Source organism: Nyctereutes procyonoides, unplaced genomic scaffold (assembly GCF_905146905.1).
Source record: "Nyctereutes procyonoides isolate TBG_1078 unplaced genomic scaffold, NYPRO_anot_genome, whole genome shotgun sequence".
In the NCBI taxonomy this organism is placed as follows: domain Eukaryota; kingdom Metazoa; phylum Chordata; class Mammalia; order Carnivora; family Canidae; genus Nyctereutes; species Nyctereutes procyonoides.
Window position 1 is genome coordinate 9,002,434 of NW_026575132.1, and position 60,948 is coordinate 9,063,381.

General features: G+C 38.6%; 1 protein-coding gene across 1 annotated transcript; it reads right to left on the minus strand.

Annotated features, from left to right (window-relative positions):
• Nucleotides 1–28,094: 28,094 nt before the first annotated feature.
• On the minus strand, nt 28,095–56,882 carry FTCDNL1 (formiminotransferase cyclodeaminase N-terminal like). Its single transcript, XM_055344979.1, is given in 5 exon segments — nt 28,095–28,164; nt 29,593–29,785; nt 53,300–53,354; nt 53,356–53,398; nt 56,770–56,882. Coding segments are annotated over 5 exon segments (474 nt in total).
• Between the last annotated feature and the right edge of the window lie 4,066 nt (nt 56,883–60,948).

Below are 60,948 nucleotides of genomic sequence, written 5' to 3' on the forward strand. Positions count from 1 at the left end.
AGCTTATTTTTTTTTCTCACATAATAGTGTTAAAGTGAGAGGCCCTGGCAGGGATGCAGCTTTTCCCACAGGACTATTCAGGGACCAGCTTCTTTCCAGCCTGTTGCTCTGCCCTCCCCTAGGACAGCCCTGCCCTTGGCAAGAAGCAGGGGCCCGTAGAACTGTATTTTAGCTGAAGGACAGGCAAAGAGAGGAATTTGGGCAAAGAGATTTTTTTTTTTTTAAAGTAGAAATTTTAACAGGGCATAGTCTATGATCACAATATAATACAATTAAAAGTAATAATAAAAGGGTGACCCAAATCATCTTAACAACTTGGAAATCTAAAAATACTCTCTTAAATAAGCCTTAAATAAACTGATGATGAAATAAAAAGAGAAACTAGAAACCACTGGATCCATAAAGCCTGAGATATAGCAAGATCTCTGCGGGGGAAAATTTAAGGTTTTAAATTATTTGTTTTTACAGGAAAAATGCTTAAAAATAAAGAAGTGCTCCCTACAAAATAAATTGGGAGAATAAACTTAAAGACACTAGGAAGTTAAGAATCCACAATAACAAGAGGTGCAATTAATAAAATAGAACACATGATGGAAAGGATAAATATATCATAAAAAATTTATTCTTTGAAAAGACCTAAAATGTGATTTTAAAAAAAGGACTCAAAAAGTTGATTAAAGATAAAGGAAAGATAAACAAGGAAAAAAAAAAGCAAAAAGATGTAAAATAACCACAGATACAAGGTAGCCTGGGTGGCTCAGTAGTTTAGCACCACCTTCAGTCCAAGGCCTGATCTTGGAGACCCAGGATCTAGTCCCATGTCAGGCTCCCTGCTTGGAGCCTGCTTCTCCCTCTGTCTGTGTCTCTGTCTGTCTCTCTCTGTGTGTCTCTCATGAATAAATAAATAAAATCTTTAAAAAAATCAGATACAAAAGAGATAAAAAATTATAAGAATACTCTATATAACTTCATAGAAAACAAGTTTGAAAAGTCTAAAAAAAAAAAAAGGATGGTTTCCTAATTGAGTATAAATCACCAAATCAACCTAAAAAGTAAAAACTTGAATATGGTAATTACCAGAAGAGAGCTATCATTTTGAAAGAGTCACCAGGGCAATATGGCTTTATCCAACTTTAAACAATTATAGTTGTGAATGATTTAAATTAATCTAGACTACGGAAAAAAAGAGGGAAAGTTCTCAAATATATTTCATAAAGAAGTAAAACCTTAATATCAAAACCTCGTAAAGATGGTAATACAAGGGGAAAAAAACAGATCAATTTCACAATGAATACAGGCAAAAGTCTCAACAAAGCAATAGGAAGACTAAAATCAACTTGCCAAAGGACTACAGTAGTATGACCAAAGGTGCTCTCTTCAAGGAATGCGAGGTAACTTAATGGTAGGAAATCTGTCAGCACAATCCCTTACATCTACACATTAAAGAAGAAAAATCATTTAAAAAACATTGATACATGTAAATGTGTTATTCGAGAGCAGTCCTCTCCAATTATAAAAACTAAGGATAAGAGCAATTGAAGAAAACAACTCACAGTAAAGAGTGCTTACAAAAAATCAAGAGCGTATATTATTATTAATAGTAAAACATTGCCACCACCTTAATTAAAATTAGCAACACAGCAGATATGCTCAGTATCTCTATCATTCTTTTCTTTCTTGGTAATTTTTAAAGCAAATACACAGCTGACCTAAAACTTGGACTAGAAGATGTAAAACTGTGTATTTTGTTGGTAACATGAACGCATGGCCAGGAGCCTACGAGAATGCAAATTTTTAAAAAAATTCAGGGGCATGTGGGTGACTCAGTCAGTTAAGCCTCCAACTCTTGATTTCAGCTCAGGTCATGATCTCAGGAGCATAGGATCAAGCTCCATGTGGGGCTCTACACTTAGCATCCAGTTTGTTTGAGATTTTCTCTCTCCCTCTTCCTTTGCCCCTCCCACCCGCTTATATGATTCTTTCTGTCTCTTTCTCAAAAACAACTTCAAAATTAACAAAATTGGCAAGACAGCTGGATATAAAATAAATATCTAAATATCAACATCTTTTCCTCAGTTAGGTATCTAAAAATGAAAAAAAAATTCTAATTACAGTTTTTTTTTTTCTAAGAAAAAACACTACTGGAAGATATCAAATAAGGTCTGGCTAGTGGAAGGACATACCAGGTTCTTGGTTGGAAAGACTTCGCTCCATAAAAATGTCATTTATATCTTGTAATGTCATTCAATTAGAATTTCAACAAGGTTGGTTTGGGGGAGGTTAGAGAGGGGTTAGATAATTTTATTTTAAAATATTTTTGAAGGGCTATAAATTTTTTTACACTTCTATAGAGCATAAAATGCCTGAAAGCCAAAGAGAGCAACAATAGATATAGAAAAAAAACATATTTGCATCAGATGATATATATGTAATATGCAAAGAGATCTCACAATTGGATTTTTTAAAGGTAAACCTAATAAATGGGCAAGAATATGAACACACAATTCTTAAGTAGATAAAATTTTCCAATACACATATTCTTTAGACTCATCCAAATTTTCAACCAACAAATTCATTAATAGCAAAATTCAAATTCGAGTAACACTGAAACTTTACACCTATGAGAGGAGCAAAAACTAATGAGAATTATAATACTTATTGCTGGTAAGGACAAGGCGAAGATACTTGCAAATGCTGCTAGGTAGAAATGTGATGTGTTACAGTTCCTTTGGAAAGTAATATGGTAACTTCTATGAAAGTTTAAAATACATAATATATTCTTTGACCTTACAATTTCAACTTCTTGGAATCTATCCCACAAAAATAAAAACACCACCAGTAAGTGAGGACATATGTATGTTTTTATTGAAAAAAAAAGTGGAAACAAAGTGGTTAAATAAATTTTGGCTCATGGAGTATTAAGTAGGCATTAAGAGGAATAGGAACCACTGTTTATCAATTAATTTGGAAGGATTTCCATGAAATCCTGCTTTATTTTTGTACATACCTATATAGGTCTGCATATAACTGTATGAAAATGGAGGAAAAAAAATAAAAGACTACACACCATTTGTTAACATAGATTACTGGGATGGGGCAGGGCAGGAAGGAAGGAGAGAAGGGATGTAGGAATCCAGCAAAAAGTAAAAGAGAAAAAGAAGACTTTAAGAATGTGTAATATGATCAAAGTATACATTTATGTAAAGTAATAAAACTGTATGTGTGTATACACTTTTCTAATAGGAAAATTTAAACGTCACCTATTGGATTGTGATTGAAAAAACATGCAACTGAATTAAGACCCAGGGGAAAGACAACATCATAAAGTACTACAATTTAGTCACTATGGTAACTTGCAAAGTATTTTTGCAGAGCTGTTCTCACAGCTCCCACACGTACAATCAAAACAAATATGCTAAACACTAAAATTTAAAGAGAATTGGTCACTTTATGTGTTGTATTAACACATTTAATAGTGTCATTGTACATAATGTGAAAATTATGTTAAATCCATATAATATTATATAGTCAGGACCATCTATTTTGTTTACTTTGATGACTGTGGTTTCTAAAGGACTAATCGTATAAAGGAAAACTTCTGATGCTACAGTACAAAGTGATGAAAGAGACCACAAACAAATGTAAGGTACCCCTTTCAAATGTACATATATACATATATACACGTATATACATGTATGTCTATATACCTATTTACATATACTATATGGCACAGTATATGAAATATTTGTATATCAGCTTTTAACAATCTTGTCACTTAGGTATGTTAATTTCCAGAATGGTACTAAAAGAATTAACTATGCTACCCCCATTTATGTAGATAAATGACTTGGAGTGATGTCCATTAAGAACTTTGCCTTTTTCGTCTCATAATTTTATATGTAAAAAAAGATTCACTGTGAATTTTGTTGAAAAGGAAAAAAAAACAATCTAAAAATGGTAGAAGATGGAATTTAGGGGAAATTATAATTTTTGTTATTATACTTGATGAACTGTTATCAATTTTCACAAGTACTTGAAATATGAAGTCCCAAAGCAATTGTACAACAATGTCTCATAAAAGCAGTAGGTCTTTTGATAAATTTAGAAATAGTTGATACTAGATTGTAAAGTACATGGAAGATTATTTCCCACCAGAGATCTCACTTCTATCTAACTATATCTGGTATTCTCTTTGCCTGAAAGTCCCTCTCTCCCTCTCTAAACTTTATCTCCTCCATCAAGAAGCCTTCCCAGACCCCCCACTAGAGTGAGTATAGATAGAAAGTGAGTATAGAAATTCTCCAAGGGGGGTCAGGGAAGGCTTCTTATAGTCAACACAGAACATCCAGAAAGGACCAGACCTTGTTTTTTTGTTTTGTTTTTTTTCCCCATCAAGATGGTCACAGCCAAGCAGGGGGAAGAATATGTAAACCACTCATTATAGCTATACACAGGCCTATCAGTGGCCCATTTATGTATCGCTTATTTCCCATTTTTGTGCTCTTGTTCATATTTCCTTTTTTTTAAAGATTTTATTTATTTATTCATGAGAAACACACACAGAGAGAGGCAGAGACATAGGCAGAGGGAGAAGCAGCCTCCATGCAGGGAGCCCGATGTGGGACTCGATCCTGAAACTCTGGGATCACACCCTGAGCCAAAGGCAATTGCTCAACCATTGAGCCACCCAGGCATCCCTCCTGCTCATATTTCCATCTTTAATATTCTCAACCTTCTCAGCAATCTGTGTTTCCTGCAAAACTGATTGTCTTTCCCTCTGATGCTTTCTTGTCTCTACAGTCCATTTATGCCCAGCATAGAGATTTATCTCCTTCTTGTGTCCACGCACTGCTTCAAATTGCTCTCTGATTACTCCATATGTGCACACTTCATATCCAAAGCAAGATCCTAAACAGAAATCATAGGGGCTATTTTAAAATTTTTCAAATTTCCTGGTGCCAAGCAAAGTAATTTAATCATCGATTCTGGTTAAATTAAGGAACACACCCTTTTTCCCCCTTTCTCTAGATTCTCATTGTACCATCAAATATGTTATTAAATTTATAATTTTCTGATTTGTATTTAATGGATGAATTAGGCAGCACATAGACAAAGACAAGGACTTCAAAATGCATCTGGAATCATACAATGGCGACAGCAGACCCTGGGAAAGTGATGAAATGAGCCTTTATTTACCACCCTAGAAGAGAACCCAAGCTCTTTCTTCCTTCTAGAGACAGCCATTGCTCCTAACTGCCACACTCAGATGGGAGGAATTCATATCCCCAACTGCCTGTGAGTATCTCCTTAGAAAAATGATGAAATTATTCTGGAAATGATACCTGAGGTTGAAAAAAATAATAAGTCAGTGAAATACGAATAAAGAACAAACAACCCAGTGCATAGTTCTTGTCTAGCCTTCCAGAGAAACCCTCTTAGAGTTGATGCAAGTTGCCTGGAAATCCATAAGGGAGGGGGATATTTACTCCACTGAAAGGCACATAAAATATATTATGAATGTTCATCCTCAACCTTAAAAATATTAAACCTTAAACCTTAAAAAAGTATTTTAGGTTTGCTGTAGTATATTTATATAGATGTTTTGCCCCCATGAATCTTTACCACAAAACCTTATTCACTCTTCAAAGCTAACCATGATTTCATTACAAAGACAATGAAAACTCTAAGCCAGTTTTTGATATAGACATTTTCATTTAAAAAAAAAAACAGAGTCCAGTATTAAAATGTATGTGTAGCACACATGAATGAAGGCAGGATCTAAATAGCTGTTGGAATGATATTTATCCCCCTAAACATATGGCATTGACATCAAGAACTTACAACTACTTGGGCCAAGACCTAAAACCAGCTGTAATGTGAATCTGCTAAAAGAGTAGAGAAAATTGCTGCATTGCATTAAACTTCAGTTTCTTTCCAGAGCTATTATTTTAACAGATACTCATTATATGTGCACTTCACTTCGTTATCACTTCTTTCTCTGCAAGGTGAATTCAAAGTGTAGGACCAAAATCTTCCAGAAAGAAGCAGCATAGGGAGTAAGATCTGTACCTCTAATTAACCCAGTAGAAGATCACTTTTCCATACATCGATATTCAAGTGAATTAATACTCCAGGTGATGTGTCTTAAATAGATAGAAATCTTTACACTTCATCACTGAAAATGCAGATGCCCTAAAAAATATATAGTTCTGGAAAAATAGTAATGGATATTAATCTTATCATCTATTTGAATACAGATTGGTAAAGTTGAGAGCTGGTGAATTTTTAAAACCTTTTCAAAGCTGCTTAAAGGAGGTGGGTGGTTTTTACTCATAATAGTATTAGTAATAGTAATCATAATAGTATTTTACTCATAATAGTAGACTAACTATATCTGCATAGAAAAACCAGCATTCCTAATAAAGTACATAAAAGTTTAAAAATAAAAAAGTATCATGGCCAAAGCAAGTATTTCTCATTTGAGAAAGGAGTCCTGTATTATGAGGATCAGTGGCCCTAGGAGTCCAAACTTACAAGATAATAGTCATGTTTCCACTTCTCTGTGGTAGAAAATCTTGCTACCTTCAAAGAAGCCAATTAGAGGTTAGTAGCCATTTATTTTTCTGACTTTTTCCAGTATAAAATTCAGCCTTTCTCACTAGTTAAGAACATTAATATCTGTCACATTTTGAGGCCATTTTTAAAAATACATGCACGTTGCCATTTTCCCATGTATTGTACCTTCCTGGAGAGACAACAGCATCATGGAGGGACCTGGTGTAGGACTGACCCCAGATCATATATGCTGGCTCCACCCTTCAAAGCTCCGTAGGCCTGAGGAAGTCACTTAACTTTAATTAAGCATCAGCTTCCTTATTAGAGAAAGGACACCGTAAAAATTTTGACTTGGACTGTTACAAAATGCCCAACTCAATGGCTGCCATATAAGGTCCTCAATAAATGGAGGATGAGAAAACTTTTTTTCCAGGATGGCACATACTGGAGAATATTCTCGTAAGTTGTCTCTTACCATGCTACATCAAACACGATTGCTGAAGACAAGGAGTCTAGAGAGGAAGAGTTTTGCCTGCTTCATTCTAGCTATCCTACTGCCTCACAAAGCATACCCTGTTCTTTCTGCCCTGTCTTTGCTCAAAAGGCATATTATCAATGAGGACTTCTCTGACCACCTTACAAAAAGGTAAATGCACTCCAGGCCTGATTCTTTACATTTTTTCTTTTATAAATAAGGTCTATGTCCAATGTGGGGCTTGAACTCATAACCCTGAGATCAGCCTCACCGCCTGAGCCAGTCAGGCACCCCTCAGTCCTGATTTTTAAACAGGACTAAAAATAATCCCATCTTCTTACTCTGCTTTATATTCTTAATGTGGCACTTAGCATCTGCTGACAATTTTTCTGTTGACTTGGTTAGCTGTAGACTATTGGTAGGCAGCAAGCTCCCTGACGGCCGGGATCTTGCTTCATTCATACCTCTGCTTCTTGAAACATGGCCTGACACACAATAAATCCTCAATAGTTACTGCGTAAGTACTTTTCTGGGAAGAGTAAGCTGCCTCCTACCAGGTAACAATCTGGCAGTGCCAGAGACTGACTAATCTTCCAAACCCCCTGCTGGATCTCCTTCAAAGGTGGGGACCCTCTGCCCTTACCTACAGGCTGAAAATGACAATACAGCTTGAGGAGTGCTTGTCCCTCTGATTTGTCAGTGCACTTTTTTGTCACACCGTCATTCATCCTTCTTTTACTTGCTTGGATAAGTGCCATTTCTCTTAATTTCAAATTTTTAGGAAAAAGGCACTGCTGTCTGTCTAACTCTCTACCACCACTAACTTTTAGGTGCTTAGCAAATGCTGGGAGGTGATGATTTTTGCTTTGTGGAAGACACGCAGCCCCCTTAATTTTGGCCTTAAAGACAATCTCTACTTTCTAAAAATGGTACACAACATGTTGGGAGGTATCTTCAATCTCTTCCAGAGATTTATGTTATGAAAAGGATAGAGTGAACATGTGGAAGTGATTTTCAATTAAGTGATTTTAAAATTTTAAACAGGATTAAAAGTGATTTTTTACTTTTTTGTTACTGTTATTTAAAAAACTTGTGTAAGTTTGTTATGGTGACAATAAAAACAATGAATATACCAAATAATTCAGAAAAACTAAAATTTTATCTGAATTATTTAGAATGTTGCTGTTTGGGCTGCTACTTTCCTCTGTGTCTTATTAAATAATGAACTAAAAAATCAACAGTAATCCCAATATACTCATTTATGGACTTATACTCAAGTATATTTCTCTAGCAAATAGTACCATAATTGGAGTTAAAATACTGAACTATATTTATAACACTCACAAATTGTATACTACTTAAAATTGACTTATTGAATTACAATTAAGAGACTATTGACCTTTTGGATCTTGAGTGCACTTGGTTTTAACTTTAAACAATCAACTCTAGGCCAGTCATTTATTCAAGTCGATGTCCAGATTTTAATGGATAATTGAAGATTTCAGATCACATACTCATAAGCTGATTAATTGTGATTGACACAGTCCCTGCTGCTAAAGTCTGGATCAATGGCAAATTTACTCATATTACACAATTTGTTCATGCAGTGGTTTCCTTTTGTTAAGTACTATCCATTGGGGGAAAAAAAAAACAATCAGCTTACACAAAAATGCCCTTCTGGCTCAGAAGACAAGCAATAAATATTTAATAGCCTTTTAAATGGCTAATCCTTTACAATGTAAACTGTATTAAATTGCGGGACTATATGCTTTAAACCCTCACTGACCAACTCCACAGCATGAGATCTAAATGTTAGTAGTACCACTCCCTCTTTTGCAGCTTCTCAAGGAAGTGGCACTAAATAGTCCAGGAAAAAAAGTAAAACATAAACAAATGCCACATTTTCTTTTATTAAATATTAGGATCACAACCACAATTATAGCAACAGAGCATTATCGATGTGTAGTATGTATGCTCATAGATGCCCATAATCATTTTTAATGAGAAATATAACATTGAAGAGTTATGAAAGATATACTTTCAATTTCATTTTCAACCTATGTTCATTAACAATAGTGGAGGCTACATCTTATTTAAGTAGAATGAATTTCAATATGCAAGGTGAATGAATCAATTCATACCACAGGTGAAATTCTATGAGATAAATGTATATTTACTCTAAGAAGGTAGAAAGCTACATATTCCACTGTCTGGGTAGGAATACCTGAAATTTCATGCTTTTGAATGCTTTAATTCTTTTTTTTTATTTACTAAAAAGTCACACAACCAAAATGCTATTTTAAAATCAAAGAAATCTGTTCTGAATCTCATTTTACTATTTAATAGAGCAGCTGAAAAATGACTTAAAGATGTGGCCATATGGTGTGAAAATCCAGAATCAAGGAAAGAATGAGATACTATAAACACGCAAAAAGCAATAAAGGGAAGCAACTCTGAGCTCAGTTAATGAAAAGCTGATGATGGAGACTGTCTTTTATTGATGACATTTGAGGACAGTGACTCACTGGTGTTTTCCAAAACACAAATTCTGCATTTCAAGTGTTTGAGAGATTCAGCTCAGTCTCTCTCCCTCTGCCTGGGATTGTTTGTACAGAAAGACTCCATAGAATAAATTACTGAACCTTCCAGCACAGCTCAATTAACTGAATAAAGCAGGGAGAGAAAGCTCCAATCTGGTAGCCACAGAACAGAACCTGGCATCATTTTTGCTTAAAGAGTTTACAAGTAGATCATGGGGCATTTAAAAGACAGCCTGAATTTAAGAGGAGAGACGACAGGAAGAGGTGTGAGCGCTCAAACTAACACCTCATCCTCTGCTAATGTTTCCGTGGGAAGTCACAGTCAGGTTGTTTGCATTCTGGAGTCATTTTATTGCCTGTCTTTATGAAGAATTTTGGTGTCTCCACCCTGTTTCCCCAACATCACACATAAGCTGAGCCAAACTTTGTGTTCCCTAGAAGTTCCAAACAACTTCTTCCTTTAAGCATAGCTCCTCAATATAAGTCAACTTCATGCAATAAAACCACAGGTCAGTGGATAAGTGACTGAGCCACCTACACCTAGATATTGTCTAGTTCTGACCCAGCACGAGGGCTCTGACTGAATTCAGTTATTTGTACATTAATTTATTCAACAAAAATTTTCTGATGCCAGACGCTGGAATTACCAAGGCGAACAAAGCAGTCTCTGTTCTCAAAGGGCTCACAGTCTAGCGGGGAAAACACCCTTGCAAACAAAATTCATAATAAATGAGCTAAGTACACCAGCCAAAGTACGTAAAGTTTTCAGAGGAGACTTCTGAACTGGGGAAGTGCTACAGGTTCTGCTGAGTTACAGTTTACTCATGTCCACAGAGCAATTTTAGATTTAACTTCTTAGGAAACATGTGGATGCTTTAGAGCACTGAAACGTTTCCCTTGCGTTCTTGAAAATGTGACCCTTCCCACCCAACCCTTCCTCTTAATTCCAGCATGTGGGTGGCAGAGAGGGATCAGAAGGGACTGCTTGAGGTCGACTTGCAGAACAAGGAACTTAAAACCCTGCCCCTCGGCTCTCCAAAACCACTTGGTGACAAGACAACAATAAAGGAAGAATAGTGCTAACAGTCATAGGGGTTGCTACACATTAACAACTATTGCCCTCGACCATACATGATCCCACAGTCAAATAAGTCAGTAGCTGTGGAAGTTGAAAAAAACCACAATGAAAAGACTGAAAGCCCCACATTGTACCAATGGTGCTTTCTTATAAATAGATGACATCCTCAACAGTAGCAAGTGCTGAAAACACAAAGAATGACTGAAAGATAGGAGGGGTGGGCATTTGAGAAAGGAAAGAGATGTTTTTGAGAGAAAGAGGAAATCCTGACACAACAAACTGACCCCCTTCCCCCCAAATCTCTAGGTCTCCTTTCAGCCACTACCCCCTCCTCCTGCCTGGGGAACCTGGCCTCATTCCAGGGGCAGTGCCCTCATGTGCTACACCAAAAATAAAACAAAGGATACCATTCATCTTATTTTTCAACAACTGGTTTCTTAGTTTGGAAGAAAAACTTGGCAATCATAACGCTAAGGGTTTTTTTTAAATTTTTATATATTTTCTTCTTATTGTCAAAATAAACTGAAAGAGAAAAAAAAATTACCCAATGGTAAGAAAAGAAAAATACACAAAACCTTTCAGAGCTCAGTCGGCCACACACTGCCATTCGACTGACACCAAAGCGTGGAATGCAACACTCTCAAGCTCTCCCAGTCCAAAGAGCCGCCTGCCTTCTGCTTCTGTAAGATGTGGCTACTTAGTGAAATTCAAATAGGCTCCCAGTGTTAACTATGTTGCATATTTACTTTAATCAAAGTGACATTTCCCAGATGGTGTCATCCAGAAAACCTCATCTGAAATGGGGAGCATAAGAGAACTAAGTTGCACATTCCGGGGAAAATTGGATACAGGTGTTTTCCCATTTTAGGATGACTCAGTTTACGAAAATACTGAACTATGAAATGGATGCACTTACGGCCTGAAAACCATGACACTCACCACCCTGGAAATGCGCCCCGGGTACCCTGAATGGGTACCAGCCATCCGTATAAAGGAGTGAACGAGTAGGCAATCACATCTCTCCAACCAACTGTGCAACCCTAACACTCTCGGGGATGAACTCTGAGCGTATGGTTTTGTGTACCTGGACGCCTCCCCTGACTGGGAAGGGGAAAAATGAGAAAATGTTTGAAGCAAGAAGCTGTTCTAAGGTGCCTCTGAAAATGAGTAAACCTAAAGGAATGAATTACCGACTATAATGCTGAGCCCTTATGTTGTAAACAAAACAGCGTCCTTCATAGAGGTTGAAGCACAGTGATGACATTCTCTTTAATCTTTAAATAATTGTGGAATAGGCTATGAAAGAAAGGATGTGCATTATGGAGCATATAACCTAACCTGATGGCCTTAGGAGAGTTTTTCAAGGAAATGTCTCATCACTGCAGAAACTAGGGAACAATGTGTAAAAAGCATGAACTTTAAAAGGTCAGACCTAAACCCGGTCCTACAACCTACCAGCTGTACAACCTCAAGGAAGTTAGTTAACCTCTCTGAACCTCAGTTTCTGAACCTGTATGGCAGGAATAATATCAATCTCTGATGGACATTGTGAGGATTAAATAAGGTAACGCACGAGTCAAATACCCAATTGTATTCAGCGCACAGGTGCAGATCCAGGTTTGGTGAGGCCTGAAACTTGTATAATGCTGAGTGCCATCTTCAAGAAAAATAATCATATGGTGACAGGTGTTATTGGACTCACTGTGATCATACAATACATACAAATATCAAATCAATACATTCTACAAGTGAAACTAATATAATGTCATGTCAATCATACCTCAAAAATAAATAAATGAAAAATTAAAAATAAGATCATAAGTGAATTTAGGAGAAAATAAATTACAATAAATTACACATTTTTAAAAGCAGAGAAATTTTATCATTATTGTAAATTCCTAAGAAATAACATGACATTTTAATTATTCTATAATATTTTTCTGTATCTTTTCCACATTTTTATGGCTGCATACTCTTTGATCACCTTTTCAAATGACAATTATTTGTCTTTCATATAAAGAGAATATAAGGCCGATTCATTCTTTTTTCTAGAACGGTAAATGTAAATCCGTTTATAAGTATTAACGTTTGGAATGCAATTTCCCACATAGGCACACTTGCTCTTCGTAGTTCTACCAGAAATTTGTTTCCCTCAGAAAAAAGGAATTTTGAGTAGCTCTTTTTCATATGATCATCATGAAAATAGGCAATAACCTAGTGTATTTACAACTGCATATACTACATCAACACATATTTCTGCAAGACAGAGTTTCTGTTTTGGATGGGCATTATTAAGAACCACATCCTCTGCTTACAGTTTTATGCTACTAATAACTGGAAAGATTTTCCACACACTAGCCTGTTTTTCCTCCTGAACCTTGTCTTTCCTCCATAGCTTATGTATTTCTGGTGTTAGCACCAGAGGACACATTCGTCTATGCCAATCCTCTGGCCCTGCTTTGTGGTGAGCCATCACGGTGGGTGAGAGGATTCCTGGAGGCCATTCCTATACTGGAAGAGTCAGCACTAGCCTAGCTATGTATGGAATGACTATGAACCACATACATATTTCCTACTAAATCCAAATAATTCCCAACTCAACTTTCCCTTTAACTGGGTCCAAAAATGCCCATGGCCACTCCCTGAACCAGCTACGTAATTTGTGAGACCCGGTACAAATGAAAATGAGGGTCCTCTTAAAATTATTCAGAATCTCAGGGACAGCCAAGCACTTAAACCAAGCACAGGACCCTGTGCTGCTGCACAGACTGTAAGCCCATGAAGCTGACCCTAGTCCCTCTACTACCACCTGTCATGGGAGAAAGTTTAATGGAGAAGTAGAACTGGGAAGAGACAGTCATTTCAACAAACTGTGGCTAAAATCTCATACATTAAAAAAAAAAATCTCATACCTTTGCCAGTTTTACAAAATTATACAATCTTATGAGCTTTTTGCCAGGGCCTATCCCAGGCCTTACAAGGGCTTCATGCAAGTCAGGGTACCTGTAGCTTATGTGTCATCAGCATCATGGTAAATCTGCACCACTAAAACATAGTAGGTGCTCAATAAATACTGTGAAGGAAGCCTAACAGACTGTACAGTCTAGCCAACAAGACAAATGAGAGATGCCACAGTTCAATGTGTCATGTTCAAAGAACATGACTGTAAAAAATGTGGGGATATGAATTCAAAGTAAAAGAAATAATGCAAGTGACTCTATACAGTCAGGCAGTCAGTTTCTGGGGTACTGGCTGCACAATCCAAACCCACCTGGTCCTAGCTGCAGTTTTGGCACCATCTGGTGGCAATTTTCCTCCCTGACTTAAACACTGATGGGGACCACTTTAGTGTGGCTGACTTGGCTCTTTCAGGACAGTAGGAGTGATTTCAGGAATTTCCTAATTAATTGGAACAAGTTTTATGCCTCCATCTGGGAAATTCTGTGGGAAGAAACCTGGGGATATGGGGCTTCATCCTCCGCTTCCTCTCTTGATGAGGCAGGGGTGTGCCCGGTAGCACAGGATCGGTCCTGCAGAGGAGGCAATGATAGTCCAGGAGAGGAAGCTATGAAACTAAATGCTGATGGCTCCTCCAGATACAGGAAGAAATAAATGGGCAATAATTCATTATATTCTTGTTGTGTAAAACACAGATCTGGATGAAACTGTAAGTCAGAAAAGAGTGTAGAAGTATTGGAAGGAGGTCTAAGGTCTGGGGAAATGTAGGACTCTGAGGTGGACTATCCTATAGAGGCACCACAGAATGGGAGGATCAAGCAAACAACTGAATGTGCAAATATAACTGGGTCACAAGAAACTAAAGACAAAAGCTGACCAGGCCTAGAGGGAGAGGCCTAGAGTTCTGAGGAGTGGGTCCAAGGATACTGTGTTCAGGGTTAGAACAATGGCACAGATCTATAGGGTATAAAATATGGTGGGAAGAGGCTCCTGGTTGACCCAGTAGGCTAAAAAGAACGTGGGGAATTTTATTACTTTACATCACCTATTCCAGAGAGTTGTGAAAATCACGTACGAGTACCTGACACTTACTAGGAATTAAATAGAAGGTAGCCACAATTAATGAGGCTTAAAGAGTTTACTTAAGATGTCTGTTCCCATATGTTTCAATTTTACCTTCCTTTTATCCTTGTGAAATATTGGTGTGGATATGGTCAAAGAAGATGAACTATGAAACAAAAGTTCAGGACAGAGAGTAATATTTACCAATTACCAAAAATTCTTTATACTCACTAGAAACAATATAGTTTTATAACAGTAGGTCATTACTAGGCTACATTAGTAACAATGATTACTTTTCTCCAAAGAAGTTGGTCTTCATGAAGATACAGGTACCTAAGAAGATAGGAAACAGCTAATGGCTACATATGGGGTTTCCTAAGAAAAAGCTAATTGGATATGACATGGGGTTTGGGAAAGGGGTTTGGCTGGAAGCCTACCATTGGCTAAAAAGCATCATCTACCTGGCAGGGGAAGATGGATACACAAAGAAAGATACATAACTATTCTAGTTGAAAATAATTTCATTTTAAAAATTACGTTAGTCTACATTTTTAATTGTAGAACCAGCTACTACAGGAAAGGCATTCATTGGGAAACTCCACCCAATTGTTTATCATAATATTTCCCACCTTTACTCCAGGTCAGCATTCAGACTCCCTCTTAGCCGAAAGAACAGCAAGACTGTCAAAGGGAACTTAAGGTTTGGCAATAAACAAAACAATGAAATTATGAGAATAAAATGCTAATGAGAAGAGAAGGCAAGTAATCATCAATGGGCTGTTTCTAATAAAACTATACTCTCAACCTGAATATTTTCTGTCTTATTTTCCCTTCCTCCAATTCAGTCTGCTGACAGACTTATTTCTGACAAGATCCAGTCAGGGAAACAGAAACCCCATTAAGTATTGCAAAAGAGAGAAAATAAAGAATTGGTCAACCAAAAGCTGTTGGCGAAGCAAAGGAGGAAAGACAGACGATGGTACCCCAGAGATCCCAGGGCAGGAAACAGCATGCCTGGAAGCCCTAGGGTGCAAAGGGAGGAGGAGGCGGGGGTTCTCAGAGCCTAGAAGCTTGAGGACAGCCCTCGGGAGCTGCTGGGGCTTCTGAGGAACAGGATGAGGTCAGCTCTGAAAGTGTCAGGAACAAAAGCTGGAACGTGGAACTAGGAACTCCTGTCAGCTCAAGAGCCACTGCTGTGGTGGGGCTGCCGGAGACTGGAAGCAGGTAGGAAAGAGCAGGCCCCTGTCCCTGCCACTCTGCAGCCTCCCATCCAGGCCCTACGTTGGCAGAGCCTAACAGGAGAGCAGCTGGCAAAGAACAACTAGGATTTGCAGAGTCCCAGTGGTACAGAGCAGCGTGTGGAAGGGTGGGCGTGTGGCTGACAGACAATAGCTGGACGGCGCCCACACTGCACACTTAGAGAAATTTATTCCATGTTTAGGTCTCTGACTCACATCTTAATTTACAACAAATTAATTTGCCACAGAGAACTGCGAACGGGGACAAAAGAAGTGGCAGGGTCCTCCAACGCGGCACTGAGTCCAACTGAGCCACACTCACCAGGAGAGAGCCTGGTGAACCTTCTTCTTAGGCCTTGGAGAAGTAGTCTAATTCTGTCCTAATTGTTCTTACCTATGAAAAATGGGCCCCTACAAAGCCATATGCAGGCCTGCTTAAAACAATAAGCTTTTCTAACCCCCGAGCACGACATACTCCGGGAGCATGGTCTGGATGCTTATCAAACAAGTTCCTGGGCTGTTCTCTGAAGTTTCTGGGCAAGTACAAACAACAGTCAAATAAATGCCTTTTAAAAGCAAGGCAGTGGAGCACGTACCCTGTCAGTGAGATCCTCATATCCCCACAGAATAAACAGTAACATGAGAATATTTATACTAAACAAAATTGTATATCAAGCCTGCTTTGGCTCAGCCAGAGGGAATGATAAATTCCTTGCAGATCTCTCATAGAGTGGTCCTTTGTGGGCCATGGACGCCACTTCCAAGACAGTACAAACCAATTACAGAGCAAGGCTTTTCATTATGTTGAGGAATGAAAATATCACCCCCCGCCATTTTGTTTTATTTTGCAGCTATATTTTATCTAGCCTATCCTCCGTCCCTTATCATGAAGTAGTTTAACTTACTGTTGAATCAAGCCCAACAAATGACAACTCACTCCACAACAATGACATCAAGGGTCCTTATCACCCTCACAATCCAGCATTTTGCTTTCTTTGTCTTTCTTCTAAGAGACTAAAAGTTGAAGTTTAAAGTAGGATAGAACAAAAACACTGAAGAGTTGATAAACTGTAAAATCTATTTGTCCACATTGATTTTGTTCTATTTGCAATTAGCACAAGTCATGGACAAAGTCCTGTGGCAGGAGCCGGGGATTAGATGAACTAGGAAGCCACAGTCCATACAATGTCCACTTTGTGGTCCAATGAAAAGAGAAGTACTGCAGAAACATTCCCACAAACTGTCTATTTGTTTTTAAGAGGCCAATAAGAGAAAAGGTTAATATGAGTCAGGGTATTTCTTAGCTCATTTTGTCAGATTTTCTCAACCCAATTTGATAATCCTAGTTGTGATAGATCCATCCCAGCTACTTCTGCATAGAAAGAACTAGGGATATATACTGCATCTGTCCATAGGATAAACCTTCAGGAACTTAGAGCTGTTTCAGATTTTCTAAAGAACCATGGTGGGGCAAGGGAAAGGGGGAAGAGAGAAACATTGTAGGAAGAAAAGGGGAATTAGAATATGAACGGAGGTAAGATATGTGATTGTGCTGGTTTTGAAAATTATTTATTTAACAAAAAATGGTAAATTATTGTTTTTAAATAGACAGTTGAATCAAAGGTCAAATTTAATTAACTCTATTTTGAACCATTAACTAAACCTCACATGCAGTGCCAGAGTCCATCATAATAGATTAAAAGGGAAAAGCAGGTCTCATGTTTGTATACTTCAACAGATATTAGAAATTTGCCAGCATTTTATTTAGAAAGTATAGGCTTAGTAAAATTATCTTATTCACACTTTTTTAACTTTTGTGAACTTAATATATACTTTTTAGTAATTAACTGTGGTAAAATATACATAATGTAAAATTTACCATTTTAACCATTTTTAACCATTTTCACAGTTCAATGGCACTTAGTATTCACACTGTTGTACAACCATCACCACCATACATCTCCAGAATTTTTTTCAACTTCAAAAACTGAAACTCTGCACCCGCTCAATGGGTGTTTGGTTTTACGTAGGCCTTACTCGAAGCCAGTGGTCTGGAATACAGTGATAGGAACCTGAAGAGGCTAATGCACATAACTGGTAAATCAGTCAACTCCTACAACCCCGAATGACTCAGTGGCATGAGCTGCTTTTACCCTCCCTTATCGGTTTAGTATCGGTGCCCAAAGCTGAACCAAAGCTCCACAAGAGATCTGCAAAGAGTATGAATAATAATTTCATTTTTGCATTACAGTCTACCAAGTACTTCATTTTATTCCCCTAGAATACAGCCTTCCATCAAGGTGGAACTATTTTCCCTACTTCATAGGTAATGGAACTACAGCTACATGGAAGATGAGAGCAAGGACCAGAACACACGTCCTCTAATCCATTGACCAGTGCTCATCCTACTAGGTTATGTGGCCTCTACCAAAATGAGAGAAGAATGAAGCGTTTCTGCTTCTCAGCTCTTACAGACTAAGAAATTGGCCCAGGAGGTCTAAATGGACAGCATTTGCTCTCTTCACCACCACAACAAAACTTCTTTATGACTGAAAACCATACCTGGTCCATCATTTATCTTTGTTGCATTTATATTGACAGTGAAAAACACCCACAGAATCACAATTCTGAAACAAAATTAATGCAATCAGATTCCAGAGTCAAAGGTAAGTTAAAAATATATATATAAGGAGAGGTGACTAAATCCTATAAAAGACTGAGTTCAACCTCTTATTTTTTTACTCATTAAAATAAATTCACATTGTATGTTCTTACTAGAGAAGATAATCTTTCTTGTTAAACAAAATCTATGGAAAAAATTCATTTCTTTGAGCCTTATGGAGAGAAAGCACCTTGTACTAAAGCAATATAAATACTAAGTGTTTGCAAAAAATTGCCAGAATCAACAAGTGGCTTCTCTTAGTTCACAAAGAGGCTACATATTTTTATTTCTTTCAAGTAAAATTCTTACACTGATACCCTTCTCTTTGCTCAAAAGCAATACATTCCCTAAACCTTCAGATTTTCCATTTAAATTCCAAAAAAGATAAACACAATTCCTTGAAGCCAAGCCCAATACCACCATTCCATTTCCCATATAAACATTTAAAAATTAGACAAGTATGGCTTTTGGAGTTACCTCTAAAATGAACAATAGGTCATCCTGAAAGTGGGAAGGCAGAAAAGGACAATCATGCTTTGAAAAAGAAATTTTATTTTCTAATTCTCCCTACACTTTAGTCACTTAGTACTTGATCTCTTAAAGTGTACATTTTTAAAAATGATTACTCAAAAAATGAGAGTTGAATACAGAACTCAGGAATAAAGAATTCAGGAAAATCAAATGAACTGAATCCATTTTTAGATTTGTTCACAATAATTAAAAGTAGTTCAGGAACCATGGCTATTTTAGCCAGCCAATTCAGGAAAGCTTCTAATGTAGAACAGGGCATAAACTTGATACAGAGTAGGTTCTCATGAAGTCTTAACAACAACTAGAAATATCATAGGGTGATTACAGTCTATAAATACCTGTTTTTGTTGAACAGAGAATTTTCCACCTCACAGCTACAACCAAGCTCTCCGGATCTTCCTTTCATCTTTATTGGCCAAAAGAAAACTGTGTCGTGATTGATATTTTCCTTAAAATTTCAGGGAAGTCTCAGACTGGATCACATGAAAATACCTCCCTTCCCACACCTTCCAGAATTCCACAGTACTTTCTTTTACAGCACATTTGGCACAGTTCTTGCATTCTTGGGAAGTAAATCCAATTAATGTTTTTCCCATATTACCAATTTCTTGATCATTCATCAACTTTTTAACTTGAGCTTCTATGTAATTAGGAGATACATAAGAAAAATGATCCCAAAGTCACTTCTAAGTCATGCAGTGAGTCTTCTGAGGTTTCCATAGCTTCTTGGTCTCCAAAACCCTTCCCTTCATGCGGAAAACTCATTGTTTGGATGCCCTTCAATCCATTGGCATTTGAGCCCTGAATGGCACTAGAGATCTCTTTTTCCAAAGCCAAGTCTTGAGAGTCTATGGTAACACTGCAACTCATCACATATGGGTTGGCTCCCATGCCTAAATCATAAGAAGAGCCTAGACCTTCCAAAATATCAACAGAAAAATGAAAGTACACTTTCATGATAAATAAATATCAATAGCAGCAAAAGCCTTTGGCCTTTGATTCATTTCCAAGGCTATTTCCACAGGGGTTGAAATTCAGTGCCAAAGCCTCAGGGTGAAGGTGACAGGAGTAAATCACACTATGTACCCATCTCTTCTTCCTCCAATACACACCTGTCATCAGAGTTTGATTAACATCTGATTCAAATTAATCTCAACAACAGTCTTGCCTAGAGAAGAAGGTTGCTTTAAAAGTGCCATATGGCCTTAGAATTGGGAAGGGCAAAGACACTTGTGTCTCGTGACAATGTGGATTTGGCAGACTTTTGGAGTATTATGTGCACCTCCTCTGGTATAACCTGTTGGAGGCACCTCTTCCATTTCCAGCTTCCCAAGGGACTGGGACTGTCATTGCCACTCTAGAGCCCTGTTACTCTAGAGCCTAGGGGCAAATGTCCCGCTTTTCCCTGCCTCAGGGATGGTGTAGCTCATGTTACATAAATAGCCCTGCTCTAATTATAGTTTACATTATAAGATGGACAACTTGGTTAAATTAGCATTGGTATAAAAAGCTTAGGTTTGCAATTTCTTTATTTTGGGGGAACCTTACATTTCCAAAAGCCAAGTTAACTAGAGATTGATGGGGGATAAAAGGCTGACCTCATCTTCAGCATATGACAATTCCTTAGCTACTACTTCAACATTATTTTACTGTCATTGCTTTCTCTTGCTACTTTCAAACTTATTACTCATGATGTCAGTCTCCATCAGAGATATCCTGCTGAGTTCACTTTCTCCCAGACAGCCGTGGTTTGGGGGTTTTGCTGCCTAGCCTGTGTACTTTCATACTAATAGACGTTTTACGGAAAATCAGCACACGGAAACCACATTCATCTTTTTCCCACACATGTACATAATGAAACATTTCAACTCCCGAAGCTGGGCCTCCTCCTACTGGGAATTCTGCAGGAATGAATCAGATTACATTTCTCCATAATGCTGATTTCATAAAAATTAAATTTCCTAACAGTCAATACATCTCTCTCTCATAATTTCATATACCAATCACTTACTCTAAATATCTTTGAGAATTATATCGGTTTTAACATTTCACAGAGTACAATTGGAAATTTTTTTGTCAATGCTAATGTCATTCATTAACAAAATATCCAAGCATGGTTTCTCTCTCCTCTGCCCCTCAACAGGTAATGTTACAAATAGTCCTATTTCCTCAAAGCTGATATATATATATATATATCCTATTCTGACTCAAGAAGTGGCCTCATTTTTACCATCTTCCCAACAAATAGTTGGATCACACTCAGATTTTGCTAAGGAGCATATATGTACTGGGTTATAGTAAGAACAACTATTCAAAATACATATTGTGCCTATTGTGCTTTGCTATCCAGAACTTTGATCTGCCAATCAACATTCAGATATTTACATGTAGTTTATCCCATTGGGAAAGCAAATCACTTTTTTTAAAATTTTTAAAAAATATTTTTTTATTTGAGAGAGACAGAGAATGAGTGGGGAAAAGGGCAGAGGGAGAGGGAAAGGGATAAGCAGACTCCCCACTGAGTGTAGAGCCCAATGCAGGGCCATCAGGCTCCACCCCAGGGCCCTGAGAACATGACCTGAGTTAAATCAGATGCTTAACTGACTGAGCCACCCAGGTACTCCAGGGATGCAAGTCACGTTCAACAGAAATTCCTTCATAGAGACCCAGGGCTCTTCCTCCCCACACTACGGTGGCACGGACCATTCCATCCCTGTAGCCATGGGATTTTTCCTATATCTCCTACCCACCAAATTCTTTTTTTTTTAATTTTTATTTATTTATGATAGTCACAGAGACAGAGAGAGAGGCAGAGACACAGGCAGAGGGAGAAGCAGGCTCCATGCACAGGGAGCCCGATGTGGGATTCGATCCCGGGTCTCCAGGATCGCGCCCTGGGCCAAAGGCAGGCGCCAAACCGCTGCGCCACCCAGGGATCCCCCTTTTTTTTTTTAATTTTTATTTCCTACCCACCAAATTCTAAAGGGCCTTTTATCATCACATGCCTAATAACTATCCTTTTTTTTTTTTTTTAAGAAAGAGAGTAGGGGTGAGGCACAGAGGGCACAGGAGAGAGAGAATCTTAAGCAGCCTTCAGACCCAGCACGGGACTCAATCTCACAACCCTAAGATCATGAGCTGAGCAGAAATCAAGAGTCAGCGATGCTTAACCAACTAAGCCACCCAGGCACTCCAATAACTATCCCTTTTTTAGTAGAATTTGCAAAGTTAATCATTCTTGTTAAAAAAATGAATTCATTGCCTATGATAAATTATTAAAGATAAAAAAAGTTTAGATGTTAAACCTAGAGTGCAGGAGCTCCATAAAGAATACACTTGTCTCAATACTGATTTACTTAATTAAAATAAAACCCTATTTTAAAGATTCCTTCAAAAGCATACTCTAAAGTTAACTGTTTCAGAGAAAAATAAAACTAAACATCAGAAGTAACTTTTACATTCTTTTAACTAAAATAAGAGGTAACCACTTAATACAGAATGATTATTTTTGTATATGCCCTGTTGTATATGTATTTTACATTCTGTTAAACTTTAGTTATACAATAATTCATTTGATTTTAGTGCTTTTTTTTTTTACCTTATTCAAGCAGTGAATACAGACACATTCAATGAATCTGAGAAGTTCCTGAACTAATCAGGTAGTAGTTTCCTCCCTGTGGGGTTATGAGGCCACAACCCATTTCTCCCTTGAAAAAAGAGAGAGAAAGGGGAAGGGGGGGGGAAACCCTGCTTTCTACCCAAATGCATGCTTTTCCAATTTCCTCCATTTAATCCTTCCCAAGTCCAGCTCCAATAATGTGATCCAATTCTAAAGAATCAAATTCTGCATTTAAATTCAGCAGTCCCATTGACCTTATTCAAATGCTGAATCTGATTTTTTATGCTAATTTAAATTTAGTGAGAATTTTTAAATAAGGGAGATAATTAATCCCAGCAAATCGTATTTCTAGTTAAATGTCACAATTAAAGTAATTCAATTTTTTTGCTCTAAAATTAGAAACCTGATGTGAAAGTTTGTTTCTCAGTTTGTGGTTTCGCTCCGCTCCTGCCTCCTGCAGATTGGCACTCGGCTGCTCTGGCGGCAGCATGAATCTCCTCACTGCAAAGCTGAAATTCCAATTTTATTCCAACGCAACTGTCAAAACGCCCTGAAGCAAGCTAAAAACAAGGAAAAAAATCTTTGGTATGATTTCACTTTCCATGTGTTCTTTAATGAAAAATTTATCATTCTAAATATTGGTGTTTACTCCTAAATACTTTTTTTTTATCAAAAAGAAAAAGAAACTGAGATTCAGTTGCTATTATTTCACAGGGAAATATAACAGGCCTGATGTTTTCCTGACAATTCTGTTATTTTCTTGTGTGGAAACACTGTATTTATCATATACTGTATGGCTGGTGATTCAGATATTGTAGAGACCTTATGGTGAACTGATATAGATGTAAACTCTTTATGCCAGATTGTTTAAGCAGAAAAAAAACCAAATGCACTTAATTAACATCTGATGTGTAGCTTTTGCAAACACAAATGCAATATTTGTGTTTGAGCACTGGCAGTAATGACTGTGAACTATGCTATTAATGTCTGGTTTAAAGATGCTTGTGGTAGGACCACGTCTGGAATAACACAAATAAAAAACTGCATTCAGACAAAACAATAGTGAAGAGCCCATTAGAAAAATGAAAAAGCAGTGCTCAGAAGAAACACATGTATTTTTTTTCCTCCTTTAGATCAAAATTATTTTCAAAAATAGTTCCAGGCACCATCATCTTCAATCAATTAAAGGTGAAAAATTCTATATATTTTCCTCTACAGAAAGATTTTCATTTTAAGGGGTCAGAAGTTGCTTACAGATGTCTTTAGAAGTTCTATTTATTATATTAAGCTACTCTTTGGTGGGTAGTATCAAAACATGTGTGAGGGAAGAGTTGAGATGGTGTTTCAGGATATTTTACATTTTTATATTTGAAGAGTGAACTTCAAATTTGTGGATTGCATTAAAGTTTGAATAAAGAGAGAAACTCTTATGGACCGATATGTAACTCCCTCACTAAATATGTTTTTACTGAAATCCTGCTGGGTGCCAGGAACCATGCAGGTTGCTGGGTATAAAAACACAAAGAAAGTTAAAATAAGATAAAACCTAGCCTAAATGTGGTCTTTGTTTCAGAGTAACTAACACAGTAACAAACAGACTCAGAACTTAGGTTCAAAAACATAAACAGTTATCACACCAAAAGCAATTAGTCAATGTTATATATCGGTACTTTACATTTTTGAGAACTTGTACTAAAGGGAAACCGCAGTCGAAACAGGACATTTGATGACTAAAGCCATAAAACTCAAACATAATTGCTAAGTCTGATGCTCCCATGGCAAGAAGAATGCAGGACTCTTATGCATGTGGCTGGATCCACAGAAAATAAAGCTAAGAGAGAATTGTATGGCACTGGACTGGGAGTGGCTCCCCGTGAGTCTGAATTCACCGTCAAGTCTTGAGGATGCTGCTTCTGCTCAGCTGTCTTCCTGCAAAATAGCTAAGGTGCTTTCCCACTGTGTGAGGAATTAGAAGCCTCAATTTCTCATTTTGGAATCTCTCAGAGTAACAATCACCCAGAAGGGAAGTTACAGAGGTAGGTACACATTAGCATCATCAGGGAATGAAGCCAGCCCAGGTGAGGGGAGCCTCAGGTGACTTGCCTGCTCCCAGGTATTCCACAGCAGAACAGCCCCCTTCACCAGTTTAGGCAGAGACAAGACCCTAGTCCTTGGCATTTCAATCACAGGTTACATACTTAATTACACATTGAGACTCTGATCTTCCCTCATCCCAACTAGATTTACTTTTTTTTTAATATATATTTTTTTTAATTTTTTTTTTATTTACTTATGATAGTCACAGAGAGAGAGAGAGAGGCAGAGACACAGGCAGAGGGAGAAGCAGGCTCCATGCACCGGGAGCCCGATGCGGGATTCGATCCCGGGTCTCCAGGATCGCGCCCCGGGCCAAAGACAGGCGCCACACCGCTGCGCCACCCAGGGATCCCCCAACTAGATTTACAAGCAAACACAGAAAATTATGAAAACAGGTTCTTTAAAACAAGACTCATTCTAAAATTAGAAATTATTTCTCAAAGGCTAGGTAAAATTTTTGGTGCGGGGTAAATTGGGCCATTCAACATCAAGAAAAGTGCCTGATGCCACACTTCTTATTTGTAGAGAGCCAAGTAAGCAGGAGCAGCTCTCAGTAATCCATTTAAATAACCAGATGGAAGTTCCTGATTCCAATACATACCAGTTCCCTCCATCTACGATGCCTAAGGCACCACATGAAACTACAGCTCAGAGAACTGTCCTTATATTTTTAAACAATGATGCATATATGCAGGCCAGTCATACAACATATCATCCAGGAGTGTTTAAATGATCTCACAAATGTTTAGGGTTTTTAAATATATATGTATAAAGTATTTATTTATAGACCTAAAAGTATCAACTATTATTGCTTTGCCCTTATTTATGTTCCCTACAAGGCGGCCAACTACAAACTTTTAAAGGGAATTTGGCTTAAAAGATTTTGTGTGTTTGGCACTAACTAAGGCCGTTAATCATTTCTGACCTCACTTTTTTTTCCTCTTCTGTGTATAATATTCTCAGGGCCCTTCACAGCAGAAACCTGTTCCCTTACAGGTTATGTCTCCTATCAGGTACTATGCAGCACAGTTAGCTGTAAATATTCAGTTGAGAGCCCTGACCAGTTCTATTTAATTCTTTTAAGAAAAAAGATAAACACAACTACAATGTGTTGAGGCTTTTCTGTTTTGATGGGAAGAGTGAAAAAATATGCTGAGAAACACTGATGTAACTAAAAAGAAAAGTTAGAAAAATCATATAGTCACTAAATTTAAAAATCAGGAGGGAAATTGCCATTGTTGGGAACTAAATTCACTGAAGAGCTAGGTGAATATCATCTGTTCTAATGACAAAAGTGTTATACATTCTATTTCAAAAGATATCACTGTAAAAAAAAATAAAGCATTTACTTCCTCCGATAGAAGTGTTTTTTAAGGGAGAATTTATGCAAGTACAGTGATCTAAGATTTCGGATGATCATATCTCTTAAATTTGAATTACAATCTGGTTTGTGAAATGTTAGAAACTGTCTATGTTCCTTAATTCACTGTTCCTCCTTGAAACATTTTTATTTTTCTGCTATTAGCATCTGCTTGGAGACTCCTAAATGAGGGGGTCTCTTGATGAACAATGGACTGCCTAACCTTAGCAATTCATAATTTTACAAGTTTTTTGCACAAACTAAGATTTCTACCACTTGTCAGGAGACAGTAGCAAAAAAGGACATGGGTAAAAAAGCTGTGCTGTTTTCCCTTCTTATCTTGAATCCCCCACCTAACCCAAACTGAATGAACACACTGAGACCCAGGTTATATAAGAGTGACCACTGCAAAACCTTAATAATTACCTTTTATGGAGATGATAGAAAATAATCATAAGATTGATTTAGAGAAATTTTTAAAGTAATTTGGAAGTATTAAGAATTTAAAAATGTTTTTCTTATAAATAGACGAGATAAATAAAATACATGCACATATGTCTTACAATACTGAAATCATACTGTTTATAGTACTTTATATCTTTTGGCCTTGACACTGGCTATCCCCTCTGCCTGAGACTCTTCACATCTCCACATGGCTAACAGTCTCATCCCTTCATGTCTTTACTCGAATGCTGCCTTTACAATGAGGCCTAATTTGGATTATTCCATTTATTTTTATTTTTTTGAAGATTTATTTATTTCTTCGAGATACAGCACAGCATGCAAGCAGGGAGAGGGGGAGTGGGGAGACAAAGAGAGAATCTCCAGCAGACTGTACGCTGAGGGAGCCCAATGCAGAGCTCAGTCTCATGACCTTGAGATCATGACCTGCACCAAAATCAAGAGTGGGATGCTTAACCCACTGAGCCATCCAGGCACCCCTGGATTATCCCATTCAAAATCACAACTCACCTACAACCTAGAACTCATGATGAAGCCCCTTGTCCTGTTCAATCTTTTTTTTCTTTTGGCTATACCACCTATCATTTTTCTATCACACTATGTAGTTCATTATTAATCAACCTTGTTATTTATTGTTTGTCTCTTCAATCCCTCCCCACTGAAATATACATTCTTTGAGGGCATATAAATTCTATTTTGCACACTGATGATGATGCCTGGCACACACTAGGTACTTAATAAATATCTGTCACATTAATCCATTAATTATAATTCTCTATATATTGTATTATATTTTCCATATCATTAAAAATTCTTCTGAAACTTCACACTTAATTGCTTGTATAACAATCTTTCACTTGAGTATGCAATAGTCTATTTAACCATTCCCAAACCCTGAACATTTGTAATGTTTCCAGTATTTGCTATCATAAATAATGCTTTGATAAACATACTTGTAGATAAGTACATCTACCTTTTATTATTTCCCAGGGATTTATCACTAGAACTGGAATTCCTGCAAGGCAGTTATATGCATTTTTAGAACTGTTGATACATATCACTGACTCACTTCCAGGAGGCTTTTTTTATATTACCATTAGCAGCATGAGTGCCTCTAACTACATCTTTCCTAGCACTAAGCATTACCTTTAAAATACCATCTTTAAATATTTTTTGTGCCAATTTTGGCATCTTAAAGTTTTAACTTAGGATTTGCAGATGTTGATGAAATTATTCATGTAAATCACAGATCTCTGTGTGGAGTAAAATGAAGAAGAAATTAGAAATCCCAAAGGGTTGACCGTTTCAAATCAAACAATGTAAAATAGGCAATGATGGAGTAGAGACACAGACTACCTTAACCGTGAGCAATTCTTTCATGAGACTGGGAAGCAACATCCACTTTGGTTTAAATAATTACAAACCAAATTTGTTCCTAAGAGACGTAATACGAACATTTAACTCAGATTAACTTTTACTATCAGGTTAAAGTTCTTCCCAAATACTGACCCATTCATCTTCACTGCACTACAAAAACAAGAATTAAGTTTTTCAAGAGTCTGCTTAACCTACTGCTAAAGCCAGTTCTTCTGTGCCCCAACACTGATAACCCCCATTTCTACTTCCTGTCCACCTGACCAATCCCAGTCACCTGGCACCGCAATGACTTAGTCTGCAGTTAGGTTCCTTCAGTCTTTAATGAGCTCAAATTAGAAACCAGGAAACAGATTTCTGAAAGTTAGTTACAAAACTTACACTTCTACATTTGTGAGACAAATTGTGGGAAAATATGTGAGGTTAAAATTGGCAGAGAGCAATTAGTTTCTTCCTTAACTTCCATAACTAAATACTGAAAAACATTTATAATCACTCTTTAATAAATCTCTCTACAGTGTATTTAAAAAATGGCCCTTTAGTATCGTATCTAGTACTTCACAGATATAATTTCAACCGTACAGTCTTATGAGGGAGTATAGTTCTTATGCCCATTTTATAGATATGGGAACTGAGGCTTAACGAGATTAATGCCCAGTTCACAGCCAGGCCAAGATTTGAGCATATCCTCACAGCCTCTGCTTTTTTCATTGTTCTACCCTAATTGATTATAGGTATCATTTGAGAGCAGAATTCTGCACAAGGCCTATATGCAACCACAGCAGAGCTGTGCCACAAGGAAATGTGCCTGCCCACCTCTTGGTCCTGGGGATCTAGTATTTTAACAACTGCTAGGAAGGTATTAACTACCAAAATGTTACTAATTTGTGACCCTCACAGAAGATATTTGAGAACGAAAGGATTAAAACTCAAATAAATGGCAGTAGGATGGAAAAGTGCAGGGAACGAGGGCTGGGTTTTGAAGCGGGGCACTGCCTTTCCCTAAGGCAAATCCTAAGCACAGGGGAGTCCTGGAGTAGCAGAGAGAGGCAAAAGTTGATGAGATCCAAGGGAAGAGAGAATATCATTTCTGGTGTTTGCTCTCTACATCATAAGAGCCTGTTCTCAAGCTGTAAGCATCCACTTGACTACATTGGATGTTTAAGTACTCAAAAACTTTCCTACCAGCTCAAATAGCCTCTACTCAAGCCCCTACCCCTCAAATGCCCCCATCACACCCCCGGATACAACCTCACACTTGTAGACACAGCAGCAGGCCTCCAGGCACCTTCCCCAGTGTCAGGAGTTGCAACCACTGTCATCAGTGACCATGCTGCAGGGCTCATTAAAGATCCTGATTATATCACTCCTGGGGGCCTCTCTTCAAATATACTACCAGGGCTTCCAGACTATCTCCAGTCAGCTTATAAAAGCATGGGTGAGAGTAAAAGCCAAGAGAAGAACCTCACCTGATTCAAGGAGTCCCCAACTGTAAACCCTTCTGCTTATGTGGGAGAGACCAAACAAAGGGGACCTCAGGATTCTAGTAAGTTTAAAAACAAAAGCAGAACAGAAACATACTGAGAACCTGTGAAACCACATCTTCAGGCAGGTGCAGATCCCAGGTCAGATTCAAGAGCACTGAAATCCCTCCTTATAAACCAGTCCAGTTGCTTCCTTCTCTGAACAAGAATGTACTTCTCAGGCAGGTCAGCCTCACCAAGAAGAAACACATCACAGCCAGGAACATGCAGGACCAAATTCTCAGCAAGACCTACAGGCAGTGGGATATTTTAACAAAATTAAACTGAAATCAAAAACAATAAAAAGTGGAGCATATAATTTTCTATTGTGGTAAAATATATTTAACATCAAAATCTACCATTTTAACCAATCTTAAGAGTACCTTAAATATTTGCCCATCACTGTGTAATCATCACCACTAAACCAAATAACTTATACAATGTTTAAAAATCAAAGTTTGGGTATAATTAATTTTCCCTTGAAGTTAGTTGCATGGTAAAAGCTTGTCTTTGTACGAAGAGGATAAAATCTCCAACCCATCACAAATCTATTTCATGTGGAAAATTCATGACAAGAATTAATAAAATCAGTGCCTTCAATTTTTAAACAATTTTATAGCAGCACCAAATTGTGCATTTTGTTAAGAAAAAGAAATAGTTAAAAGGACCAGACCTGCACTGGAACCTGTAGCTACATGTACTATTAAATTTTAATTAAATTAATTGGAAAGGAAAAAAATGAAGTTGTCACTATTTGTAGATGACATGATATTATATATAGAAAATCCTAAACATTCCATCAGAAAACTGTTAGAACTAATAAAATCAGTAAAATTGTGGGATACAAAATCAATACACAAAAAGCTGTTGCATTTCTACATACTAATAATGAACCATCAAAAAGAAAAATAAAGAAAAGAATCCTGTTTAAAACTACAACAAAAAGAATAAAATACCTAAGAATAAATTTAACCAAGGAGGTAAAAATGTATATTGAATATGAGAGTTTAATGAAAGAAATTGAAGACAATATCCAAAAATAGAAAGATATTCCACGCTCATTGATTGGTAGACTCAACATTGCTAAGATGTCTATACTCCCCAAAGCAATCCTCAGATTCAATGCAATCCCTATCAAAATTCCAACCAAATTTTTCACAGAAATAAAATACACAATCCTAAAATTTGTATAAAGCCACAAAAACCCTGACAGAAATCTTGAGAAAGAAGAACAAAATTAAAGCCATCATGCTCCCTGCTTTCTAACTCTATTACAAAGCTATGGTATTTAAAACAGTACAGTATTGGCATAAAAACAGATACATGTATCAAGGGAACAGAACAGAGAGCCCAGAAGTAAACCCACACATACATGGTCATCAATTTAGGACAAAGCAACCAAGAACAGCCGTACAATGGAGAAAGAACAGTCTCTTTAACAAACAGAGCTGGGACAACTGGACAGTCACATGCAAAAGAATGAAACTAGAGCACTATTTTGCACCATACGCAAAAAGCAACTCAAAATGGATTAAAGACTTGAACGTGGGGCACTTGGGTGGTTCAGCCGATTGACTGCTTGACTCTTGGTTTCGGCTCAGGTCATGATCTCATGTGTCATGGGATTGAGCCCCGAGATAGGCTCTGCACTCAGTGGGGAGTCTGCTTGAATATTCTCCCCTTCTGCCCCCGAACCCACTGGCATGTACTCTCTCTCCCTCTCTCTAATATAAATAAATAAATCTTAAAAAAAAAAAGACTTGAATGTTAGACTTGAATCCATAGAACTTCTAAAAGAAAACATAGGTAAGTTCCTTGAGGTAGGTCTTAGCAATGATTTTTTAAATCTGACACCAAAAGCAAAAGCAATGAAAGCGAAAATAAAGTGGGACTACATCATACTAAAAAGCTCTGCACAGTAAAGGAACCCATCAACTGAATGAAAAGGTAATGTACTGAATGGGAGAAAATATTTGCAAATCATGAATCTGATAAGGAGCTAATATCCAAAATAAATAAACAATGCATGCAACTCATAGCAAATAACAATCTAATTTAAAAATGGGCAGATCTGAATAAACTGAATAGACATTTTTCCAAAGAAGACTTGCAGATAGCCAAAAGGCACATTTAAAGATGCACAACATCATTAATCATCAGGGAAATGCAAATCAAAACCACAATGAGATGTGACTTCATCCCTATCAGAATGGCTATCATCAAAAAGACAAGAAACAACAAGTATGATGAGGATGTGGAGAAAAGGGAACCCTTGTGCACTGTTGGTGGGAATATAATTTAGTGCAGTGCTCACTTTGGAATCACATATACTAAAATTGGAATATAATTTAGTGAAACCACTATGGAAAACAGCATGGAGGTTCATCAAAAAATTAAAAATAGAACTACCATATGATACAGCAATTCCACTTCTGGGTATTTATTCGAAAAAAATGAAAACACTTGAAAAGATATCTGCACCCCCTTGTTCATTGCAACATTATTTATAATAGCCAAGACATGGAAGCAATCTATGTGTCCATCGATGGATGAATGGATAAAGAAATTATGTCTGATACACACATGTAACATTTTTCAGCCATAAAAAAGAAGGAAATCTTGCCATTTGCAACAATGTGGATGGGTCTTGAGGGTATTTTGCTAAGGGAAATACATCAGACAGAGAAAAACAACAAATACCATATGATCTCTCTTATTTATAGACTCTAAAAAAAAATAAAAACAAAAACACCAAACAAACAAAAAACAAGCTCACAGATACAGAGAATAAACACATTGTTGGTTGTCAGAGATAGAGTGTGGGGGAGTGGGAGAAATGGGAATCAAAAAGTAAAAATTAAAAATAAAATCTAAATATATAAATGAAATATAATTAGAAATTAAGTTAAATGTGGCACTAGCCACATTTCAAGTACTTAGTAATCTCACATGGCTAGTAGTCTCCCTATTGGACAGTGCAGACATAGACACAGAAAGTTCTATTGGATAAACACTAATCCAGATATTCTGTAAGGAAGTCTAATATTTAAACATTATTGGTGACTACTTTGTTTTTTTGTTTTTTTAGGGATTTTATTTCTTTATTTGAAAGAGAGAGAGTGAGCCAGAGAGAGAGCACAAGTGAGATGAGGAACAGAGGGAGAAGCAGACGCACTGCTGAGCAAGGGAGCCTAATGCAGTTCCATCCCTCCATCCAGAGACTCTCTCCCGAATCATGACCTGAGCCAAAGGCAGTCACTTAACTGACTGAGCTACCCAGGCACCCCTGGTGGCTACTTTGGATGACAACTTGTTTTCATCCTCTTCCTCCATTCCTTACATCTGGATTTTCTGTCTCTAACCTTATCTTCCAAGGCAGACGACAGAATTGCTTTCCAATTTTTTTCTGGGGAATTGCCTCAGAGGACTTCTGTTTGCTGCTTATGGCATCTTTTTATGGGACTAATTACAGTCCCCAGTAAGCAAGGAAAGAGATAACACATACTGTCTGCGATGTATAAAATTTAGGTATTTAGAGAATGGTGGTATTGCCTTGGGATGGCAGGAGTGTGAGCCTTTGTTATTATGGAACACCAGAGGCTAAGATTGGGCCTCTAGCCACAATAAGCATAGGAAATCTATCCAACTGCAATTTTAGGATTTGTTATTTGGTTTTTGTTTCTAAGGTAGGCTGCAATGTTGATGGGAGGGGTAAAGTGTGGAGGATATTAAAAGACATTTTGTACCCCTGGGTTGTATGAAATCTTGGGTAATGTTCTTCCTTTGAGTCGGGTTGGGACCCTAGCATTGGAAGCCCATGAGGCTGTACACACCACAAAGAAAATCTCCCAAATTTACTAAGTGATCTCTGCTTCTTTACAATACATTAAGATACTAAAGGACCACAGGTGGTAGGTAGGGCCAGATGCCCAAGACATGTACAGCCAATGGAGGTTTAGGAATTGTAAAATAATGTGTAGGCGGTTAACTAAATTCTCCCCTCAAATCTGGAGTGGAAGGGGGTGGGCATGGCAAGAACATTTAGGAGAACTAGGATTTTAAGGCATCATAACACCTGACAATTCTCCAAATTGTTCTGATCATCTGTACCTGCTCCATCATAACTCAGAGTGACTCCTACTTTGGAGGAGCATAAAGCACGAACTGTGATGTCTAAAGTCTCTCCTACTAAATAGTGTGACATATGTTCTGGCTTTGCCCAGCTCTCTACCTATCCAGGCCAGCGCCTCCATTTCGAACTAGAGTTCTGGAGCATTGCATAAGTTTATAAAGCTCTGAACGTCTGCAAAGAAGAATTCTTGGAGCCTGATTCCTAAAGGACAAAGCAGTGGGAGATATTAGCTGTAGCCACTCCCAAAAGTTAGTTAGCAATGGGGGTTTAAGGGCAGGGTTGCATTTGGTTTAGTGCAAACTGCATAGGATTTTTGAAGCCTGAAGATACCAGTTTGAATACCATTTCTGCTTCTTCATAGTTATTTGGGATCTTGAATAATTTATTTGACATCTCTGAGCCTCAACTTCTCTGTCTGTAAAATTTTAAAACAATTTTTTAAAGCTTCTTCTGAAGCACCAACTCTTTATCTAGAGATATGGCAATTAAAAGGAATAGGAAAGGGGATCCCTGGGTGGCTCAGTGGTTTAGTGCCTGCCTTTGGCCCAGGGCGTGATCCTGGAGACTCGGGATTGAGTCCCACATCAGGCTCCTTGCATTGAGTCTGCTTATCCCTCTGCCTCTCTGTATCTCTCATGAATAAATAAATAAAATCTTTAAAAAAAAAAAAGGAATAGGAAAAAGTATTTATCCTACCTTTCCTGTATAAACTATTTTAGGGTAGCTAGATAGCCTGAACTGAGGATTTTTTAACAAAAAAAATCCAACTACTAAATGTACAAGTAATGAAATAATTAGAAAACCATCATTTTATAACCCCTAAGAAAATAATTGTTTCAGACAAAGATCATCAATAGATGAAGACCTCATGAAAAGCCAATTAGGAACAAAGGCATCACCAGAACTGAGGTAACCAGACATTATCAGTTCCGTTAGGGTACAGTATAAAGCTTTTGACTCACCTTTGAAGAATTTTTACCAAAAAAAATTAAACTCCAAACCAATCAGGCCTCTAAATCTACTTAAAGTTTATAAAAAGTATGAGAGATGAAGCTATAAATTAAGTGATACCACAAAGGAGTAAACAGACAAATTTAGGACACTGACCCAGTTTCTGTAACCAGTGGAGGTAGGAAAAAAAGGAGGAAGGGTGATGCAGGGGGAGTGATCTAGATCAAAACTGATAGAGATACAATGAATCAATGCTGTGCATGAATCATGTGTAGATCCAGATTCATACCAGCCCAGCACAGGATGACATGTGCTGGATTATACACTGGATATTAGATGGTACCAGAGAATTCTCATTTTGCTGGGTATGATGACACTGTAATTAAGAGAATGTCCACAGTGCTTAGCAATATGTATTGAATATGTAGGGGTGAAGTGACATGATCTTTGTAACTTGCTTTAAAATACTTTAGTAAAATCAAAGGAACAGAAAGATGGAGGAGGAAAGGAGAGAAAAATGAAGGAAGGGAAAAAAAGAAAGTGAAAAAATTACTCCATAGAATAAATGAAGAAATTAAGATTAAATAAGCTAAGAAAAGCAACTAGCATGAGGCCTGCTGCATGGGACTCAGTAAACCATAGCTGCCTTTCTCCTTGGCAAGCCCACACTACTCTTCTGAATTCTGGAAGTTCTGACTACCTTCCTGGACTGGTATGTCCTCACTCACTAGAAATCCCCGAATAGTTTAACGACACTCCTCTTCCATTATGTCTTCTACACAAAATCATGTGGAAGGAATCCAACTTAATTTTTGTTCTTTAATGAAGCCAGAAAAGGAAATATTTCATTATTCAAGTACAATGAAAAGACAACCAAAGCCAAAATGATAGTTAGTAATAGAGAGAGTACACTATACTCCTTATATGCAAGGAAATAACATTTGTGTTTCTAATAATTGCAACTTAAGAGCCCATGACAGGTGGGTATTTGTAATTTTGCTGAAAAATAAATTTAGATTGCCTGCATTTTAAAGAAGAGCATCAAATTTAGTCAGAAGCTTACTAGTAAGTTATTTTATTTGTGATATGAATTACATATTCAGAAGAGCTAGTTTTAATTTTATCATTTTATTTTCACAATTATCTATGTTAAAATCATCCCACGTAACTTCAAATGCTCACATCATGCAAATCAAACAGGTCTTTTACAGAAGATAAAAATTCTGAATACTTCAAGCTCAAGCCTGTGGAAACCAACTCATTGGTTTTCAGGTAAGTGCATTATTATTTAAAACCACAGTTCTTAGGTGGCTGGGGAGCTCAGTCCTTAAGCATCGGCCTTTAGTTTAGGTCATGATCTCAGGGTCTTGGGATGGTACCCCATGTCAGGCTCCCTGCTTCTCCCCTCCTCTCTGTCCCTTCCCCCAGCTGTGCACTCACACTCTAATAAATAAGATCTTTAAAAAACAAAAACACAAAACAAAACAAAACAAAAACAGCTCTGTGTGCATTTCTTGTAAAGTCACCACTCTCTCTACAGTGACGTCAAATGTTTCCAGAGTGGGACTTCCAGCATTTCCAATGAATCCCCCCAAAAAAACCAGAACTTCTGAACTAATGAATAATCCTTACTTCATACTTGTGCTCTCCCTCCACTGAAATTCATTTCTCTCTCTTGTGTTCACATAGTATTTTACAGCTTTTATAGGATGTAATATCAAATCTAATCTACTTGTATTATATAGTTAATCGTGGACTTTCATTCCTCTATCTAGGTTTCATACTCCCTGAGGCATTGCCTTATCGTTAATCAACATTTGTTAGGTTGAATGAATTGAATTTGGTTCCTAAGCACTTTGCAGGTACTAGATACTGCAAACCTGGAAAAGTGGGCTCCATTCCAAACATACAAATGACAGTAAGGGGTCCCTATGCTAACAAAGTGAGAAGTGGGTTTAACAGCAGTGGGGATCCAATGTATCCTTGGTGAGAAACCATGGGATCCATTTCCACCATTATTTTCATGTTTTATAAGCTGTCCCCAGAACACTGGTCCCATCAGCAGTCATCAAAACCCCTTGTACGTGGGCTCCCTGAACCAGTCAGTACTGTCAGACAAGGCAAACATCTGAATCACCTTGTGCAGAAAGAATATGATGCCATCATGCTGGTCTTAAAATAGGCAAAGGAAAATTCTGTAGCTTCCTAAATTGTGCCCTGTTAAAAGACCAATATTTTTTCACTTTTCTTCCATTTTTGGCAATCTTTACCCCCCATCATTAAGAGCTTTGATCTTTCAATTTTCGTTAGTTTTATTCTGAAAAGGCCGATAATGACAATATTTTTTCAATATATTTTAACCCTCATGGTTGGCTGATCTTATTTACTCAAAAATGATTTTTAGGGGTGCCTGGGTGGTTCAGTCAGTTAAGTATCTGCCTTTGGCTCAGGTCATGATCCCAGGGCCCTGGGATGGAGCCCCAAGTTGGGCTCTCAGCTCAGCAGGGAACCAACCAGCTTCTTCCTCTCCCTCTCCCTCTGCTGTTCCCCCTGCTTTGTGCTCTCTGGCTCTCTCTCTGTATGTAAAATAAATAAATAAAATCTTTAAAAAATGATTTTTAGCCATTTCTATACATGTACATTTATCACTGAGAGTCTTAACTTTAGAGACTTCTATGAGTTTAGTTATACCTCTTTGCAAAAGGAGGAGCTATGCAATGAGAATAACTCCATGTAATGAGAAGCTTATGCTTCATATTCTTAACAAAATGTTTTTCTCTGAGTCTATAACAGACATGTGGCTGAAATGTAGTGTTTAAAGAGAAGATACAATAAAGTTGTATGTAAAGACAGTAGTTAAGAATCTGCTTAATTAAATGGATATGCCTGCCTTATACTAAAACACACTTCATATTTACAGTGGTATTTAATATTGCCCTTTTCCCTACTGCTTTTGTTTCTTTTAGGAGCAATTTAGGACTATTGGTAAAAATAGAGTTAAAATTTAACTGTTAAACAGACTTGCATTTCAGCAGCTCAAGGAACATAACTGATGAGTTCAATTTTATTATATTTTCAATAGAAGCCAAAAGGCACAATTAGAAAAAAACTTGGGTCTGACTTTCCCTTTCCTCTAGGAATAGACAAATTTTCTTTCCTCTGACCTACAATACGATGTGTGATTTATTATTTTTAAATCAGAACTCTAATGATACTCAAACAAGAATGAAATTTTTTCATAAGTACATAGCAATCAAAAAGAGCATACTTCAACCCCATCACCTCAGACCCAATAACAAGTAAAGGGAAAGAAGCACAGAATCTAAAAATTAAACTGGGTGCTAGACTTGAAATCTTACAAGCATCCTCTAGTTTCAGTCTAGCTCTCTTAATATAGCTGAGTTTTTTGTTTAGTTGATTTTTTTTTATTTATGTATTTTTAATGAGAATTAAAAAAAAGATTCTCTACCAGAAGCCATAAAAATCTCTCAGATGGTAAAACAGATAGCCCTAAAAGTTTTTGCCTAAATTCATACACATACCTAAAATAAAACTGGCCCATTCATCTCACTACAGTCCTTTGAAAGAGAAGTCATTTGAAAATACAGCATAGTAGTGTGATGCTGCACCGCCTTTAATTAAGTACAGACTAGGAGAAAAATATTCTTAGTTCAATCCATGGAAGGGGGGAGGTGGACATTTCTCTCTTTGCAATTCAGGATTATTTTAAAGATAGACCATTTCTTTTCCAATATCTTCCTCAAACAGAGCTGTTAGGAATTGTCTCCCAACCAACCATCCCCAAAGAGCACGAAGCTACCCAGTATTCACCCCATATGCTCTGCTTTGAAGTGTGAAGCTGGGACGTCCCACTAGACTCTTCCGCCACCATCAAAGCCATCTCATTACGCCCAGCGCTGAGAGTTAAAGCGCGGGGCCTAACTGCTCCAACACAAACACTGCATTAACAAAGCAACCACAATATTCCTCCCCCACATGGCTAGAACTTGAAGAAATTTTTACCATATGTACACATGCACGAGATACGAAAATTTATTATGCTAGAACATCATTGAGAAGTACATTAAACATGCTGACTAGAACTGGATGTTATTCTAAGGGCCTAGAAAAAAAATAAAATGCAGCTGATCTTTATGATGAAAGAAAAGAAACATCAGGCTGAAAAAACGAGATCAAGTGTAATTCCTAAATTGCATTTTTACTGACACATTCTGTAGCCTGTTTTTTCTTGAAGTAGCAGAAAATAATTTGGGGGAGGTGGACAAAACTCTACAGTACATCTCTGGATGCTACCGTTTACTCTGTCACGTTTCATTTCTAAAGGACAAATAAGCTTACTAATAATGATTCACTGATTAAAGCATCTATGATTCAAAATGAATAGGACTTCCTAAGAAATAGTAATTCCACCTGTCTCTGAGTTGTCACTGGTATGGTGGTAAAAAATAAAGTACAAAGAAAAAACTTGCTCCATCCTATGGAAATAAGGATGAAGAAATGAGGGTAAACAGTTGGTTGATTTTCATGTAAAAATTAATCTGTAAAAATATTTTAAATGTTTATACCTAATCACTCCATTCCATTAGAGAAATTCTTGCATTTGTACACGAGAAAGACTATCCAAGAATGTTCACTGCGGCATGATTCATAGTAGGGACAAACGAGAAGTAATCTGAATGTCTACAAATAGAGGAACAGGTAAAATGTGATATATCCATACCATGATACTATACAGCAATTAAAAGGAATAAACTAAAAAAAATTAAAAGGAACAAACTAGAACTATATGTAATACCATGGATAGATTTCTAAAATATCTTGCTGAATGAAAAAGTTCTATTTTGAAAGCATTTATGTTATAAACACACACAAGCAATACTATATTGAGTTTATGAGTATGTACTTATTTGTAAACAAAAACATGAAGAAATTCTGAATTCAGAGTGTCTAAAAGCTCCTCACACCATAACCTGGCAGGGAAGGGTTCAGGGAACCAGGAATGGGGATGATGGTCAGAGGTGAACTTTAACCTTACATGGAACACTTGGAATTTTGAAAAAGAGAATTAATAAAAGTCCTAGGCAAGATCCAATAAATAAAAAGTTGTGAAGCCCTTCATTCTGCTTCTGTCTTGATGGAAAAACATGAGTAAGTTTTTCAAGATTTCTAGGTCTGTTTTTCAGCTACAGAGAAAAAATTCACCCATCCTCTATCTTTATTATAAACATAAGAGTTACATGCCTCTAAACTCTTCATATATCATATACTTTCATGGAGAAATAGGTATCCATAAAAATATATAGTACATTGGTTGTTTGGGGGTACATGTTATATATATTTTCACATCCAAGAATTTTGTTATTTCCTTGTATATGACATATACTTTCATAGAGATATATATACAAAAGCTTGTTATTCTCGTGTAGGGCATATGCTGAGATAATTACCACGTTGTGCAGACATATCATTCATTTAAAGAATTATACTTTCCTGAGCAATCTAGCATATGTTATTTATGCTGTATTCAGTAATATGAATATTTTAATCTGTCCTATGGTGTTCTCTGATTATTTCAGGTACAGATTCCATTACCCCATCTTTCTTAGGGGAAGGTACTCTATTACACTTCTCTGGTAGTCACAATAGCATTAACTATGGTAAATGGAAAGATAATAGGCACTCCGATACTATCTGGATGTTCACAAATACCTCTTCATGTAACTTCATAGTATTTGTTTAAAATAGGCACTGAATATTATTTTGCAAAGAAAAACCAATAGGAAGAAGCTATCTGCTATAGAACTTAGAATTTTAGAGATGAAAGCACTTTAGAGATCTCCTGCCCGAGAGGTTTTCAAACCTCTTGTCCTGCAATCCTTTTTCTCAAAAGAGGCCTTATTTGGAATCCTGCTAACACAAAAGGGAACTGAGGGATCCTTTCCCTTTATGGTGGAAGGGAATAGCCTGGGCCCCCACCACTCAACACCCTCCTCCACACAGCCACAGAGAATCGCTACAAGCAGTGACAGCTACTTATTGGTGGGAGGCAGTGTACCAGGACCTTTACATCCAGGCATTATTTCTCAAAATCTTCCTGGCAGGATGATAGTATTCCCCACTGAATAGAACAAAAACAAAAAGAGACTATAAAAGAGACAAAAACATTTTCCTAACATCAGCTGGCAAATAAGTAGCAGATCTGAAATTTGAACTCAGGTTTATTCAGCTCCAAAATCATTATTTTGACCTCTTAAAACTTGGCTTTCCTGTCTAGATACCCAATAGTCCTTTAGTTCATGCTGATCAAAAATACATGGGCACCTATACATACATATGTAGTACATAGGTGGGATAGAATTGGGCTGTCACTTCCTAAAGATTCTCCCTCTTAGTAAGGACCTTTTACTGCCTTCCAGGAGGCTATTGAAAGCTGGGGCTGCCCCAAAGAAGGGTTCAGATGGGACATAGGAAAGCCTTGGGAATGGCTCTGCCAGAAGAAATCTTTCTGCTGGCCAATATATCATCATTGTGTAATGCCTTCAATACAAAGCCCACTACTCACAGCTGCAAAGAGTTAATATGGCTCTTTCACTCAACCAATGCTCCCCAACTGGTGAAAGAAGAAAAAAAAGAAAAAGAAAAGAAAAGAAAAGAAAAGAAAAGAAAAGAAAAGAAAAGAAGAAAAGAAGAGAAAGAAGAAAGAAAGAAAGAAAAGAAAAGAAAAAGAAAGAAAAAAGAAAAGAAAGGAAAGGAAAAGAAAGGGAAAGAAAGAAAAGAAAAGAAAAGAAAAGAAAAGAAAAGAAAAGAAAAGAAAAAAAATGTCTACATGAGTGAGTTTGGTTTCCTTGTGCATGTTCTGCTCACACACATCTTCCTGGTCACTGACCACCAACCATACTCAACAATCTCTCAGTCATCACAAGCCTAGCCCTAACTCTTACCATGTGCTCCTTTAACAGGTCAAGTCCTCCCAGTGTCCTTCCCATAGTCCCTCTGCTCTTTGCCACCTCTCAAGGGAGACCCTACGTCCACTTCTTTAAATCTCCTTTGGGGGGGAAATGTTTTTTGCTCACTACTGATATTTCTAGATGGAGAGAGTTCTGCTGGTCTTGCTGGCTGTTGTGAGTTAAACTGTGCCCCACCTCAAATTCATATGTTGAAGCCATAACCCTCAGAACCCTAGAATATGACTTTATTTGGGAAGAGGGTCACTGCAGATAAAATTAGTTAAGATGAGGTCATATGCAGGAGTAGGGTGGGACCCTAATCCAGTATGACTGGTGTCCTCATAAAAGAGAAATTTCAGAGGCGCTACAGTGGCTCAGTCAGTTAAGTGTCTGATTCTTGGTTTCAGCTCTGGTAATGATCTCAGGGTGGTGAGTTTGAGCCCATGTCAGGCTCTGCCCTCAGTGGAGAGTCTGCTGGACGGTCGGTCTCTCTCTCTCTCTCTCTCTCTCTCTCCCTCCCCGCTGCCCCTCCCCCTGTTTTCTCTCTTTCAAATAAATAAAATCTTTTAAAAAAGGGAAATAAATTTGGACATAGACAATATATAAAGAAAATGACATGTGAACGTGAAGAGGGCCATCTGAAAACCAAAAAGGAACAGATCCTACCCTCATGGCCCTCAGAAGGAACAAACCCTGCTGATACTTAGATCTCAGACTTCTGGCCTCCAGAGCTATGATATAACAAATTTCTGTCATTTGGGGAGCCTGGGCAGCTCAGTTGGTTAAGCACTTGCCTTTGGCTCAGGTCATGATCCCAGGGTCCTGGGATTGAATCCGACATCCAGGCTCCCTGCCCAGTGGGGAGTCTGCTTCTCCCTCTCCCTCTGCTCCTTCCCTCTATTTGTGCTTGCTCTCTCTCTGTCTCAAATAAATAAATATTTTTTTTAAAAAAATTTAAATACATTCCTATTGTTTAAACCACCCAGTGTATGGCACTTTGTTACTGCAGCCCTAGGAAATAAACACTGGCCTCTCTTCCTCCTAAATTTCATTCCCTGATGGGGAGTTTGGAAGAGAAGTTGGGTTTGCATAGGCAAACTCTTCCTCCTTCTTCCTTCTTAGGAGCTAGCTGTGAGAAGGAAACATGTATTCTGGTCCACTCCTCCTTGCTAAAAGCCTTCTTGTGCTGTCCAGGGCTGCTTGTGATGGGCTAGATGAGTCTATCTAATTCTCTGGTTGAGTAAGCTCAGCTGTCAATGTTAGTTTCATCAGTATTAAGTTAGTATTTCCTCTTCTCATCTTTTTTTTACTGAAAAATTGGTTCAAAATTTGGGAAAGGAAAGAGCATACTATTTATAACAAACATCCTCCTTTCAAACCCCCCACCCCAGTCCTCATCTTTTTCTGGGCAGGGAGTGAGGTGGCCTCCTCCCTTGTTTTTTCTATTGCAATGTTATAAACTTTATGCACTGCTTCTCCGAGGCCTCTCCTTCAAGTTGTCAAAAATCCAAAAATGAACTACTTCATTTTTTTTCATCTTTTCTTGAGAGGAAGGAGAGGCATGGCAGAGGAAAAGGGAGAGAGAGAATTAAGCAGGCTCCATGTCCAGTATGGAGTCTGACGCAGGGCTCCATCCATCTCACAACCCTGAGATCATAACTTGAGCCAAAATCAAGAGTTGGAGGCTTTACCAACTGAGCCACCCTAGCATCCCCGACTGCTACTTTCTCACTCCCACTATAAAAATTCTATACCCCTCAAGGTAGCAGGTAACTCAGATTGTCCAGGAAATAGTCACGCATAGGCTATGGGGAAAGAAGCACACAGGAATTAATATCTCAAGATATTATCTTACTATATGTTTTTGGTTAACTAAAACTGGGGAATGAGTTAATACATGAATTTTAATATCAAACAATAAATTATAATTGATCTAATTAATAACAATGTTATAACCATGTTATATTACATCATTACATTACATCATTACATCATTACATGCTCTGGGTCTCCTGAAGAAGTACACCTTCACTTGACCAATGGAGAGTAGGGAGATGGGCTGGTAGATACATAAGGGTGTGAACAGACTTGGACTGATGTAGCTCATTTTACAGGCCCATCAATGTCACTAGCATCACTATGTCATTTCTTCAGAATTTTCTAATCCTAGTGACTTTGACATTAGAAGTCACTGCAAATGTTAGGAAGCAGGGATAAAAAGGAAAAGGAACTCAGGAAAAGAACTGCCAAGATAAGGAGGCACCTAGGTGGCTCAGTCAGTTAAACATCTGACCTTTGATTTCAGCTCAGGTCATGATCTCAGGGTCATGAGATCAAGCCCTGAGTTGGGCTCCATGCTCAGTGGGGAGTCCTCTTATCCCTCTCCCCCTGTTCTTCCCCCCACTTGCACACACTTTCTCTCTCAAATAAATAAAATCTTTTTTTAAAGACTTTTTAAATTTATTTACGAGAGAGACAGACAGACAGACAGACAAAGACAAAGGCAGAGGGAGAAGTAGGTTCCATGCAGGGAGTCCGATGTGGGACTCAATCCCGGGACTCCAGGATCATGCCCTGGGCCGAAGGCAGGCGCTAAACCATTGAGCCACCCAGGGATCCCCAATAAATAAAATCTTAAAAAAAAAAGAAAAGAATTGCTAAGATCTGAGGACAAGGACTCAAAAAATTAGCTTTGGTATCAGTCACCTGCTATAAATCCCTTATTAGGTTCACAGTCTCTAAAACACACCAGTGATCACATAAAATCAATCACTGGGTACTGTAAATAACTACTCAAAATTGGAAAACCTAGAGCCCTTAAACTTTGAGAGCCCCCCGGGGATACCTTTACTAGTAAAGGGTGAATGTTAATGTCTCCCACCATGATCCATGGCTTCATCATGCAGCCAGGCAGCAAAGATTTCATGCATTCCACTCACTCATCCCAAGATTTTTATAGTAATTTTGTTTTCAATATTTGCAATAAATCCTATTCAATATATATCAAGAGTGAAACAGGGAAAGAGGGAGAGTCAATACAAGGATGTGTTATCAAGCTAGTCATCATTGTGAGCAACTGAGGCTTGGCCTTGCTAGAATGGCCTCAGAATTGTCCATCTCAAGAACAAAAGGTGAGAGTATGCATCTACTAGCTCAGGTCCTTCCACTGGTCATGGCTTGCTCCACAGGGTGTTAACTTGCTTGGACTTCACATTACCACAGAGTCAAACTGAAAGAAAAGAGTGCAGCTTTTTCAAATAAGGTTGGGTTCCTCCTTAATTGCTGTGGAAAAACAGGTTAGTTTATTCCAGTTCTCTCATTTGGCCTTATCCTTCCTCATTAGTACCTCCATTTATATTGGTAGATACAATCCTGTTGCATTTATTAAACCTATAGCAATATGTATTTATGAATAATCTGGTAACTCTCCTTTGTAATTATTTTTTTAAGATTATTTATTTATTTATTCATGACAGAAAGAGAGAGAGAAGAGACACAGGCAGAGGGAGAAGCAGGCTCCATGCAGGGAGCCCGATGTGGGACTCGATCCGGGGTCTCCAGGATCACATCCCAGGCTGAAGGTGGCACTAAACCGCTGAGCCCCTGGGGCTGCCCTCTCCTTTGTAATCAAAATGTACTAAATCAATTAAGTACTTTCCTAATTCATAATCCCTTGTTTTTTCAGTTTTCTTAAAATACAGTGCCAGTATACTTAAAATTCTCAAACTCAATGCTATGTCCTAAAACTATGTTGACATATGCTTGTAAAATCAACCACTGTTTTTATACTATGGCAATGAGGGCATTGCTGATGATGGAGAGAATTATATCAGAATCCAGCATCTAAATTGACTAATCTCAACCAAATCCAGGGCTGTTTTATAAGGCAATCTCCATAGCAACTAGAGAATCAGGGTAGAAAATTCTTGAAGGGAAAGTTGTGCCTGATTTGCCAGATCAGCCCATGTTTTGACAATCTGTAATAAGGTAATCAAAGGGTCTCAAGACTATCACACAAGTGTTGACACCGTGTGAATCTGTCATGGCACATGTCCTCCAAGTCATAAAGATACTCAAAAAAAACATCTAACAAGGCTGATATTCCTAATCAAATTCATTAATGTTTTATATAATTTAAGGTAAATCAAAAAACTGAAAATCAATCATGTATGAGCTATTTCTTTATTCATATAACTTACTTAAGCTAGCACCTCATCTTTTCAATCTTCTAAATAATGTCAATTTATATGGCACTGTACAAACATTATTTCATCTGATTAATGACATAAAACAAAAAGCAAATTTCCATATCATTTATAAAATTCATAGCTATAGTCCAGACTTTTAAAGCTGAATGTTATGAGCCTACATGTTAGGTAAGCCCACTCTCACTAGAAAATTATTAGGAGAACTTGCCTGAGCCCCTTCTGCCCTGACCCCTCCCCCACATTTTCACTCAATCCTTTTCATGAAGATTTATGTGTGAATGGAAAACAGGGTCATGTTTCAGAAACACTGCCTCCCACATGTAAAAACACTGAGTAAGGAAAAAGGGGAAAACATACAGGAAGCCGTATGATCCACAGCTTATTAAAAAAATGTATAAAAGCCCAGAATTTGAGACTTAATATCTTTAATATTGAGTTGGACATAAGACAAAAAATATGTTTCTGTAAACTTACCACTGATTCCAAATCAGGTGACTTAAGTGTTCTTGAATGATCCAAATTAATTAAAAATCATCAAGAAGAATTACAGAAGTAAGGACTTCCAAGTGAAAATGAGAGTATGAATTCTTATGTTTACTTTCACTTCCTCCTAAAACCCCAGGAAAAAGATGGGAAAAGGATACTTTCTAAAAGCGAGGACTCACTCAAACAAATGGAAGAGGAGGCAATAGCATTGGAACCTGGAAAACAGATATAAGAGTGGTAGATGATTTAGTAGGCCCATGGCAGCAAAAGGACAACAGTGAAGGAACCTGACTTATGCCACAGATACTTGACAATGATCAGAAACGGCAGACCCACTTCAGAATGGAAGATAAAGGCAAAGCTCAAAACAGGGAAGCTCATGGGAATTCTGTTTAAGTAGCTGCTAGATACTAACCCCACCTCCACATTGATAGGCAAGTGCCCTGCCTCCATCCTGGCAGAAGACAAGAAGCATCTGGCACCAGGGCATGTCAGCTAGGGAATACTGGGCAGAGCTGAGGGCAGAGATGAGTAATAAAAAGAGGGGAGCTAAGAGACTATTACAAACTAAATGCTGAGACTCTACTAGCCCTCTTCCTTAATTCATTTCCTAAAACGTAGCTGTGTCTACCCTCAAGACTGGAAGATCCTTCTCTGGGGAACTTGAACAGTCCAAGAAGAAAGACCAAAAATTACTGATCTAGAGGGTCATGAAAGAAATGATCCCCTCAGATGAGTCTACAGCTGACAAACTCCACCTATATACTGAAAATATCCACTCCAGTATTTTAGTGTCTACTCTTAGGGTAAGCACCAACCAACAATCATCAGACCTCCGAGGAAAGCCTTTTAAACAAACAAGTAGGGATCCCTGGGTGGCGCAGCGGTTTGGCGCCTGCCTTTGGCCCAGGGCGCGATCTGGAGACTCCGAATCGAATCCCACGTTGGGCTCCCGGTGCATGGAGCCTGCTTCTCCCTCTGCCTATGTCTCTGCCTCTCTCTCTCTGTGTGTGTGTGTGTGTGACTATCATAAAATAAATAAAAATTAAAAAAAATAAACAAACAAGTAACCTGGGGGTGACAGTGAGGGCAGGGGTTGAAAAACAGACACAATACAGGAAGAAGAAAACATAAAAAAATTACCCACTGATATTGCATTCATGAGACATGGCCAGGATGTTATTTCAAATAATAAAATAAAAAAAACATTCAGAGAGTATACAAAAGCATCTGGAAATTAATATAAAAGAAATGAAAGCCTTACTGAAGGCTGTAATATAGAGGAAATTTGCCAGAAAGTATTATAAAAATATAAAGTGATGGGGGAAAGAGGAAAAAAATGTAGAGAATCAGTACAAGAGTTCCAATATCCAAATAATGGGGCTTCCAGAAAGAACGGGGAAAATGGAAGAAATCATCAGTGGAACAATTCGAGAGTTGTCTGGCACTGAGGAGCAAGAGTTTCAAGGATTCAAAGGGCCTAACATATATCTGGCATAATAAATGAGAATAGACCCATACAAAGGTGCATCACAGAAATTTCAGAACACTAGAAACAAAGTAAAGATCTTACAAGCTTCCAGAGAGAAATGACAGATCACATACAAAGATTAGGAATCATAATGGCTTTAAAGGTCACAACAGTAACATAAAAATAAAAGTTCAATAATACAATGTCTGCAAAATAAAGGCTTATGATTTCTAACCTAGAATTTTATACCTAGCCAAACTAACAAGTATGATAGAATAATAGCATTTTCAGACACGCAAGGTCTCAAAAATATACTCGCCCCCCCCTTTTTTAGAAGTAAATAGAAGATATGTTCCCCTAAAACAAGGGCATAACCTAAGGGGGACAAAAAAGAGAAGATATGAAATTTAGGAACCAGTGTATTCCAGTATTCCAGTGTATCTCTCATGGAGAGAGATAAAGGGAACACCCAGGATGATGGTTAAGGGAGATTCCATGATTACAGTTATCCTCAACAAATTGAGGGCAACTGGTCTAGATTGGAACAGGTCAGAAAGGTCTAGAAGACAGCTCCTTATGGAGATTAAACAGAACATTCCATATATTGAATGTTCTATCAATCTACATGTGTGGAGAGATGTCATTATTAACAGAGAGGTTGGGGTTAAACCATTGAGTGTATATAAAAAACTAGGTCAATAAACAATCAAAAATATAATGATCAATTCCAGCCAAAAGAAAAAGTTGTGCAGAAAGGGTAAAATGAAAACAACATTCTGAATACTTCATTGTGAATAATGTTTACATAGCTATAATAATGTAGCCATTAAATGTTTATCCAAATTTTGACATAATTGTATGGGGAAGAGGGAAGATTAGGAAGAGTGTGTGAGTGTGTGTATGTTGGGGGTGGGGTGAGTGGTAAAAGGAAGAGAAATCCTCACCTTCTGCAGGGAGAAGTCAACAGACAATGCCTAAAACTGAAAAACCAAGAAAGCACCAATATGAGTTGGCATTTAGATATCTGGAGTTGAATCCTATATGATAAGGCCAAAGGGCTGAAAGCACTTGGCTTTGGGAAGAAGCAAGTTAAAGTGATAGAGAAAGAGGAGTTATGTAGGTTCTTAGAGTTTTGGGAACCCTGTGAAATAGTCAGCTTTCAGCCACATGTGTGTATCACTTGGATAATAACAAAGAGGAAAAAGGAGGAAAGGAAGGAGGACAGAAGAGAGAGAGGAGAGAGGGAAGGACACAGGGAGGAAGGGGAAAAGGGAGGAAAGAAAAATTATAGAGACATAATACAGATAAAAATGAAAGAGAGCCTAACAGATCAAATGTGGTTTTTATTGAAAATGAAAACCGAAGTCCAAAACATTTTTGGAAAAGTGTAAGCTTTAAATAAATAGAGACTAGATCTCTGTGTCCCCTAGTTCTCCATTTTATATCTAATTGCCAAGTGGCAGCATGTAAAAAAGTATTCACTTTCTTTCCCCCCAAATCCCCTTTCTTCCATCATTTGTAAGTGATGACACTTTCATACCACTGCTTTGTTTCCACCCCCAACATCCTATGGTTTCTGTCCATTCTCTCCACTGTATTACCTAAGGCACCATCACCTTTCCAAACTGGTTTGCCTGCTTCCAGTCCATCCTCTAATATGTAGGCAGAGTAAGCTTCTAAAATTCAAAGTTGATCATACCACTCTCTTGCTTAAAACTCTTCTATGGTTCCCAGTGCCTTTAGTATAAGGTTTAAACTCCTCAACTTGCAATATAGGACTTCATGCTCTGACCTCTAATTACCTCTGAGGCTTCATTTTTTTTTTAACATGCCCAGGAATGCCTCTCTCATTCCAACCCATCTTTAAGTTCCAGCCAGCTACACTGACATCCTTTGCAAGTCCTCAAACTCACAGTGCTCTCACAACTGAGCCTCTGTATGGCTGTGCCCATTATCCTAAAAGTTCTTAAACTAAAATTAGATGCACAATTACATGTGTTTGTGCATATGTGTGTATACACAAATGAACATGCATAAAACTTGCAAATGATTTTGACATTATTTATAAGGCCTCTGAACATCAATTTTGAACCCCACTTTCAGAAACCATTCCTTAAGTTAAAAGCAAGCTTACAGTTGCTATAAAAAAGTTCTGAAATATATTATTCAGGATATTTGCATATAAAGCATACATGAATTACACATATTAACATTAATTATTTTTCATGTCACTAGAATGTTCTCCATTGCCCTTCTTCCCAAAGAAAGTTAGTTAACGTATTATCCTAAAGTTGATTTCCGTGAGAAGGGATTACCCTAAGCGAAAAACATCCCTTCACTGTTCTGAGAACAGTAGAGTCCTAGAATTTGAATACTTCTACCTCATAAGAATGCCTGAGCATGCTGTTACAACAACAACCAAAAAAAAAAAAAAAAACTTAAAAAAATTGGATGATATTAGATGAACAGCTGTGTAGAAAGGGGAATGTAAAAATAAAAACTGCATGTTGCAGCATCAAAATAGTAACCATATACAGTATATGACTGTTTTTAATCAGATGAAGATTGAAGCTATTACATTTCAAATCAAATGTTATAAATTAGTTTAAGAATGCAGCTGAGCTCTCATTTAATTAGAAATGTCCATGTTTAAATCATGAGGTACAGTAGCTGCCAATGAAGCAAAAGGGCAAGGGAAGGGAGAAATACTGTGTCCAGACCCTCCGATTGTCAACTGTCTCCTACGCAGGATGAACATCTGGGGGTGGACTAGTCCTGATGTAATGAAGAACTTCATGTACTAGCTAATTTGAGACTTAATGTAATTGAACATAATTGTTTTGAAGACAATTAAAATCATTATTCTGGTCTGGACAATTCTGAACTCTTCATTTTTGTGTGAAATGTATTCCCCCCCCCCCCGACCCTGCTGAATCTTAACCCTTCCTTGGATAAAAAGTGCAGCAAATTCTGGGCTAAGACTGCCCTGGTAAATAAATCTTTAGGTTGTCAGGTCACATAAAACGCACAGGCAGTAAGGTGCTCCTCTGGAAACAAGTCTCCTTCCCTGATGCTACTACTTGATGTAACTCCATCAGAGTCCAAATCTACATCCCAATTGTTAGACAATTCAGTATTAAATAAAAGTGAGGCAACATCACACAGGGACTTGAGGTCATACAGAGAAAAATGCAATTATCCTAAGGCGGACTTTCCCCCAAAGGTTATGAGGCTCTGCATCTCGTAATTAACCACGGTGCAGCTAGACAGTCCAGGCAAAAGGTCTTTCTTTTCTCCCAATTTGCCTAATTCAAAAACACCTCAAGTGACATAGCTCAAATTTTCCAAATTAAACTTACCCCTGGGGCTTAAATCAAGCATGTGACAGTTCCGTTCTAAAGCAAATCTTAAAGAGAGTTGTGCATAGGAAAGAAAAAAAAATCAGAGGAAACAGGGGTAGGAGTTAACATTTAAGTGGTTTTTCAACCTCATCATTACCCCTGCTCAAGAAAATAGGACACAGATGGGCAAAACACACCATTGTTCTGCCCTGAAGAGTCTAAGGAACTCATTAGAAACTACTGTTGTTTCTCATGATCTATGGTGAATCTATAAGGGACAAAATGGTTGATTTGCCCCATCCCATGGCATTTAGAGCTCCACAGTGTTGTGGGGTGGAAAGTGGAGAAATAAGGCACAGTGACTAGCTATCCACTGCAACCCATGAGAGCCTATTGCTGATGTTAATTCTTCAAGGTCAACTCTTCCCAGGGAGTCGACAAATGATTGTATTATTACAAACTGTCCTGATTTGTGAAAAATGGTTTCCAATAGGAATGACACACTACCCTAAACTTTCTCTTACTTCTGGCCACAGCTCCACACTCGCCCACAGAGAGAGCGTAAGTGGGAAAGAGGTTCACTGATCCCAGGCAAGAGTGGATCCCCTCTCGAACCTCCATAGTGATAGACTTACAGGCCCCCAAGTTGTAGCCAGAAGAGAATTACCTTAACGTGTGAAACTGCAAAGAGCAATCATTAAACTTTCAATTGCATCCAAAGAAGCAGCTATAATTTTACTGTCCCACCAGTTGTTTTTCTTTTGCAATCTGTACAAAGGTTGTTTTTAACCAAATAAAGAAAAATAAAAGATCCAACAGTTCCCTTCACCTCACCTCCGAATTGTCATCAAGTTTCACATTTCTGCCAATTCTTTATTCCTCAAAGTGGAGAAATTATCAGTCTTAAACAACTTTGTATTTTTTTCACTTGGTTACTTTAAATTTTTTCAATTTTATCAAATTAATCTGATAAAAGTCCATGTTATTTTCAGAATACTTTATGAATAATTACATTAAAATATACATTCATTTTTCTGAAGCATAAGTATTTGATTTTTGTTTTTGTTCAGTAATCAAATTTTTTTCTTCTAAGATTTTTATTATTTACTTATTCATGAGAGACACAGGAGAGAGAGGCAGAGACACAGGCAGAGGAGGAAGCAGGCTCCATGGAGGGAGCCCGATGCGGACTACAGGATCACACCCATCATTATACCTAAGTACATATTATAGACACCTATAATACTACTACTTTGAGTTTTCATTAGTGTAATATGACCATTTTAAAAATAAAGATAAACAACAAAGAAGCAAATTTTACTTCCTATGATTAACATTCAAGATAATCTGTTCTGTGTTTGCTGGAAGTTATCAGTCCGCTCTTTGCTCTCCAAACAAATATGCCTTTTGAAAGAAGACACTTGGGAATCCCTGGGTGGCGCAGCGGTTTGGCGCCTGCCTTTGGCCCAGGGCGCGATCTTGGAGACCTGGGATCAAGTCCCATGTTGGGCTCCGGGTGCATGGAGCCTGCTTCTTCCTCTGCCTGTGTCTCTGCCTCTCTCTCTCTCTCCCTGTGTGACTATCATAAATAAAAAAAAAATTTGAAAGAAGACACTCTGCTAAGTTGAAATCAGGTTTATTTAAAAATATTTTGAACCCTTTACTAAACAATATTAAGATAATATAAGCTTTACTAAACAATATTAAGATAATATAAGCTTTTCTTTAAACAATTATGATCCTTCCAATTCAAGTTGTCCAATTAAACCCAACAACATCCCTATGAGAAAAGGAGCTCATTTCATTTCAACCCATGAACTAACCTAAGATTTCAGGGTCCCAATCCAAAGCACAACTGCCTAGCTTATTTCAATCCATGCCAACCTATCAGTGAAATCAAAGCTGATTTCAATACTATTACTTCACAGGTTAAAACTAGAAAAGGTTTCCTTAACCACATAAAATATGAGATCATCTTCAGTGAAAGAATATTTAAATCTTAGATCCCAATGTTCATTTTAATAAAGAGGAAATGGGAAGTGTTGGAAATATACATGTTCAGAACAATAATGAAATGAAGTTTGGGGGTACACTCTCTTGAGTATTCAGATTTATACAGGAAATCAATGATTAAAGAACATTCACATCTACCTAAAGCTTATCTTTCATCAAAAGACATCTATGTAAACATAGAAGCTGAAATCTTACCTAACTCATTAATAGAAGCTGCTATTGTAATAACTGGTCTTATGCAGTCTTGAAAATGAAAATATATTGAGCATCAATACTTCAGGATATTTCTGCCCTGTAAAGAAAACAACATATATTTGAAAGAATTTTTTTCTCTGATGAAATCTTAATAATTTATTTCTTCTGTTATAATTAAATTTAGCTTGATAGAAAAATTCTGGGATTTGACCTCTGAAGTGACATTGACTAATCATGAAATTCATGGGTAGTAATGTCTACTTCTTACAGCGTTACTTTATAAACAGATCTGGTTATTATAAGACCAGATGGCTCAGTTCAGATGCTAGCCTTTGGTGTCTACGACTAATCATCTCTTGGACTTGCTACTGGGCTTGCCAAAGTTCTCTTAATTTAGTCTAAGATGGTAGCCTCTTTCTTTCTTTCTTTCTTTCTTTCTTTCTTTCTTTCTTTCTTTCTTTCTTTCTTTCTCTTTCTTTCTTTCTTTCTTTCTCTTTCTTTCTTTTTCTTTCTCTTTCTTTCTTTTTCTTTCTTCTTTTATTTTTTTTAATTTTTATTTATTTATGATAGTCACAGAGAGAGAGAGAGAGAGAGAGGCAGAGACACAGGCAGAGGGAGAAGCAGGCTCCATGCACCGGGAGCCCGACGTGGGATTCGATCCCAGGTCTCCAGGATCGTGCCCTGGGCCAAAGGCAGGCGCCAAACCGCTGCGCCACCCAGGGATCCCTCTTTCTTCTTTTAAAAACACACACACAGAGAAAGGCAGAGACACAGGCAGAGAGAGAAGCAGGCTCCCTGCAGGGAGCTTGGTGTGGAACTCCATCCTGGGACTCCAGGATCACACCCTGGGCCGAAGGCAGATTCTCAACTGCTGAGCCACCCAGGCATTCCGGTAGCCTCATCTTTCAATCGTCAAATCACATCACTCTAAATACTCTCCTTCTCAATCTCATCCTCTAGGCTTTGTCAATTTTTCCTTCCAAAATGCACAGAACAAACTGCCTGTATCAAAATCTGACATCTTGGAAAAACTAGGATAGGCCAATTAGTGCCTGAAGCACAGGTTTCTGGGATAGATGCACCTGTCCATTAGAAACTGTTCTGTCTCCACCATCTCCTTTTCAGAGGCCACCAACAGCCTTCATATGTTAACGACTTCCAGCTTTTGGTGGCTTGTGACTCACTTGAATGTGTAACCTGGAGGAGAAAGCTGCCATACACTTGTATGGCAGCCGCATGTTACCCCAAAGTTATTTTTAAAGTTTACAAGCCTGGTTCAGCCTCCTTAAAAGTCCCCCTTAAGCCTACAAAAGCAAATTCAAAGTGAAGGACAAAAGTTTTCAGGCAGTAATTAAACTGTTAGCTATGCTATTATACCTTTGTCGCTCTGTCCCTTGGCAGCCTAACAATTAAACTTTTCAGAAGAGAGGAAAAATAAGTTATACATAGGAACTACAGAGTTTACAGCAGGCCTACACTATTAATTTTAATAACATGAAAAGATAAACATATGTCACTCACTCATAGCCAAGTGAGCATCTACAGAGCCCTGCCCTGGTATAAATCTAAAATTTATAACTCACTCGGGTTCCTTTATCTGAGGCATTTTAGGCTATTTAAATATTTTCACATTGCTTAATCAGAAAATGTATGATTTCTCATTCATATGGATGCTACAGATTTAGTCCACTTATTTAAAAATAAATGCATTTAAAATAATTGTAAAACAACAGGTCATTTTCTTGGCTAGTGCCACCTTCTCTCATTTTTAAAACCATAAAAGATGAAGCAAGAACAAGATTATGCAACCTCTTATTTTACGTATTTTTTCAACATACTCTAGCTCCTGGAAGAAAAGAGATGATTTTTTTTTATCCTAAATTTTCTTCTTAAAAGCTTTTTATTCTCAGTTTCATATGATACAATTGAATCAAATGCTAAAAGAATGAAACACTCTTTCCTGCAATTTCTTAAGCATGCTTATAGGAAAAAATTACTGCTGGCAGAAGGAACCGTCAGTATGAATCTCAGCAGAAGTAAATTGTTTGGTATTTGTAATGGAGTATAATAGCTATAATTCCACTTGAGCTGCTGCCACTAATAAGCTGATAAAAACTGTGAGTTAAGACCCAGGTGTCCATCAGTATACAGCTTCCACAAATGTCTCTGCACATTCATTTAATCACAGAGACAGGTAACCCAATCCCATTAGAGGTACTGTGTCTGACAATGAGAGGCCCAAGCTGGCTCTTCCCACAAAGAGAATGCAAAAGCACAGCTGCACACTGACTCCAGAGGAGTTTTCTTATCAGCAATTATCAGGAATTTTCTTAGACATTTCCAGCTCCTGCAGTTTGTAAGACAGTAACTTAAATGTGTCCATCATTACAAGTGGGTTAAGGGAAAACACTTCTTTCTCATGAAAAGTAGTCACCAAATCAAAAATGACTCAGAAATTAAAATACACTGGAATGCTTCAGGATTATGACCTTAATGCTCACCTGTTGACAAAAAGCTGATTTAATAACAAAGCAATTCTATTTAAATGATTCGAAGTCTGGGGCAGCCCAGGTGGCTCAGTGGTTTAGTGCCGCCTTCAGCCCTGGGCATGATCCTGGAGACCCGGGATCGAGTCCTACATCAGGCTCCCTGCATGGAGCCTGCTTCTCCCTCTGCCTGTGTCTCTGCCTCTCTCTCTCTCTGTATGTCTCTCACGAATAAATAAATAAAATCTTTAAAAAAAATGATTCGAAGTCTGAATATACTGCGTTGTGTGTGTGTGTATGTGTGTGAAAGCAAAACAACTGGTATCTAGAACTGTGTGTCATCACATGAACCTTTTTACAAGGGTAAAATAAAGAGTAGTATCTCTCATTGGAAATACTGGCCTAGGGAGTAAGGAGGCTTGAGTCCCAGGCTTCTGAATTACTGAGTGATCTTACACATATCACTTAAGTGCAATTGCCTAAGAGTTTTTATATGGGAAAAAATGGAGTAGAAATAATGTTGTAACGAAGGCATGCGCTTTGCTGGCAGGAGAGCTTTGAAAAGTAGCTGGTATTTGACAAGTCTATTTTTTATTTAGCCTGCTGAATAAAAGGCATAATGTACAATTATTCTCATTCTATTAATGATCAAATAAATGGCCCATGAGGGAAACATTAAACCTTTATGTAAATATATCCTCCTCAGGAGCCTGAAATCCTGAACCAATGCTCATCTCAGACACTCACCCTCCAATGTGAATAAGTGCATTGCTGAGCTTCTGTGGGCTTTCAGAAAGAGCACATGTGCACATAAGAGATCTATCTTGCATCCTGGAGTCCTGTAGAAGCTGTAACAAGCTGCACAAGAACAAGGAGGAAAGTCTAAGAAGAAGAAAGAGTGTTCTACAGCACTATCTGCACAATACAAAAATTATTGTATCAAAACACTCCATATTTGCTTCAATTGTCTGTTGTTCCTACCATTATTTTTCAAGAAGAGGTGTTTTTGCTACGTTCTCAACCATGGATTTTCTTTTGGCTTCTGAAATATTTAGTAAACAAGAAGCCACACGGAGCCCCAGTCTAGAAGAAGACATGGTGATTTTTCTAGAAAAGGAGAAAAATCATGGTTCATTTTGGTCTCTATGTCTCATTCATATTTTCATGTTCATCAACCATAAAAAAGTAGATATTTTTTAGAAACCAGGCAGTCATAATATGAACAATTCACCATGTCATTCCTGGAGAACATCTAAAAGATAAAATCCTCAGAGTGAGTCAACTGGGAAGTCAAATCTTTGTGGTCATGCACATATAAACATGCGAACATAGTTACAATACTAGAAAATATAAGGAAAGTTTGTCAGCCTAAATTGTCATGTAAATGCATATATTTATTAAAGTATGTTATTTCCTTTTTTATGTTATTTCCTTTTAAACATCATGTTCCTTAGATTATCCCTGTTTTCAACGTCTATTCTACTTAAATAAAATAAGCATGATCTTCTTGTTAAATGACTTACTATGGAAATGAAGATTCTTATAAAAACTACTTTTCTGGCAAAAAGATAAGTTCTCTGTATGGGCCATGTAATAGACAATATATGAACAAATAAAAGGGACTCATCTGGGTGCTGTAAGTGAAAACTAACTAAATTCCTCTCATACTTTAATCTCCAAAATTCCCTTTTCAGTTTAAAATCTTTTCACAGGACTCTCTTCCTTGAATTGAAATCTGACATAATAGTCTATGTGAATCAGTAGAGCCAAAAAAGTGACTGATGTCCTTTAGTTGAAAGTGGATTAATCACATAAGTTTTGGAGGTTGCTTTGGTTCTTTTTGGTACTCTACAGTGGCATTTTTCAACTCGTTATCTCTTCATGTCTCAAATATTATGAACTAAAGAAATTTAAATATCTGAAAATAACGAAGAAAAATTCCCCTTTTCAAAATCAGGCCATATTTTGGTCTCTTTTGGTCTCTTTTAAATATCCTAACTAAAAATAAATGTGGCCCTCACGAATTCAGGCAACAAATTATTTCATAAGGGTTATTTTGTATCAGGTAACGTTCTCAGGGTGGGGAACACCCCAGTGCATGGTGTACGAGTTTGAGACTCATGTTAAGCTTTAGGGTTTAGGCTCAATTGTGCCCTGGTACAAATAGCAGTACCGCCGGGGCTTAAATCCTTTGGCTTTGGCTCCTGTTCTAGGACTGTCCATTGGCCTAACCGTCCTCACCTAAGAGGGGACGCAGGGCTCCACGGCTGGTCCAGGTTTGAGTTGATGGCCACGACTCTTCATCTTGCGACCATCACCTCATGACCAAATTCATCAAAATACCGTCATTAGGTTTTTGCAGACATTAATAACATTGTTGCAATAGAGCAGCAGCTCAGACCCCTCTCGTCTCTACGTAAACAAAAAATTGCTTTACACAAGGGGTGTGGGCGTCTTCTGGCTTTCATTTGTTTTCAGTGTGTTTATGTAGCTTAATTGTCTCATCAGGCACTTTCCCAACATAATTATGCTTTGTAACAAATGGTGTTTATGGCAACCCCTAACAGTGCAAAAGAAAGGATTAGTTTCATCCTCTCATTCCACATTTCGATTCCCTGTGGACACTTAAATCACACAAAGATGGTGTTGGGGAAATCTACCTTCACCGCGAAAGCGGAGCGCAGTCAGGCTGCTCAGCGGAGTCGGGGTTTCTCCGCTCTCCGCTCTCACAGCCCCGCCGAGCAACCGCGCCAGCGCCCCGCGGTTTCCGAGGACGCGCCCCGGCCGGCCGCGCAGCCCCCAGTCAGCGCTCGACCCCTCGACCCCGCGGCCCCGAACCGGGAGCCCGCCCGACCCGCCCCTGCGCACGCGCCGCCCTCCGCGCTCGCGGGGCCGCCAGGAGGCTCGGCGGGGCCGCGCGGGGGCTCGGCGGGGGAGGGGGGCTCGGCGGGAGCGCGCGGGGGAGGGGGGCACGGCGGGGGCGCGCGGGGGAGGGGGGCTCGGCGGGGGCGCGGGGGGAGGTGGGCCTCGGCGGGGCGCGGAGGGGGCTCGGGGGGTGCGCACGGAGGCTCGGCGGGGGCGCGGGGAGGCTGGGGGGTAGGTGGGGCGCGCAGAGGCTTGGCGGGGGGGCGGGGGCGCGCGGAAGCTGGGAGGCACGGGGGATCCCTCGGCGGGGGCGCGCGGAGCCTCAGCGGGGACGCGCGGGGGCGCGAGGGGGTTTGGCGGGGTCGCGTGCTGCGGGGCACCCGCCCTGGGAAGGCTAACGCGAGGGACGGGGCGCGGGCCTCGGGGCAGTGCCCCGCCGCGAGCAGCATCTGGAGCCGGGGGCGGGGGGACTGGCAGGCCGGCTCGGCTCGGGAGGCAGCGCCCGCAGCGCCGCCCGCGGAGGGCCCGACCCGCGCGCGCGGCCCCGGGTGTGCGCGCAGCCCCGCCGCCGGCCCCGCCCCCGCGCCGCCCCCGCGCCCGCCCCGAGCGCTCTCCGCAGCCCCCTCCCGAGGAGCCGGCCGCCGGGCCCTTGCACGTCTTGCCTGGAGTCGCCTTTGCGCCCCCTCTGGCTTCGCGTGGGAGTCCCCACCAGGGTCTTTTGTACACGCCGCCTTTTTAGGATGGAAGGACGAGGCGGGTCCCGGCAGAGCCGGCCCGGCGGGGGGCTCCGCGCGCACCAGCCGCTCCCCGTGGTCTCCGGGCACTTCCCGCACTGCGGGCCGCGCGGCGCGGAGGGCTGGGCCCACCCCAGGGCGAAGCAGTACCAGCACCTGCCCGCCCCGTAACTCCAGAGTGACAAGCCATGTGAACCAGGCATTTAAGCGTCTCCCTTTTTTCCCTAGGCCAGTGAACCTTGAGAACACATTTCTCCTACAAAAAACCTGATTTTTTGAAACACATAGATAGCAGGGATTAAATGTCACCATTTTGATCCAATTTCGTTCCTGGAGTGAAATAATCACTAAATAACCACTTTGACGGAATAAATTAATTTTTAGATCTATTTTTTTAATTTTCTAATTATACTTTTTAAACACAGATTTGAGGAAATTAACATTTATGTGGACATTTGGTTTCTAGCCTAATGTGGCATAAAAATAAGTAACATAATGAGTGTTAAAAAAAATCAGGTTCATGATGCTTCTCACATCATCATCATTGTACTTAGATGTCACAACAGTATTATGTGCGATTGTGTCAGATCCAGCCTTCTCCATCTCGGAGTGTTGGCAGGTAGGAGGGTTGTTGGCAAGAGGAGGGGTGTTAACCTCAGGATCCTGGATTCATTCCAAGGCTGGTAATTACATTCTGCCAGCCAAAATTCATCCCATAATTTTAATTGGATAAATCCTTTCTGGCCTAAGCTACTGCTATGCCTGTCAAACTGTTGCCACATTTCACCCCAGAGGTGTCTGTGTTTTAGTTGCAAGAATCAGTCCCTTTGAGGTTGGCTTATCAATTTAAATCCTCAAAATGCTTTGGGATCCTAAGGAATTAAATATATATTTAGGTATTTTTCCCCCACTGAACCTACGATAGATACACATAAAATAGACATATACCCATACGAATGCCTAAAAACCAACACTCTAATGTCACTCTAATTTCAAAATAATTTTACTAGGCCGATGTCCCTAACTTTCTCTTCTCTCCTTTAGAGAGCTTTTACTGATGGTAGCATTAGCTCCCAGTTTGCAAAAAGTACTGCGGTGTCCAACATTTCCTTCCAAGGAGGACGACGGAGTGGAAGGCCCGGTATCTCACCTTTCAAAACAAACCTATGATGAGTCTACTTGCTACAAGGGAAGACAGTCACATTCCATCTAGTCTTACCTGTTCCTCCAAAAAACAAAAACAACAACAACAACAAAAAAAAAACGGGGTGACACTGAGGGACCCACAGTTCTAGCTGTAACAACTGCTAGAACTAAAGCTTCTTCTCACTCTCCTGATCCTCCCTGTGAGAATGTCTCTCCCTTTACAGGGCTGCTGGGGCGTTAAGGAAAATAACATTTCTGAAAGCATCAACATCCAGCAGTTACTCAGTGAGCCTTAATCCGCTTCTCCACTCTACTGAGGTCAGACATAAATGGAGAGAAGGCAGGCAGGGTCTCAGTGTTCTTTGTGGAGGAAGGCAGCGTCCGCCCCTGCCTGCGGACTGTAAGCCTGTCTAAGACA